Source organism: Pinus tabuliformis, chromosome 6 (genome assembly GCF_031772625.1).
Source record: "Pinus tabuliformis cultivar Carrire ecotype Pingquan chromosome 6, CPIR1, whole genome shotgun sequence".
Lineage (NCBI taxonomy): Eukaryota > Viridiplantae > Streptophyta > Pinopsida > Pinales > Pinaceae > Pinus > Pinus tabuliformis.
The window spans coordinates 148799765-148871853 of NC_142292.1; positions in this window are offsets into that span (position 1 = coordinate 148799765).

The following is a 72089-nucleotide window of genomic DNA, read 5'->3' on the forward strand; positions in this document are numbered from 1 at the left end:
AGATCTATACCTTTCATTTCTGCATATGCTCTTTGCCCTGTGACTCTGTGCGATCTGGGCAAATCAGAAACAGAAAGGAAGGATTTTTCTCATGCATATGCTCTTTTCCCTGCACCTTAGTGTGATCTCGGAAAATCAGAAACATTGAGAAAAATATTTAGTTTTTCGGCTAAAGCTAACTTTAAGATTTTTTTTTTAAATTTCTAGTTTTTTGGCTAAAGCTAACTTCGAGCCGCAAGGTTCGTTTTTCTTTGCATATTCGTGTTGGGTTTTGTGTTTTGTGTTTTGTGTTTTGTGTTTTGTAGGGAAAAAGAGCTTTCTCAAGGCAAGCACGCAAACCAACGCCCCCCCCTCTCTCTCTCTCTCTCTCCCTCAAATTTTTTGTATAGATCAATTGGTTCAAAGCTATTTTAAGAGAGTAGAGGTCTTGGGTTCAAGTCTCCATTTTGTGGGGGCGGATTTTTTCATTCCCGCACATTCGCGCACCTTGCTGGCAACGTCAACAATTTTTCTTCAAAAAGCCATAACTTCTTCATCCGGAAGCCTTTTTCAGAGCCGTTTTTTTTAAAACCGCCTATTTTTTCGAGATCTATCCGTTGGAACATTTACTTTCTGCATATCATTTTCAATCATCTCAGTCTGGTTATGCATTAAATGTATCTTCTTCTTCTTCTCATTCTCATGAGTGGCTCATTGATTCTAGAGCCTCTTGTCACATGGCCAAAAACCAAGCCATGTTTTCTTCTTTAAATGATTGTAACACCAAAAATATATATATTGGTGATGATAGATCTCTTAATGTTGTAGGGACTGGAACTGTTCATCTAGACAATGGCCAGTTTAATGATGTATTATGTGTTCCAACCTTATCCTGCAACCTTCTATCTGTCTATCAGATAACTCACTCAGGTGAAGGTAAAATTGTTGAATTTTCACCTCATGATGTTGTAATCAAGGATCTAAAAGATCCTAAACAGATTCTAGCTACTGGTCTTGCTGATGATTCCAAAAGGTTGTATAAGTTTCACAACTTTGGGTCATCCAATCTTCCCTCAGTATTTGTTGCTCATAATGATGAAGTGAGCAAACTTTGGCATGAGCGATTTGGTCACTTAAACTATCGCTCCCTTCAGCATCTATGTAAAGAAAATATGGTGACAGGTCTTCCTATGGTATCTTGCAGAGATGGTGTTTGTTCCGGATGTGTACTCGGAAAACATCATCGGGACAGTTTTGACAAACGTGCCTCTTGGCACGCCTCAGCCCCTTTACAGCTTGTGCACAGTGATTTATGTGGTCCTCTTCCTGTTGCTTCATTCTTTGGCTGCAAGTACTTCTTAACTTTCATTGATGATTTCTCCAGACGCACTTGGGTATACTTCTTAAAACTCAAGAGCGAAGTATTTAACACTTTTTTGGCCTTCAAAGCCTTTGTTGAAAAACAATCTGGACATCAAATTCTTAAGCTAAGAACTGATAATGGTGGAGAATATGTTAAAAACACATTCATCAACTTTTGCACCGAAAATGGAATTCAAATGAAACATACTGTTCCATAAACTCCAAAACAAAATGGTGTAGCTGAAAGGAAAAATCGCACCTTAAAGGAAATGGCTAATTGTATGCTGCAATCTAAAGGACTCAGTCTTAGTTTTTGGGCCGAAGCAATTAATTGTGAAAATTATATAATCAATCGCACTCCTACTAAGGTTCTAGAGAATATCACTCCAGAAGAAGCTTGGAGTTCCATTAAACTAGATGCAAGTCACTTTCGTGTGTTTGGAAGTGAAGCATGGGCCCATATGCCAGATGAAAAGCATAAAGCTTTAGAACCTAAGAGTGAGAAATGTACTTTTGTTGGATATTCTGAAGATGTAAAAGGTTATAGACTTATTCCATTTAAGTCCAAAAATGTTATCATTAGAAGAGATGTAAAATTTGATGAAAATAAATCGGCCTGCGAGCCTAGTCCGGCGGATGTGCCACCTCTTCCTATCTCTTCTATTTTTGAAAACCTTTCTTCTTCAGATGATGAAAGCGAGGATGATAATCCTCCCCCACCTTCTCAGGATCATCAACTTCCAAGATGGGTCCGTGCTACTCGGGATGCAGCAGGTGATCTTGCCGGTGATCCTACAGATCAGCGACGTACACGTTCTCAGTTTGAAAGAGCCTCTTCTTTACTGGCTCAAGCTCCAGTAAATCATGATCCTGACACTTTTGCAGAAGCCTCAGGCCATCCACATTGGGAAGCAGCTATGAATGAAGAATATCATTCATTGATGACAAATGATACATGGGATCTTGTTCCTCTACCAAAGGGACGCAAACTTGTTAGATGTAAATGGGTTTATAGAACCAAGTATGGACCAGATGGGAAAGTTGATAAACATAAAGCTCGTCTCGTTGCTAAGGGCTTTTCACAGGTTGAAGGCATTGACTATACTGAAACCTTTTCCCCTGTTGCCAAAATGAACTCCATCCGCCTTGTTCTTTCCCTTGCTGCCTCTTTAAAATGGGAAGTCCATCAGATGGATGTTAAATCTGCCTTCTTGCATGGGGACTTGCAGGAAGAAATCTATATGGAACAACCCATTGGCTTCATACAAACAGACTCCAGCCTTGTTTGTCGACTTAAGAAATCCCTTTATGGCCTCAAGCAAGCTCCTCGGGCTTGGTATGCCAAAATGGATAGCTTTCTTTTAGAATCTGGCTTTTCTAGGTGTCATTCTGACAATACTGTCTACACCAAGAAAGTGGGCAACTCTCTTATCATCCTTGTTCTTTATGTTGATGATCTTATTCTTACTGGTAGTGATCCCAACCTTATAAACCATGTGAAGTCCAGCCTTAAAAAGAAATTTGAAATGACAGACTTAGGACATTTACACTATTTTCTCGGTCTTCAAGTCTTGCAATCCCAAGAGGGTATTTTCCTTTCCCAATCCAAGTATGCTTGTGATATTCTTCGTCATTTGCACATGGAAGACTATAAGCCAGCCCCTTCTCCCTTTCAGTCTGGAGTCAAACTTTCAGTCTCTTGTACTTCTCCTGAAGTTGATGCTACCTTATACCGTCAACTTGTCGGAAAACTCTTGTATTTAACCCATACTCGTCCTGATCTTTCCTTTGTTGTTGGCCTTGTTGCTCGTTTTATGCAAAACCCCCGTGAAAGTCATTGGAAAGAAGCTAAAAGAATACTTCGTTATGTTCGAGGTACAATACAGTTTGGGATTCATTACAGTGCCAAAGCAGCTCCTCTGTTAGTTGGTTTCACTGATTCTGATTGGGCTGGTGACCCTGATGATCGGAAGTCTACTGCCGATTATGTCTTCACTCTTGGTTCAGGACCTATTACATGGGCATGTAAGAAACAGGCTTCCATTTCTCTTTCGTCAGCAGAAGCAGAGTATCGTGGTGCCATGGAAGCTAGTAAGGGAGCCTTGTGGCTTCGTCAGATCCTATCAGTGTTTGGCTTTGAGCAGCAGCATTCAACCACACTTTGGTGTGATAATCAAAGTGCCATTCAGCTATGCAAAGATCCAGTCCAGCATCAGCGCAGCAAACACATTGAACTACACATGCACTTCATCAGAAAGCTCATTCATGACCATGTTCTTGAAGTGCAATATTGTCCAACAGATGATCAGGTTGCAGACATCTTTACAAAGGCTCTCACAGAGGCGAAGTTCACTAAACTTCGATATATGCTTGGAGTTCAGGAAGTTGTCACTAAGGGGGGATAGGCTCTAGTGCCTCCTTCCTTCTCCTATTGTGTCATATTTGTAAATCCTTCAATCCTATCCCAAGTTGTTCTTAAGGGGGGATGTTAGGATATTCTGACACATAGGATAAAGAAACACACTTTACCTAACTCTAACCTAACTCTATACTAGACCAAGTTGAACTTAACTATATCCTATGTGTCGGAATATCCTAACATCCTGCCTGATGCGCCCGCCACCTGGCGCTCGCTTTTGATGGGGATGTCCTTTTGAGGAAAACTCATCATTTTTGGATTTTTCATGGAAAAATATGCATGCCCAAAAATGGCCAAGAAATTTTGACAGGTTTTGAGCTTCCAGAAAGGTCAAAAACACCTCAAAAATGACATTTCTACCCCTTTTTGGACACATGGGAAGAAGTGTTGGGAGAACTCAGTTTTGGAGGGGCAAAGGGAGGCCAAATTCAAAAATTCCACTTGTTATGGAAAGTAGACAGGTAAACCTATCTAAAAAACACACTTGGAGAAAATTTGGACACTGGGAAGGCCCCCAAAAGTAGCTACGAAAAGGTGTTATGCATAGGGAAATCAGCGCAGTGCATTGGAGGAATTTTGCTCAGTTTGACCAAAATACTCTGTTTTTCGCCTAGTTTCTTCACAGTTTGACTTTTCTCCTTCTAATTGTCAAAATCATGATGTAATTTAATGTGAATTGATGGATTTTGATGTAATGATGCTAAATTTTCAATCATAGAGGTAGATTCATCCATGAAAAGGTAGCTTCCAATTGAATGAATCAGTTCCCTAGTTTTTAGAGGCAAGCTGTTCCACTGCCTACTTTTTAGTTCTCAGTTTAGAGTTTGTTGGAATAGCTCCTAAAATCATGAGCTAGACCCCTAGAGGCTAGGATGAGTTGTTTTTTTCCTATATCTTGTGATTTTTCAGTCATTACCAAAGGTTGGACTTTTGGGAAAGCTTGGAGCTTCATTGTATATTCATTTCAGCAGTTTGGCTATGGAATAGATCAGCATTTGTAGCACTTTATGGGATTTATGTGGCATCTTGCTTTGATATTGTGTTTCCCTCTATAACTCTAAGTTTCCATTTGTTTTATGTATGCCATCATCTCTCTTTTCTTCATCTTAACTAGATAAAACAAGGATAAAGGTAGAATTCATTGATTTGTAGTGCTCTACCTAAGATTTGTTTAGGTGTTTATATTTTTAGCTGTTTGAAGAGGATCCCTCAGGTTTTCTTGCCCTCTTCAACTCCTCGCCTATCTAAAATCTCTCCATTTCATTCAATTTTAAGTACCAAACCATTTGCCTACCTTGCGCCATAGAGATCTCTGCAAAACTGAGCCTCATTCCCCAGACCCAAATCTTCCCTTTCCATTTGAGCCAACAAAACATCACCAAATTTAATCAAACTCTTCTGCACACATACCTAGCCTAAAATCAGTCTTCACATCGGTCATCTCAAGCCCTCATTGATCATATTTTGCTGAGATTGACAAGGAGAGAGCCCTCTCCTGACCTGGTAGGGCTAGCTACCAGGTTAAGTGTGGTTTGATGTTACCCTAGATTCTACCTTTCTCAACCTGAGGTAGATTTAGGCACTAACAAGTCCTTAATTTAGAGAATATTGTCGAGTGAATGTTTCTAGTTCACGCTCGTTAAAGTAATTGAAGTGTCATCACTCGTCTACCAAGTATAATTTTAACCCTTTTCCAGACTGGGATAGACTAGTTACGAAAAATAAATACCCTAGTCTACTTCAGCTAGGAGGTTCCCACTTGTTTACTTTTATCACTTTTTTGAGCTTGTGGGACAAATTTATGAAAAAGGAACTTATAAAAAGAGAAGGGAGGGAACATACTTTTCCATTAGTCATCAAATGGCAATGTCAGTTGTGTCACACTTGAACGTGGCATCTCTTTGTTTCATTATCTCACAGTTGGGGTTTAGCTTGCCTAGGAGTTGTACAATCCATATGAGTTTGTCTACTCCTCCGGCTAGTTACTGTTTGAGTCATATGGAGCATGCTTTTATGCCTCCTATACCATTGCATGATATCACATGGTGTTCATTAGAAATGTTTCCAAGTCACTCTTGTTTCGTGTCACTATGTGTTGAAGGGAAGTCTCATCTTGTGTTAGCCATCTCTAGTAGCCAGTTGACATTTTTGAATCGGACATCCCTGTGTTAGTTATAATTAATCTCATGAATTCATCCATTCATTAATTCATCTTCGTCTATTCTATGTCAATTGATGGGGGATACATTAAGGCCCTCCTTTGATGAATCTTCTTCTGTCGACTTCAACTCATTATGCAGGAGCTTGATCTAGAAATCGATAGTACCTTGGATCTTGTAGACCTTAGTGGTAGGCTTCCTCACAATCGACAATGGGTTTATATCGTTCACTTCTGATTGATCGAGTTCAACTGTGTTAGACATCATCTCATCTATTCACACTTACTGTATTGTACTAGGCACCTTGGGGTCCATTTTCCTCATTGATGTTCTCCCTCACATCTGTTACTGATTTACATCATTAGATAGTAATTAGGAAGTTTCTACCATGCTCGAATATAGCTCATATATTCACATGATGTATATTTTTACCTTTGGGGTTTTGTTGAAGACCCTAGGTTAGAGACATTTCACTCTTATATGGCATTCTTCCTAGGTTGCATTGTAGTTATGTATCATTCATGTACTTTGAGAACTAACTTGAAACACTTCTCTATCTATCATGTGTTCATATTCATACTGATGTATATTGTGACATAGATCCATGATTTTATTTGATGTTGGCTATGCTCTATCTATTGAGTCACAAGGATCCACTGTGTATGTATTTGTGGCCATTTTATATAATTTCATGTCATGGACCTGCAATGTATTTTATGGTGGCCATGTTCAGTATCTTCTTTTGACCAAGCATGGGTATGCCTGCCACAGGTATGTTATCAATAGATTTAAAACTTCATCACTTGAGTTCCTTCAATCCAACTTCATAATCTTGGCTCCTTCCTCCCATTTTGAGCATTGAGTCTTATTGTAATGCATTTCAGCCATCAATTTCTCTTCTGACCCCATGCATTAGGGGGCATCTATTATAACCCTATTTTCCACTCCATTATAGTGAGAGAAACCCAATATCAACTTACCTCAGTTGATTGCCTAAAATGAATCCCTTTTCACCTTTCCTTTTACTTGTGTGAGATTTATCCCATGATAAAATGGTGAAATTACATAATTGAGTAATCTCTCATAATTAATTTTCCAAAATATTATAATTATGAGATAATAATTATTTCATAATTGAGATAACTAAGAAAAAGCTCATAATTGTGAAAATAGTTTCTAGAGTTTTCCATTCCAAAGGAGATCAACTTGACCCACTTGTGTATGATTGTGCTAGGGATCTTGTTACACAGCAATTTGTCACCGTTTGTCACCATCCCTGTTACCCCTCTCCCGCACACTGGAGGACTCATTTCGGGACCTATGAGAAGTGAAATGACCTGAAACCACTTGCATCATATTCCTCTAATTATGAGCTTCATATGCCCTGAAGACATCTCCTGTAGAATACCCATGAAAATAGCTCTTTTTGCATTAGCGCGGGCCCACAGTGTACTGCCCGCGCCAATGAGGGAAATCCTCTAAAGAGGGCGCGCCATTGGCGCTCTGTCTCAGAGTCACACTCGCGCCAACCGAATTGAGTAAAGTTTTTAACCAACAAGCTTCCAAAGGTTCTCGTTAACCCATTCACCAATTGAATCTATGTTGAGCTAGGATGGTTTGGCTTCGAATCTCCATAGAAGGGAAGTGGTTTGCCACCTTTCATGGAAGTTTCTAAGTGATAAAGCCAATCCCATGAATAATGTGGTTGATCCTATCTCTTTACTCTCTGTCTATAAAAGCTTGTCTCTATGCCTTGAGCAAGCTAGTTCCAGCTAGTGCTAAGATAGCAAGAATTCCAGGAGTTCAAGAGTTTGAAGTTGCAAGAGCCTTCTTTGCATCCATAAGGCCAAATCTAAGTGAGGAGATTCTTGTCACCAAAGAGAGAGAGGCTTGTTTCCCATCCCAACAAGCTTTGCAAGACTTGTGTAGCTGATCACCCAGCCAAAGGAGGATTTGACGTCAGAACTATGGTTGTATTCTTCTTTGTTATTTATCAATAATAGATGACTATCATTATGGTTCCACTCTCATTGTCTTTGTAATGATTGATGTTGAGTTATATCTTTTCTGACGGATATATAATTGCATCTATTGGATTTTATGCTTGTATTTGTGTTGTTCTTTGCATGTGCAAGTGTCCAATCATGAAGATCGTGGGGATCGTGACCGGCCGAAGCAAAGGAATGAGAGCGAAGTCTCTTCTAAAAATATTAGCATTGGAATCCAAGTAGGTTCTCATCATCCACTTTTTATTTGCAATTAGGAACTTGCGTGATAGCATTGCTAGACCCGGTCTGGGCTAGTAGGGATCGTCTCTGTCCGCGAAGGGGATTTACCTCCACAACAGGTCGATGATTGTCTAAGTTTTCTAACTTCTCAAGCCCCTATGTGTCTAGATACATTCTTGTGGAGGATAGAATGAGCCTATATAATCTCACCAAGAGGAAAGCGGGTAAGAGGGAGAATATCCAAAATATAGCACGAGAGCTCTACTATATTGGGAGCGGAGACCATACTACAAGCTAGAGGAGAGGATCTTATCTTTTTAAGCTACATAGTTGAAATACTTTCATTTATATGCTTAATAAAAATCTATGTTCCTTCCCCTTTTGTCAGTTTTGCAGTAATTTATATGTGTGATTTCTAGATGTTTTGAGCTAACAATCTTCTGCGGAAGATCACTTGTGGTCTTTGTTTGTTTTGGTTTGCGTGAAAGCTTTGAATAGGGATTGGATCTAAGAGATCACTTGATTGGAGTGCAAGGATTCTAAAACAAGCCCAAAACCCTTCTCCAACCTGCGAGGAGGCAAGGTACTTTCTCATACTTTGTAGCACTATAAGTTGCATCAAAACAGAATGCTAGCCATCTAAATTCGGGATTGTTATTAGATTGTATTAGCCAATCTATTTTTTTGTCTGGTGACATCGATCGAGCATGCGATCGTGGAGAAATATATCCTTACATAATTAAATGCAACAACATTACCTAACCTGTGTGGGCGAGGGAATAAATAATAAGAAATACAATTATGGATAACAGATCACAAGAATGATGAGATGTGAAATGTTGTAACATTCGAAGATTGAAAATGGAAGAAGAAAAATACAACAAGAAATAACATGTGAAACTTTTTCTAATGCATTATGGTGTTTCTGCAAATCACAACAAGATGTCATGCTAAAGCATTCTTCCAAACTTTCAAACTTGGAAAACATGAAGAAAATGGAAAACTTAAGTTTTGCAAACAATCCTGCTAGGTATGACTCCTCCAATGATTGAGAAAAATAATCATGGAAAACAAGTGAACGATGTGGGAACTGTAAGATAGATTGATTTTCATATTTTTCAATTAACTCATGAGAATTCTTGAGAGAAAGAATACTATTATGATCATGCTTGGGACTAGCAACAAGACTGTGAAAAATTGACATAGCCATTAGCGTAGGATGAAGTGCCTCGACCGCTTAGTGTAGTTCAAAGAGATTATAAGGTAGATTGTCAAAAATCAATGGCTTAGAAAAATCAATAATAGATTGTATAGAGTCACACATAGATTAGTCAATGAATAAATCATGACAACCCTAATCATAAATTTCTTATATGAAAAAATGGAATCCTCATGATTCGATGAATCATAGAGGAGCGATAATTGATAACAAGAAATTTCGCTGTCTATTTATGAAGACTGATAAGATGATAGATGAGAGGGCTCACAAACAAAACATTCCTCCTTGCCCTATTCAAATGTAAAACTAACATTCCATGAGTCCTAAGTGTGATCATAATTAATATCGTCAGAGACTAATTCTTCTAAGGATACAACAAGTATGAAAAAATCGTGGAAGACGTAAGGATAATGAGGGATAGGTGGGAAAGGAGAAAAATCAACTTTTGTTGAAGATTCTTCTTCAGAAATAGAATCCTGTACATAGTCATTATCAATGATGTTGCAATTCTCTTGGTTAACAATGACTCTATCCCAAATATGATCCTCATGAAAATCAAAAGAAATTATTGAAACAAACAATTGTGACAACTCAAACTTAGGAGGATCAAAGGAAACCATAACTTCGTGATGGGAAGAAATAATATCATTTATCAGACCAACTTCACAATAGAAACATGCACTAATATCTTGGACATGTGAGCCAAAGGAGGATAATGGTGGATCAATAGATGAATTTTAAAGTTCTCCAACTGCAGCCTACATACATGGAGTTGTTTGACGAGGGGAAGACAAAGGGTCACTTGGGACAACAACTTCGTTCATTGTTGATTCAAGATATCTATAAACATTATATGTTGGGACACTTTCAAAGGATTCATATTCTCCTAGATTCATTAAAATATGGACAAGAAATTCAAACTTCTCTTTCATGAAATTCCAATTGATGTCATCCTTGGAAAATTCATAACATAAGTGAATGAAATGATCATGAAAATACATGATAGGTTCATCAGGTTATTTTCTAAGATGTATAATTTTCTTATAAACATATTTATAGTCATATCTATCAAAGGCATGGTAAATCTCCTTGACAAAATGTTCCAAAGAGTGAAAGAAAGCAGTTGGAAATATGTAACACCATTATTTAACGTGTGCTTCGAATGTGAGGAGTAACAACCTACAAGAAGTGTCTTCACAATGAATTTTATGGTGAGTGAAAAATTAAAAAGAGAGAGCTATGTGATTGAGAATGGTTGTTCCACCATTGTTGTCAAACATTAAATTAGACAAGTGATTGATTATTCTCATAGGAACTTTAATATTTACAGTTCTAGAAAAAAATGATTCGGTTAATATTTGGGAAGAAGTTGTTTAATGATAAGGAAAGTTCAAGTAGACTTCATGGGCTCAACTTCTCATCTAATTATCCTTATAGTGCTGGAAATGTTGAAGGTGCCAGACCCACAAACAATTAGGGTGTCTCCTCAATATTAAGTCCCAATTAGACCTCACATCATTTTCATTAGGAGCCCCATCCAGAATATGGCTTGATTGCCAAAATAATGAGTTTTAGTGGTATGCCTTGGTTTTTCTAATTCATACCATGATGTACTCATGACTATGGTGAAACAAGTGTATAAATCTGTGAAGAGACAAATGAAATGCATGAGAGGTTCTGACACAACAAGGGAAAGTGAGTGATCCCCTTACAAGCCTGTAATAATTCACATCTTAAAAGTATTACACGAGCATAAAAGGAATCATAAGTTAGCTTGAAAAATAGTTAACAAGATAACCATGATGTAAATACAAGAACACACATTCAAAAATATTCATACTAATGCAAAAAAATAGTTCACAAGTGTAGTTTAAATGAAATAACATATACCGCAAACATACCAAAAATAGTCTTACTATATTCACAACATATGCATGAAAATGTCTCGGCTCTGATCCTTATCAAAGTGAAATTCCAAAACATACATATAAAATTGACAAAACACTAGTCCCAATAGTGGAACATGATGTCAACACCTGCTCCTCCAAAGAAATATACACACTCTATGCTAAGGAAAAGCCAAGGCTCTCAACAAATCTCCCTAGCTTTCTATCCTAAGACAAAATATCACCCAAAATTCCCTTTACATGCATTATGAGGGTATATTTATAACAAATGAGATGACTAATCATCTCCTTTTTGTGACTCTTACAATTTGATCATGACTCTTTGAATTCTTTCAACCATGACCTCTGGACTTCATTACAAAATGACTTTTCACATTCCACAATTGACACTTGGAATTTCACTTAGAATTAAATACGAAAAGAATATTAAAATATTTATCATAGCCATATAAGAAAAAAAAATTTAGAGCCAACTAAACAAGCGTAATAAGACAACAAGAAGTCAAGCTTAACTTAGGGGAAACTCTGACTCAGCCACTTCAACTTGTATTTTCTCAGTCACATAATGTTGCCAAGCTTTGTTTTGTGTGATGACTTCCCCAAACTTTGTGATAGGATTAAGCTAGAAGCGAACTCATTCCTCCACCACATCTAGGTACATGGTCTTGGACCTAGTTTTCATTTCCTTCTTTAACAATAACAACATGGTGTTTATTTCAGTAGGGCTGCCAATGTTTATGCATATCATTTTTGTTCAACTCTATATTTTCCTTAGTGGTGATATGCTTAAACTGGGCCAAGTATTCCTCCAATTCCTGTCTGACCTTGTTCTTGCCTTTAGCTTTGGTGAGTGATCCAACTAAAGGGATCTTGTGTGAGTTCACCATGAAATCGACGTTGTTATATAACCTTGCAAAAGAGGATTGAATGTTGGTGATGAATGAACCAAGTCGTTTTTTTCTTTGCATGAGCATCTAAACCTTAGATTTCTATAACTCATCATGTTGTCTTATCTTCTTCACCAACTTAGTAGGTGCACCTTTGTACAACATTCCCCACTCATGCATACCAATGATGGTTCTATGAACTATTACAAATTAATTAATGGAACAATGGAACACACAAAATATTGTAGAAATACAAGTACAAAAACGCATAAATAAGAGAGACATAGATATATGTGGTTCACCTAATTTCAGCTCCATCTATGGAGAAAGAGCCAGTCCTTCATTTTAAATTACCCATCAAAATGAAGAGATACAACCTATAGAAGATTCACTATAATTTCCTCTTCTCTCTCAAACAACCTTCTCTCTCCCTCTTGCTTAGAATAATCATCCATAACTGCAATACAATTCCCTCATATAAATCGATGGTTCCCTTCTAAGATAAAAAAACCTAAATTAACATAAATTATATCGTTAGATAATTCACCTTATGAATGACCCAGATTGACTATGAAATTACAATATTTTGGAAGGGAAATTTTCATCTATTTTTAGCTTTTGGGGGTGTTTCCCTCGAACCCCAGCCAGAGGGGGGTCTTTAAAAGTAGTCGTCTCCCCTCGCTAGACCCCACTAGTGGCTACCCTATGAGCTGCATTGTAGCCCCATTTAGGAATTCAGGTCCAATGTAGCTAAGACATCTTAATCGAGAATATAATCAATCTCCAGACCTAACATGAACAACCTTGAGATTTTTAGCATTATCTTTTCGCTTCAGTTGCATGTTATGCAGGTGGAAAACTACTTTGTGCATAGTGACAAGTTCCTCGTAGTCTATCCCAATGTCAATAATTAACAAAGTATGGTTGCCTTGAGTTCTTCTAGATAAACCTGTGCGGGAGTTTCTTTCTGGAACTCTGCCTTGTATTGGCATTGCAGGTATTGGTTTTAAGATGATATCCGCCTATGGTATTGGCTTGGATATTACCATGGTATGGCAGTCTATGGTATTAAATAACCATGGTATTCGCACATGGTATTGACTTGTAGATTACCATGGTATAGGTGTCAGTGGTATTGGTATAACTATGGTATTCACCCGTGGTATTGACTTAGAGATTACCATGGCATTTTCCTCTTTTAATAGCGTGGAAAATTGTTTAGAATAATTTCACATATACTTTTGTGAGTTTGTTGAGTTATGTACTTTTAGTTGGTGTGAGGGGATTGATGGTGAGTGTGTGAGAGTATGCTACAATGTTTTATCTAGCATATTGTAGATTTGTAGTAGTGTGGATTTGTATGATTTATCATATATTATTTTCATATCAGAGTAGTTGTTGTGTTTCTCATGTTGAGCAGGTTTGAGAGCCTAGTTTGAAAATGCATGAAATGTAGTTTGGATGGAGGAGTTGGAGTTGTATAGATTTCATGCTTGCGGAGACAAGCATACAGTGATTAGAGGAGGATAATATCAATCCAATGGTAGTTGGATAGTCCAATGGTTATTGGTCAAGGCTCATTGGTTGTGGAGCATTCCAGTAGATTTTTATTTGCAGAGTCATGTGATTAGGTACTTCTCAGTTGATGGATGCCAAGAGACATTTGTAGGATGCAAGTATTCTGTCAAGTTGGTGCTAGCAACTCCATGCACAAATTTTCAAGCTATTAATAGAAGATTTGAGTAGTAGAAGAAATGGGTGATTTTGTTCCCTGGAGAGGGTTTTCCACTATAAACAATTATGTTCTATTATGTGCATGCATTAATATTGTTTATGGTGTTATTATGTTGATTTTACATGCTCTTCATTATTATTTTCATGTTGGTTTCATAATTTTTTCTAATGTGTTATTTATTTGGTTAAAGAGATATAACATTTATATAATTGCAGTCACTACCGATTCACCCCCTACCCTCTCATTAGTGAGGCCATTTATAATATAAATGTGATGAATTGTGATGAAAAATTAAATTTTTGAACCAACAATAGTGCTTCATATGTAGGTGTGCATTGTTGCTTGTGTGGTTGTGTTTGATAGTACACCGGCGCTGGTGAATGACTGTGTTTTGGGTGCACCGATGATTTTTTTTTTAATTGAATGTTATGTTTCCATATTTATAAATACATTTTTCATTTAATAAAAAAAAGTATTTTTTGTATGATGCTAATGTATGTTATATGTCAATCATGTAGAGGAAGTGCTAGAAGAGGGAGAAACAATAGGAGAAAGAGAAAATGGAGGAACCATACAATATGGTCTGACCATGGGAAGCTACTGAGAGGGAGATGACCTAATTGTTACCCTAAAATACACACTACAGATGTCTTACGTGTATCTTAGACATACCTACTACAAACCACCATGGCGCCATGGATTTCAAAAATGGATCTATGAAAAGTTTATACCTTGTTAAACACTACTAGTTTAGATGGTGAAATAAGAGTGAAATGAGAACGCACTGGTATGGAGAAAAGATATCAGATAAGCATTTCATGAGTCTTATTAGTCACACACCAAACACTGTGAAAACTTACAGGTGTGCCTTTCATGCCACTGCCGTATCGTATAGTTGAGGTCCTTCAAACTAGCGACATGATGTATATGGCTTAGGCTCGTGGCTTTAAATGACATGATGTATATGGCTTGGGCTCATGACCTTCAATGATCATTCTGGTGTTATAGCTCCAAATCTCACTCTTATGGTTTGTGATGCTGCATTCATGGCCTAGGGCAACCCCTCCTTCCAGACCTGCTCCAAAAATTTAAAAAACAGTGTTTTATCCCTTATACGCAACATTGCCTTGAGTTAAACGCGTGTATACGCAGGTAGGCATATACCCAACCCGCGTATATGTATTAAAACACTTAAAAAAATATAAAACTCAATTTCAGGCAGAGATCGCGGGTTTTACCTGCTGATCACCTGTTAGTGCCCACGGCCCAACTGTTCCCAACCAACTCCCAACTAAAAACTACTTTGGGAGAGGTATAAAAAGACCTCGATGGGAAGGCCTAAAGAAGGAGAGAAGAGAGAGAAAGGTTATTATGCTGAGAGTTTTCCCCTAACCAGGTCTGAAGACCCTTGTGCCTTTTGCACTTCCCCCATTTGTACAGGAAAACCTTGTTTCCTTGTGTGTTGATGTTCATCCACTACTTGTGACATCACGGAGTAAGTCATGGAAGGAGTTTGTTAAAGGCTTGAGCCTAGATGAATCCGGAAGGAAGCTTCACTTGGAGCCTACGAAAGGTGACTCAGGTGAAATTATTCCTTCTCTATACTTTATTTGTCTATAATAAAAGAAACACATGTCTTGGTTCCTGATATAAATCTTCTTTATGTTTATGATATTCATGTTGGAATTCATATGTGAATGGTTGTTTAAAGTTCATGACTAACTACCTTTCTTTATAACATGAAGATGGTTTCTTTATAAGGTTTTGTCGATATACTGCTGTGCTCTCCGGAATTGGTTTTTTTGTAGGACAAAGGAGCAAGAGGAACTCGAAGAAGGGTTTGGACCCTAAAGGACCTTCTCAAATGTAGGACCTAAGGTACACCCCCTTATCATAGAATTTGCTTATAATAGCATAATGGCTGTGTGAATGTGTGTTTCTCTGTATAGACAACTTTTAGTCTGCTAGGGTTTCAACCCAAAAGCCCTAGGGGAACATTTCCCTTAACAGAATTGGCGACTCCACTAGGGACAACACTCTTGTTGTTCCTAGTTTGGGTGTTTTCAAGCCAATCAGGGCTCAACTACCTCTTTGCTTGCTGTTGCTGTGTGGTCTGTTCTTGAATTCTAAGTTTTGTCAGTTTCTTTAGTTTTTTTTTTATTTTTCTTGAAATCTTTTATATATGCTATTTTTCTTAGTTACAGAAGCATATATACACATGTTTCCTTAAGTAAATCCACGTATATGCAAGTTTCCTTAGGCACAGTCGCGTATACACGCAATCTGTACATAAGTACAGTCGCGTATACCTTGCAATTTTCAAGATTTTTAAATCTTTTTATTTCTGAAGGTCTGTCTGCTGGTTTGATTCAGTCTGAAATAGTCATTGTCCAGTATCAGTTGTTAGTTTTACAGCAAGCATCTTGTTCGAAATTCTCTCTGATTGTAAGGAGTATTGGTCTTGTTTTTGTTGTTGCAAGCGTCATCGTTTTTGTTTAAGCACGCAAGATTTCTTGTTGGGAATCTTGGCTGCTCTGATTCATCAAGGCAGGAAGATTGATCTCAATATTTGTGTTAAATTTTGCTTTTGGTGACTTTTTGTTTGCTTGACAAAACCGCTTTTTGTGACCATCCACTTCTTTGTTTCATGAAAGTTGTTGATTGATACTTTCTTGAAATTTGTCTTTTTGATCTTTTTGGTCTTTGTTGCCAAAGCTTTCATTGCTTCTTTTGGTTCTTAAGAGCATCTTTAAACACATTTCTTTTCATTGAGTTTTCATCCATTGGGTGGTGTCAACTTGCAAAAGTGTTTGTTGCCTATTCTTCAATCACAAAGTTACAGTCTTGTTAAGAGAATTTTTGAAAAGACTTTTTTGTTGTTTTTGAAGAAAACTTTTTGAAAACCTTAGTTTTGCTTTCTTGAACTTTGTTTTCATTTGGTTTCCTTTTAGTGAATGAAAGTGCTTTATGTCTTGTATTGGAACTTGTTTTTAGTGTTTAGACGAAATGAATGGTAGCATATCATATTCCATCTGAACATCTTAAGTGGCAAAATAAAAATAGATAAGCAAGCAACTTTCATTTCTTGATTTTAGAGTAGTTTTGAATCTTGCATCAGCATATATTTGTTGTATTAGGATAGATTTTCATATCCTTTTAGGCATCCATAGCTTTGTTAACTTTTGTGAGTGTGAAGCATGAATTAACGAAAATAAAATAAAAATTTGTTTTATTAGAAGTTCCTTTGAACCTTGTAGAAATTGCTTTTCATCGAAAAACGAAAACAAGTGCATGTGCATGTAGTCAGGTTTTTATTAATTTCTTTTGCATCAGAACACCACTAGTTTCACATCCGTTTATCCCGTGACTTAAAGAATAGCCTATTTTAAAATCAAGCGCTAATTAAAATTCACTAATTTTTTTTTTTTTAAGTTAGATACACCAACAATTTTTAGGATTTTAGGGCCTTCGATTAGGCGAGTGGAGAGTTAACTCTCCAAGGCCATTTAAACTGTCAAACATAGGAGTCTGAATAGTGAGTGAAAATCCAATAAAGTTAGGAATACTAGGAAAGCTTCGGACCTGGGAGTTAAGCACGAGGGTCTATGAAGACAGGGAAGAGAGATACCCCCTCTCCTACTTGTCCAAATTTACCTCACGACTATTCTAGCTGGCTTCTGCGACGAGTTGGTATCCATAGTTGCTACTCCTAGGGATCTACACAGGCGGCTGCAGAGGGGAATCCCTTGGCACCTGAGGTCGATGTTTCATCACTCTCAATGGTACTACTAGAGGGCACCGTTGCGAAGCTTGGGGGCTTGCAACAGCGCAGGTTGTTGTTAGGAGGTCAGCATAACTTCCTCTATTACCTTCGCTGATAGGACTGGGCCCTCATCATCCCAGACTATCTTCAGAAGGCCCCTTAATTCACTTTCTTGTATTTTGGTATCCGGTCCTAATCACCCAGAGCAGAAATACTTGGAAGCCGTTTGACTGGCTGATATATTTAGGGACTTTATAGTGTGTGCTCTGTGCTCTTAGTTGGCCTAGCTTTCAATTTTTTGAGTCTTTAGTTAGATCTTAACAAAATTTCAAAGTGGTTGACCGATCTCCTAGACGGTCTCGAAGACTTCGTGGTCTTTCGCCACCAAGTTTAGAGCCTTCTCCTAGAAGGCGTAGAGGTAATACTGCTGTTGCGTTTCGTCCCACGATAGTTGATGCATCGGGGATTGACCCTCCTCTAGGGGGCATTGTTGTTCAAGCAAGGCCTGGCACTTCCGCAAAACAAGAGAGGAACACTCCAGTTCTTTCTCGAGTTCTCTTTCAATAAGAGAATAACATAGAGGTAGAAGAACTCTCAGAGTCGTTAGCGGCTCCGAATTCTCCCCTACCATCTAGCCATCCAGACGTATTACAATACGTTGGGACTCCGACGCATAGACCGTCAAGTCCAGGTTACGCTACGTGCTTACCATCGATGACCACTACTGGAAGCATGGCTTCTACTACAAGTGCTACAACTATGTAGACTCCAACATCAGTACAAGGGGGAGGAACAATTTCCATCTCCTCTGCTTCTTTGTTTGGATCTTTTGCTAGCACATCTTTAGTTGGGTCTACCTCCATTCCGTCCATGAGTGGAAATTCCCAAACCAATGCTTTTGGTTCTGGATTCTTCCCATTTGGCACCCATTCACAGGGTATTCCATAAGTTCCATTTAGTGCCTCCACGTCCATGATGGGTGGATCAGATTCATTACAGGGTTTTCCTTTCGGAAGTCGTCATATACCACATTCCAACCCTACGATAGGATCCATGCATTTTTCTTCTATAGGACAAAGCAGCAATCCTTTCCAAGGTTGGACTAACCCTGGGGTTAGTGGCGCGGGAACTGGGAATCCATTTCTCGGCCAACAAGGGACTAGGTCGTACTCCACAGTTAGTTCGTTTCAAAGTATTACTCCCTTAGCTTTGGCTTGGAATCTGTATCAGGCGTTATCAACTCTTTATAATCCTTTAGGAGGAAACTTTACTGGTTATGGAGGTTTTGCGGCTGGATTTGGTCAAACTCCGATTTTTGATGGATCACAAGGCTTGCCTTCTCGCTCAGCTGGTTCTGCTGGTTACTTCGGGTAGCCTGGTGCCTTCCAAAATCCAGGCCAATCTTTTCAGAACTTTGGGAGCTCCGCCCAGTCTGGGTGGAATCCCCAAGGTCCTCCTAGGCTTCCGTTTCTAGCAACTTTGAACATGCCAGATCTCACTAAGTTAACAAATGATCCAATCAAGTAAAATCCGCCCTGGCCTCCAGTCCCAACCAAACTCCCTTCGGACATTCCAAAATTCGAAGGGAAGAGCAGTGAAGACCCAGGCGACCATGTAACCACATTCCATTTGTGGTGCTCATCAAACTCCCTTATCGATGACTCGATTAGGTTGATACTTTTTCAACGCACCTTGACTGTTAATGCGGCCAAATGGTATATAGAGTGGCCAGGGGGCAGCTTTACATCTTTTGCTGACTTAGCTAATATTTTCTTAAATCATTTCCAGTTGCCTGTCCGTTATGATGCCGGAACTGAACTTCTGGCCACTTTTCGTCAGGATAAGGTAACTCACATTTCTGACCATATTCAGGAATGGGGACAGAGAAAAAGGCTCATTAAAGCCGAAGTCCCTCCGGAGTACCGTCTTGAATGGTTTTCGAAATCGTTACAACCCGAGATCTCTAAGGATATCTCCATGTCTGGAGTCTATTCTGAGGAGCAAGCCATTTTTAGGGCCCAGCAATTAGAATTGATCTACTCTCAATATAGGATCCTACAAAAATACTTGCTGGATGCTCCTGGGTCTAAGGTTGACATAGCTAAGTCGAAGCCAGGTCCCCATGCAGATGGTATCGTTGGGTCGGTAGACACTAATGCGGTGAACTTGTTGAACCAATTGCAACAGTTGTCTTTACAAACTACTTCTAACAACCAAGTCACATCGTCTAACCCTACGGCTTCCCAAACCTCTTCAATTAATGCTGTCCAATCTGATAACCCCAAAGGAAATCAAAATTCCAATGGGAAAAAGAAAGGACGATGTAAGAAAAAGAACCAGGATGGGAAGGCTGACGCAAATAAACCCGGCAATAATGCTGGTGGTGGTAGAAATGAGTCTAGAAAGAAAGTCAAGTTTCCATGCAAGTTGTGCAGTGGAGACCATTTAACTCACCACTGCCCCAAGATTGGAGACGCTCAGCACTTGTTAGGGCAGCAAAGGACTTCTAGTTCTTAGGCTGTGTTAACCAACCCTTTTCCCCAAGGGCAGCAAATTCATGCTGGCGCGAGTTCAAACCCTGGAACCTCCGCAGGGGGCAACCAGGAAGGGGAAAAATCATCAAATTTTTTCATGATGGGTTCTAACATTTATGTGGCTACTCGGTCACGTGATTACAGTGAAGCTGAAACTTCCAAGGAAAAGACTGCTCCCAGAAATACCGACCTTCATATTGAGTGACCCCCAGTCGAGACTATACCACGGATACCGAAAGGTTCCGCTAAACGTGCGACTATTAATCCTAATACTAGGGCCACCCAGAATTACTCCATTGTTGAGGATCTGGCTCAGAGTCCATGCGCCATGTCTGCTTTAGAGGTTCTCCAGTCGTGTCGAGCTCAACTAAGTACTTTACTTTCCGCGATTGGGGCAGTCGATCCAACTAACTCTTTAGTGCTCATTTTTGACATGTTAAATGTCAAAAAGCGACTCCCTCATCATATGGCTTTCCAAATAAAGTCTACATACAGGAAAATTAACATTTTTTGTACCGTTATCGATGAAGGAGCTTCCACATGCGTCATGTCGATGTCATGGTCGAAGGTTATTGGATCGCCTTCGGCTGTTCCTTCACCTACCGTCTTGACTGCATTTGATGGTCATTCTCATAAGCCGCATGGGATTATCCCGACCTTTCCTATATGTGTTGGGGGGAAGGTCGTCAATATTGAAGTAGAAGTCATAGATGCTAACCTAGACTACAATCTCCTCTTAGGAATGAACTGGGTATACGAAATGGACATTGTTGTTTCGACTCTGTTTCGGGTCATTTTATTTCCTCATGAGTGGAAAATCGTTAAGGTTGATCAATTGGATTATTGTCTAGTCGATCCTCAAGCAAGCTATGACTCTACTGTTCCCTTAGTGGATAACCCTCGTCCGCCTACTTAGAATTTAGGAGTCGGGATGTATTCCTCATTGATGGGTACCTTTGATCTTCCCTTTCCTTTCGCTAAAATCCATGTTGTTTCATCATCTAAGGAGTCTCCTCAAGAAGAGTTCTTCCGAACTTGTTATTTCTCAGACCCTTGGACCTTGCCTTCACCTACGACCACATTAGTTGAAGGACAAGTAAATGGAATGGCATTCCCTATATCTGCAGCGGAGCTTAGATATTAGTCTGTCATCAACTTTGCAGACGACCACTCTACTCCTTTTTCCGAAGAGGAGGTAGATGGTGATGTGGCCCCGGACTGGAGCCTTGATTCTACCTCTGCCTTGGACTGCTTAGATTCGGTTTTACCTTCTGAAGAAGCGATCCTCGAAGCAATGATGGGTATAGATCGACCTTGGGAAGACTTACACCATCGTTCATACTTTCTTCCTCCATTGCAAGAAGCAGAATCTATATTCTCTGAGCTCTTTACTAGTGATGTTTGTATGGTGTCAAATCCTTTGGCTCCAGCACACGTTCGTGCTAAAGGTAATATGTTGGTGATTTCAAAAACGATACCTATAAACATCTCTAGGGACCCTAACATGATCGAGAATCTCTTCATCGGAATTGAATGTTCCCCTGAAAAAATTCAAATGTACACCGACCGTTTTAAGGAATTTCGAGATGTATTTGCTTGGTCTTATGAAGAAATGCCTAGCATTGATCCTTCTATAGTTCAACATGAGATCAAGACGTATGAGAATGCCAAACCTGTTCATCAAAGGCTTCGGTCGGTTAACCCTAGGAAAGCAGCAGCTATCAAAGATGAAGTTGAGAAGCTGCTAAAGGCGGGTTTCATATACCCTGTTCCTCTTACTAATTGGGTTTCTAATCCAGTCCCTGTGGATAAAAAGAAAGGAAAAATCCGAGTATGCATCAATTTTAGGGACCTAAACAAGGCTTGTCCGAAAGATAATTACCCCACGCCATTCATTGATCAGATTATCGACGAGTGTGCGGGTAATGAGATTTTTTCCTTCATGGATGGTTTTTCTGGTTATAATCAAATTTTTATCCATCCTAAAGATCAACATAAGACAGGCTTTATATGTACCTGGGGTACCTTTTCATATAAAAAGATGCCTTTTGGTCTTAAAAGTGCTGGAGCCACTTTTCAGCGGGCCATGTCATATGCTTTCCATGACATCAAACATTTCATCGAGGCATACTTGGATGATCTCACTGCTCATTCTCGAAAGAGAACTGATCACCCTAGTCATCTTCGAATGGTTTTCGAGCGATGTCGTTTTTATAAAATCCGGTTGAATCCCAACAAGTGCATTTTCGTAGCTACGTCCAGTCTGTTGTTAGGGTTCATTGTGTTAAATGAAGGGATTCATGTTGATCCCTTCAAGGTTGAGGCAATAGTTCAGTTGCCTCCCCCGTCCTCAATTCGACAACTTCAAAGCCTTCAAGGGAAGGCTAATTTCTTAAGACGGTTTATAGCAAACTATGTCGAGATCACTAAAGGTTTCATGCGTTTTCTATGGAAAGGAGTTCCATTTGTTTGGGACGACTTTGCGCAGCGTTCGTTCGATGCTTTGAAAAACGCATTAGTCTCTGCCCCACTTTTGAGTCCATCGGATTATAGTAGAGACTTCCTTTTATATAACGCTGCAGCAATATCAACCATTGGTATGGTCCTCGCTCAGGAGGACGATGCTCTCACCGAGCATGTGATTTATTATTTGAGCTGAGACTTAGTAGGTCCTGAACTTCGCTATTCTCTGGTTGAGAAGTTGGCCTTGGCAGCTGTCCATGCTGTCCAGCGGCTCCGTCATTATATCCTGCTACGCAAAACTTTTGTCTTAGCGGTGGTCAATCCATTTTAGTTTGTCCTCAGTAGGCGAGTGATTGGGGGCAAATATAATCGATGGATAGTCATTTTGCAAGAATTTTATCTCAAGTTCTTGTCTGCCAAGTCTAAGGAATCCATGGTTTTCGCTGAGCTAATTTCTGTGCTGCCTTGTGGAGAGGATACTGTTTATCAAGAAAGTTTTCCTGACAAACATTTATTCCTCATCTCTTCACTCGACCGTTGGTATGGAGATATCATTGTCTATCTCTACACTTTGAAGTTTCCCTCTACTTTCTCTAAGGATGAACGTCGAAAATTACGTCACCTGGATAAAAATTATGTTATTATCGGTGACACATTATACCGTCGAGGGGTTGATTCAATCCTTCGGCGTTGTTGAACCTTAGAGGAAGCAGAGTTAGTGCTAAATGACTGCCACAGTGGAGCTTGTGGTGGTCATCTATGAGGGCTTGCTACAGCCCAGCGCATCTTACGTGCCGGCTATTTTTGGCCTTCACTCTTTAAAGACTGTGTGGAAGCGGTCAAACGCTATCACCCCTGTCAAATTTTTACTCGGAAGATGCGTGCGCATCTAGCTCCTCTTTTTCCCATTGTCACCGTCGGTCCCTTTACTAAGTGGGGTATTGATTTTACAACTTGTAATCCACCTTCAGCGGCGAATCACAGGTACATTATCGTGGCCGTAGACTACTTTACAAAGTGGGCCGAGGCCATGCCCACTTATAAAAACGATAGTGACACGGCAGCGTTGTTCCTTTTTAATCAGGTTATCTCAAGATTCGGTATCCCGAGAGAGATTGTCACTGATCATGGCAGTCATTTCCAGAATCAACTGATGTCTGAATTGGCCCTCAAATTGGGTTTTCTGCAGGAGCATTCGTCTTCCTATTATCCTCAGGCTAATGGACAGGTTGAGGCAGTCAATAAAATTCTTAAGACGATCCTCCAACGGACAATCGACAAAAATCGGTCCAATTGGCACGTTATGTTGTATTCGGCTCTTTGGGCATACCGAACCTCCGTAAAGACTGCTACTGGTTTTACACCTTTTTAGTTGGTTTATGGGATGGAATCTATCTTTCCAGTTGAATGTGAAATTCCATCTCTTAAGTTAGTTGTTGAGCTCCTTCCAGAGACATCGAGTCTCGAAGAGCACCTCCTTCACTTGGAACATCTCGACGAGCAGCGTCGAGATGTCGCCACGATGAATGAGGCTCATAAGAAAAGGGTTAAAACGCAGTATGATAAATCTGTCCTTCCTCGAGTCTTTTTTGAAGGTGACCTTATCTTGGTCTATGACCAAGATAAAGACACCTTGGGGACAGGCAAGTTTAAGCCTATGTGGTACGGTCCTTTCATTATTAAACGAGTTTTAGAAAAAGGGTCATATGAGTTAATCGATTTTGAGGGAAAGAAGCTGGCGGAGCCCCGAAACGGACTCTACCTAAAGAAGTACTTTGCTTAAGTAGGAGTTAGGCAATGGCTTCTTTGTACATTATGTATATTTGTACATATATCATCGAGAGTTTGTTTTTGATATCAGCACTTTTTGGTCTGCTGTGGCAGGTGTTGATGGATGACTTGGTCTATTTTGGATTCGCCGATGGTGCTAGTCGACACACTCGGAATCTCGCTTCCGCAGCTTGGGTACTCTATTATCCAACTGGTCAATTGATGGTATCAAGAGGTGTATGCATCGGTCCTGCCTCAAATAATATGGCTGAGTATACTGCCATTATTAATTTATTATCCGAGGCAATCTCTCATGAGATCAACTCGTTTGTAGTTTATCTTGATTCTCAATTGATAGTGTCACAATTAAGAAACATTTATCGGGTAAGGGATCCATGTTTATATCGCTGATATTTAAGGGTGAGGTTGTTGTAAAGATCATTTACTTATATTAATTATTTGCACATTCCAAGATCTCATAATTGGTTAGCTGATTCTATCGCTAATCAAGCATTAGACTGGCACATCAATCATTCATCACAATAAAATCAAGCATAAAAAAGTCGAACTGTATATATATATATATATCATAAAGCATCTTGAGTGTACATATGTTTGTCCAAAAAGTATACAAAATTGGGACTCAAATGCCCATAATCATGTCCGGCATATCTAATGCCCCGGATCAGGATGAGTGGATAAGTAGGTAACTATTGCATTGGCCACACGGCGAAAAGTGCGAACCCAGTCACGTGGCATGCCAACCACATGATGTTGCATATCCTCAGGAAGGTCCTCTATGGTAGCCATTGGTACTTGGCAGCTCAGTCTTGCCAGGTGTTGCTGGACGTTATGTAGAGTTTGTTCTGTATCAGCAGTCGCCTCTTCGGCTCCTCAGCCGCGCTGTCCATGCCGCAGGAACCCATCTGGTCATACCGGCCCAATATCTGGAACATGATCATCATATTAGTCATTTGAATCCGATCAAAAATAATTTTCAAAATTCATCATTATATTTGAATAATCCAAAAAAAATCATAAAACCAAAAATTCTTACCAATGTCACCCCATGTTGCGTTCGGTGGTAATGCTAGATCAGGATCTCCTCAGAAATCCAACCCAGCATACGGGTAGTCATCTACGGCGATGATCTACTGATCCCACCAGGTGAAGAAGTCATCGTCAAAGGTAGTCCGTGGGACCTCACCACCCCCTAGACGTTTCATCAAGTCAGCCCACCGGCCCATGCGTGGATCTTGTGGGGTGCTGATGGAAACTGCTACCCTAGGGCAAAGTGAGGGAACCTTCTCGAAAAAGAAAGAACACAGGATAGTCCCATACCCAAATTTTTTGGTCTGTTCCCTCTTGATAGAAGTGAGCTGGCTCTTCATGTTAGCCAGAAGAGGAGTACACCAGTCAAATACAGTGGTGAGACAGTCAACTGCAAGACTCATGGTTAGTCGTGATGCCTGATGCAGAGAGGCCGATCCGTTCACTCGAGATATGGTGAACAGGATTATCCTCAGTGATAAACTAGCCACATGTGTGATGGAAATCTGGCTACGAACCTTCTTGGGATGTCTCGGGCAATATATCTGTACGTAGTCCTCTATCGTGAGATTGCTCCGTGTCTTGCCCCGGGAATGTACTACCTCTCCCCTTCGGGAAAGGTCCGTTATGAAATATATATCCTCGACTTCTATCCTGAGTGGCATCTGGTCAATCATAAAGGCATCCTCCTCGACATCCCAATAATCAATGAGCATCTCAAGCAGACGTTTGTTTGCTTTCATATTCGGCAGTTTGAAGAATTTAAGCAAACCACATCCCCATAGGGATTCCAAAGCATCAAGATCATTCATGACTTCATTATCCACCATTGCATGCTCTCTTTCTTGCCAGGTGACTGGCATTCTGAGCAAAAAATGATTTTCAACCATTATTTTTTTGGTTAAAAATGTTCGCGACGTATACGCGGGTCCCTGTGCACACAGTCACGTATAGGGCCTGCGTGTACGCGGGTTTCATATTACCAACCCGTGTATATGCCGCGGTGAAATTTTTGGGAAAAAATTCAACGATGATACATCAATTAAAAATATTAAAACCAGTCGCAATCAATTGCAAGCTAAGTATAAGAGTTACCTGGAGGTTTTGAAGAATTTGAACGGTTGAATTTGGCGTACGGAAAGTTTGCTCCTTTTGCTCCAACTCTTTTCTCTCAAACTCAAATGGTGAAAATGGTGAGTCCAAAATCCCTTTTATAGGTTTTGAAAATGCAAATTTTTTTCAAAATTTTATTTTGTTTGGCCTCATGTGACTTTTAACTTGGGAGCTTGGAATGTTGAGAATGGTTTATTTTTCAAGACATTCTGGATGTTTCTTCGACAGTTTCGAGACGGTTCCATGACTGCTGGCTCGTCATGGTAGGTATCATTTTCTCACTGGCATATAGGTTAGGGACACCATTTTTCCGTTGCATTATGAATACTAGCCTCCATTTCCCGATACATCTGCCATAGGGTCGACCCCATCGTGTTATGGTTCGTCATCCATCTTCACTCGCCAATTCTTTAAATCATGACACGATGGTAGAGCCATCCTTTACATGGGCATCGTAGTTAGCACCTCACTGACATTTGTTGCCCATGCGGCTCCGATTTGAGTAGGCTCGGGAGTCCTCTGTAGGCCCGCCATGACTTATGCGTTGAAGACTCATTCCTCTTAGCTTCTTCACTTCGTTCTGGCCTTATACCCTAGAGGCTCCTTTGTGTTGAGTTGTACTACTGCATTGCATGTTGACCACTTGCACCTTTTGGCCTAGAGCCAGCTTCACTTGGACTCATGTTTAAGCCAACTTTTGACCATGATGACTGCAAAATCAACCTTGCATACCTTTGACTTCTGCAGCTTGAAACACCTTGACCCATGGAAGGAACGCACCTTTGAGTGTCACTGACCAGTTTTCACCTCCCTGCATTGAGCATAGGAACATTCCATTCCCAAGAACTAGATCATTTGTTTCACAGACACTCATTCTTTGCACTATACCATAGCATTATTTTATTCTTTTTCAAGCTTAACAGAAAAAGACAAAAAAATTAAATATTCCAAAAAGAGCGAGAACGGGACAGTATTTCCATTTATTGTTGGCAGCTAGAGTCAGTCGTGTCGCCCTTGAACAAAGCACTCAAAGCAAAGTCTCCTCCGTTTGGGCGGGATTTAGTTTGACTTAGGTACGCCTTAACCTTGTTATTGAGTCAGTTCTCCCCCAATTGGTTATCTCTTCCAATCATATGGAGGGTTCGTTCGTGCCTCTCGCATGACGAACTTATACAGAGTCATGATATGCTGCCACATAGTCACATTGAATCGTGATTTTGTTCAAGGGAAGTTAGCCTGATTCGGCCTCTCTGCGGTGTCTCTTGACTCATTTTTCAGTCGGCCATCCCTGGTTGTCAGTATCATGTCTATCATCACATCAGCTATATTGGTCCTTTACTCGTGCCGGTTTGAGAAGGTCTCCATTGACTTCTTGCTGGCGGGTCTTGTCCTTATCGACGACGACATCTTGCTCTAAGGATAGGCCTAGAGCTGCACCCTGGCCCTATTTTCATTATTGATAGGTCACCTTGTGCTCATCATCGATCAGTATCATGGGTCTTTGACTGAGTGTTTTCCCTTATGTTTGACATCAGCTTACATTATCACACATTGGGATTCGTGCAGTACCTTGGTTTCCATTTGACCCTATCGGTGGATACCTCGCCTCTATGACAGCTTCCATTATTGGTTGGTTCAGAGGGTTTCTGTCGTGCACTAGCCACATCTTGTGTACGCCAGAAACGTACTTTGGTTGGGTTACTACATCTCTTTCGTCCGATTCCTTCCACATTATTGGCCTGCGTGTTACACTCGCACTAGATTGATGAAGGATGCCTTAATTCCTTCCTTCTAGCGGATCTTTCCCTATCGACTCCGACTCATTGCTCTGGGGCAAAGATCTAGAGTCCATTTGGTAGTACCTTGGGGTTTGCAGTCATTAGTGGCAGATCCTTCACTATCGACAGTGGGAAACCATCATTGTCTCCTGATCGATAGATTCTTACAGGTGTTCGACTCCAGCTCATCTATTCACACTTGTTGGATTGTACTGTGTACCTTGACGCTCATTATCATTATTAGTGAGTAGTCTCTTGTTTGTTAACGGTATAAATCAATGACCGGTAATCAAACGATTTCTCACATGGTCGACTTCAAATCATTTATTCCCATGGTGTAGAAATGTACCACGACAGTCGGTGAAGATCTCAGATTGTATCAGCATTCATTGGTTCACTTGACAGTTGCTCCTGTTGCTGCTAGTTGATACCACTCCACCTTATATGTTGTAGTCAGTCATGGCGACATTCTATATGCTGGCACCTGAGTTTGCAGTGTAGTACCATCCTATTCCATCATGTTCAGTTGGTACGTTTTGGGATCAGTCTTTGATATCAGTGATCCGTTGCATCTTTCAGCATCATTGACAGTCTTATATGTGATATTCAGACATGTACTTGTTCAATCATGATCAGATGATCCATTATGTATTTTCCAGTCATTTATACTTGTATACTTAGTGGATCTGCTTGTACTTGATATGCGGACATGCTTTACTTTTTCCGAGCATGGGTATGCCCGCCTCAGACAGTGTTTCTTTTTGATCTCCTTTTGTGGCATGGCAGGCTGAATTCTGGTGAAGTCCTCATCAATTTTTGACAGATTTCCTTTCCATGTACTTGCTTAATACATTTCGGCCATGATGTACCCCTTCTGAGCTCATATATTAGGGGGCATCTGTTACAGCTCCAAATCTCACTCTTATGGTTTGTGATGCTACATTCATGGCCTAGGGCAACCCCTCCTTCCAAACCTGGTCCAAAAATTTTAAAAACAGTGTTTTATCCCTTATATGTGACATTTCCCTGAGTTAAATGCATATATACGTGGGTAGGCATATACCCAACCCGCGTATATGTATTAAAACACTTAAAAAAATATAAAACTCCTTAATTTCAGGCACAGATCGCGGATTTTACATGATGATCACCTGTTAGTGCCTGTGGCCCAACTATTCCCAACCAACTCCCAACTAAAAACTACTTTGGGAGAGGTATAAAAAGACCTCAATGGGAAGGCCTAAGGGAGGAGAGAAGAGAGAGAAAGGTTATTATGCTAAGATTTTTCCCCTGACCAGGTCTGAAGACCCTTGTGCCTTCTGCACTTCCCCCATTTGTACAGGAAACCCTTGTTTCCTTGTGTGTTGATGTTCATACACTACTTGTGACATCACGGAGTAAGTCATGGAAGGAGTTTGTTAAAGGCTTGAGGCTAGACGAATCCGGAAGGAAGCTTTTCTTTGAGCCTGCGAAAGGTGACTTAGGTGAAATTATTCCTTCTCTGTACTTTATTTGTCTATAATAAAAGAAACACATGTCTTGGTTCCTGATATAAATCTTCTTTATGTTTATGATATTCATGTTGGAATTCATATGTGAATGGTTGTTTAAAGTTCATAACTAACCACCTTTCTTTATAACATGAATATGGTTTCTTTATAAGGTTTTATCCATATACTGTTGTGCTCTCTGGAATTGGTTGTTTTGCAGGAAAAAGGAGAAAGAGGAACTCGAAGAAGGGTTTGGACCCTAAAGGACCTTCTCAAATGTAGGACCTAAGCTACGCCCCCTTATCATAGAATTTTCTTATAATAGCATAATGGCTGTGTGAATGTGTGTTCCTCTGTATATACAACTTTCAGTCTGCTAGGGTTTCAACCCAAAAGCCCTAGGGGAACATTTCCCTTAACATATGGTTAGGATATATTTTAATAATGTATCACACACAATACCTTATTATGTATCTTTATCACATTATTACTGAAATTTTTTATATAATATACTCCTGTTAGTATTGTGGTAAGCCAATTACAATTTTTCTAAATATTCAAATCAATTTTAATTGAGTTTTCCACTTAGAATCGAAGGGAAATATTTTTGTGACGTCGGCGATGTCCTCCAAAATTGAAAAATTTGTTGAATATTATTGTCAGACCACAATGGCGTCCTCCCAATTCGAAAGAGTTGTTGAATCGTGTATTCTAATTATTTTTCGATTTCATTCAATGAATTTTGTTTCAAACGCCATAGGAAATTGTTGAAATTATAACTTTGAAATATGTAATTTGTATGATTTGAATATTTTAAATGTTTCTAAATATATCTATATATTATAAATAAATAATCAAAATTATAATTTATCCTAATTTATGTTCTCCAAAAATAAAAATATCAAAATGTGAGTTGTGCAGATACATAGTTCTAGTCTCCAAATGATCATCAAATACAATAGAATTAAAACATAATGAGATCAAAGCTTGAGGTAATATAAGATTTTAGTGTAATTAAAAAACATTTCAATGTGCAAAGGAAAAGCAAAAAATTAATGTAAATTTCCACAACATCAAAGATATGTTGCTCCTGATAAGAGCTTCTGATGTTTTTGAAATGGAGGAATATTTTCTACATATGAACTCAATTTAGAATCAGGATCCCGCAAATTTGGATACATTTTTATTTAAATTGACATGGATTAAAAAAAAACAAATTAGATAATCAAAATATAAATAAATTTTGAAGTTACTGGATGTGGAAAGGGGGTAATTTGTGAAGGACTTTGATCAACAATATGGAACGAGTTAGAATTTAATGAAGTAGTCATTTTATATTATTAAGATTTTGTCCCTACATTTGAGAAAAATTATAAATAAAATTTGGTTTGCATATCTAAAATTAATCTCGAGAACCATATAAATTTCAATATAGTTTTCAAACCATTTTTCAAAAATAATGTGACTTTTAGTGGAAAATATATACTATGAACCACTGTAATTCATGTGGATGCATCCTAAAGGATAATTTGAGATTAATATGCCATTTTATGTTGAAATAAATTTTCAAATAAATTTTAAACACGATCAGTTCACTTATCAAAACTAAGCAGATTGATGCATTTAAATAATATTAGCACCAGTGCATTCAATTAATACCCACATCGGTTTCCCACATTCCGAAAAAAAATGTTATCATATTGATGCTCTTGTACAAAAACGCACTGATCCATTTCAAAGAAAAGCAACATCGGTATGCACCTATTTCTTGATTTTAAAGAATAAAAATGAGTTCACCCATCTTAGTGCTCTCATACCAATTACATCATTGATTCTTTTAAATAAAAACTCCACTGTTGTGTTAAAGAAATTAATCACATAATTTTGAGACTTCGAAAATAAAAAAGAATTGTATCATGTTGGTGTGTTGAAAAAATTTGGTGCCTCTACAATGTCGGTGCACATTTCTTATAAACACACCAATGCGCTTAACTATTGAATGCACAGATGTTCGGATAAATTTTAAAAAAATCATGATTTTTTCTTCTAAAATTTAAAAATAGCAGCAATTAATTTTTCGATATCTAATTTCGTAATGTCTTTTAAATTTTAAAAAGTTTTTCACTATTTCATTATTTGTCCCAAATTTTCAAGGGAGTGATTTTCAAGACATATTAGGAGCACTATGTAGTAGCAGAATACTTTGGATCAACAAAAAAAAATTTAAAGATCAAAATCTAAAAGGTATGGTGATTCTCTCAAAACCCTCCATAGTAAAAATAAATTTCTTACAATTTCTCTTTGGGTTTAATTAAGGGAGAGGTCATTTTTAAGAGTGACATACTTAGATAACTATGGAGGAAAAAAATATTTTGGAACCGTATAAAAATCATAATTTAAAAGGTATTGTGATTCAGTCAAAACCCTAGATAGCAACAATTTTTTATTTTACTGTTAAAATATTTTACAATTTCTATTAGATTATTTCACAATTCAGTGAAAAAAATTAAACGCATTGTACAATAAAAAAAATTACTATTGATTTTACCAGCAAATTTTTTACGTTCTCTATTCCTATTTAAATTTAATTGAAATTTAGAAAAATAACCAAAAAATTCAAAACTTACCTTAAACCCTTGCTACTTCCTGCAAAATTTCATCTTAGGGTTTAACTTCCTCTACCATTTCACAATTAGGGATTTCCATTTCAGGCATTTTAGATTTAATCGTTTTGTGTACTTACTATATAGAGGGCATTTGACATGTAATGTAAGGGAATCACTTATTAAATTAGATCCAAACCTTGTCGACCTTGTCAATTTTTTTAATAAATGGATATATGTTCTATGGTGTGCCCTATGTAATACAATGCATTGATATATTATAACACTATTGGCCTTGTCAATTTCATCGTTGCTTCTGATGTAATATAATGCACCGACGTGCCTCTTCCAAATAACACCGTTAAATCATTATGGTGCGTTGAATGTTACAAATTGCAATGTAAAAATTTGAAATTATTAAAAAAAAATAATTTTCCCTTACGGGGCTGAATAACTAAATGGAAAGTGCATTTAATGAGATAAACACACCAGTTCATTTATTTAGATAAAAACACTGGTTACCAGACCAATTTTTGGTTGAAAATTATCTCATTCATTTATAAAATATATTCAATGTCTTTTGTATTGAACAATACAGGTTGTGTATTGACTAAAAAATGCCTAATAAGGTGTCAGGTAACAAAACACTGATTGACACACCAATAACACATCGAAAAAACTAGAGAAGGAAACTTAATTGTAACTTCTTTACAAAAATAATATGTTTAAACTATATGTAATATTAACTAATATGTATTGGTTAGTGTGTGTCACGCAGAGCCACAAAATGAAGAAGGTCAATAATATTATTTCATTTATTTAGATAAAAACATTGGTTACTAGACCAATTTTTGGTTGAAAACTATCTCATTCATTTATAAAATATATTCAATGGCTTTTGTATTGAATAATACAGGTTGTGTATTGACTAAAAAATGTCTAATAAGGTGTCAAGTAACAAAAACACTGATTGACACACCGATAACACATCGAAAAAACTAGACAAGGAAACTTAATTGTAAATTCTTTACAAAAATAATATGTTTAAACTATATGTAATATTAACTAATATGTATTGGTTAGTGTGTGTCACGCAGAGCCACAAAATGAAGAAGGTCAATAATATTATTTCTAATATAAGTGCAAGAAAGTGTAAAAGCCTTATAGAAAAACTGTGAAAGGATGAATCAGGTGAATGAAAAAATACTATTCAATATGAGCTTTTTGTTTTGTTTTCAATTTTCATCAATAATATAATTAAGAATATTAGATAACATGTTTCAAAAAACCTCTTAATTCATATATGTTTAATGTTCTATAGGGATACATAATGAAGGAAGAGATTAATGTCATTCTAAGGAAAGAAAAAATATAGAACATGTAAATGATGATGAATTGGTCCTTAGCTCATCTGGAGTGGTGTTGGAGGTTAATGAAAAGGGGGGGATTTAAAAAAAAACAGTGATGGATCTAGTGTAATGAATGTATATACATAATTTCCACTTATAATACAAAAATCGGTTGAATGATTCTAAGAACCAAATTATATCTAAACTACAAGAAGCATTTCTAGAAAAATGGTTAATCAAACATGTGAGAATTGAAATAGAAAAAACATATGAAAACAGAAAAGAATCATTCAAAACATAATATTCATAATTAGAATGATTATATATATATATATATATATATATATATATATATATATATATATATATATATATATATATAGATATAGATATGAAAACAAACCATTCATTTATTAATATCAATTTTATTTTATTTTTATATTTATTTTCCCTATATCAATATAAAAAGAGTTTATTACTTTTTTTCATGAAGATTATGAAAATCCCAAATGATCAACAAGTTGATATGTGAAACATGCAAGTAGGAATGTCCATAAAGTGTACAAGGACATTTTCAAAGAACTGGACATAATCGCATCACAGGAGGGGCCATATCAACAACAACATGTTTCAAATGTATGTAATCATGATTGACTTTGTACATATAAATTTTTTTTTTTCATTAAATATTAATTTCCAGGTATTTTCTTGGATAATAGAAAACAAAACGGAACTCATTCATCACATAAAATAGGAAGAAAAGGAAGAAAAGGGTTGATATCAAAGTTTGTAAGTAATTCTTAATATTTCCTTGTAACAACTCAATGTTTCATTTTTGTATATTTTAAGTTGTTTTACAACAACCATTCTTGAATGTCTTCAAATAGGTGCTACCATACAAAGAAGAGCCATCAAAAGAATTGATTGACATTGGGTTAAATATGGGTTGTGAGTATATGTTGACATATCAAAAATTCATTTTGAAATTTGTGATTATCTATGTTGTTTTAGTTCTCTACGTTCATCATTAATACGAAAAAAATCCTATATATTAAATCTATGATTTATAATGGAGTTTAAAATTGATCTGAAAATGGGGCTCCTAGGCTTCTTATCTAACTTACAAGAACCTCTCCCACTTCCAAAGCTTTAAATTTTCCCAAGTCTTAATGATTAACCAATGCGGAAATAGGAAATTCTTGAAAATATGGTTGTATGCTTGCATTAGTTTTCAACTGATTATTTACTTTAAAATCTGTTGTTTGTGCTAATATGGAAACGTACTTAAACTGATATACAAATGCATATAACAGTAGTTAGAGCAGCAGTAAAAACAAACACATAAGACAACAAGATAATATGGAGTTCACCCTGATATCTTGGGCTACATCTCCTTGAGCTCTAATCAACTCGATTAGGCTCTCTGGGATTATGGAAATGGTTCTTTTACAAGTGCCTACACTTAACTCCAATGTTGTATACAAGAACATTTGGCTCAGAACACCATATTATCCCTTGGCTCTTGGAGCTCTTTGGCTTTCTAGCTCTGGCTCTGGGTTCTAGCTCTGGCTCTTGCTCTTGCTCTGGCTCTGGCTCTGACTCTGGCTCTAGTTCTATGGCTCTAGTTCTTAGCTTTGGCTGTGGCTCTGACTCTAGCTCTGGCTCTATGGCTCGGGCTCTAGTTCTAGCTCTCAGATATGGCTTTTGGCACTCGCTCTGACTCTTCGCTCTGGCTGTTTTAAGTTCTTTCACTTGGCCTTTACATGCCTCTTTCAATCTCTCAACCTCCAAGCAACTCCAACAATAATATCTTGCGGTCAATTGAGCTCTCTGGCTTTTCGACTCTACCTCCAACCTCTGGTGGCTCTGCCTATTACAGTGAGCTCGGCTCTGGTTTCCCTACTTCCACGCCTGCTTTACTGCTTCTTCGACAACTCTCTTTTTTTCTACTTTCACTCTCTGTTTGTTCGTGGCTTAACGCCAGTCCATCTCATGATTGTTCGCTTCCTCTCCTAGCTCTTCGGATCACCTGCCTTTGTCTGTTGGAATTCCCTGCTCTGCGTCATCATCACTGTAATGCTTCATAGAGAGGTAGCCACTTGTCTCCTTACGAGCTGAGCTAGTGCTTCCTCAAGTAGTTCGTTACTTAGGTTACTCTGTAAAACGATTCATCCACCAACTCAATGGTCCAATCGGACTTCAACCTTTATGTGCCGAAGCTTATTTTCTCCATCGAATCTAGTTTCTGATTGGGTGCAATCTCTGTTATTAGATTTGGGACCTCCAGATCCTACAGTTATCGCTCTTATCACGCGGTTGAATTTCTCGGATGTTAGCCCACGATGAGAGCGGTTTTCTCTCTCATCCATCAGACACGCATTAATCACTGCATGACATCGTTGGGTCCTCTGATAAACCCGCTCACTGCCCGAAACGCCTCAGATATCTTGCCAGTTTTGGAGTGCGGGAACTGCCGTCTGTTTACAGTGCTTTTCCCACAATTCTCTGGCTTCCCTTGTGACCGAGTGCTCGGGTCCTTTCCATTTCAAGGGGTTTTTCTCAGCGATGCGTGATTGCGCTAATCACGCATCAGAAATGGCCTCCGTTTTCTGGTTTGAGCCTCTTAACTGCCATTTTTGCACCATGCACAGTCCCCATGGGCCAACAGTCAATGTGCTTTAACCGAAGGTCCTCGTTGCTCTATGCCGGCTGCAAATTGTCATTCTTCAGAGGTTATTTCTAATAGGCTTTGACATCTACAAGAATTTAAACTTTGGTATGAGGTTTTACAGAGTTCGAGTAGATTTAAGAGAGTTTAAGGATCCAAATTTAGATCACGCCTTCCCATTAAAAGAACTTTTGGTCCACCAAAAGACTGATATACTGATTTGAGTAGTAAATGATAGTAACAACACCGTCCTTTTTTTAGCCTCCCTACACTTGCCTTTGCATAGTGCCTCTGAGCCAAAATCTTTAACCACTTCCCTTCTTGGATGGGTTGGTCATTTCTGAAGAACTTTTTTCCTCTTTCACTTCATGCAAAACTTCTACTATGAAGTTTACAAAAGGTACTTTGAGCTTCTTTGCCTTGATCCTTGATCCAAGGAGGCTCAAACAAATGCGAAGTACATCTGCTCCACAAAAATTTCATTTATACTTGCTTGAAAAGTTGTCAACAACAACTGTTAACAATAGCAGGCATAAAGACAACAACTGCATGGGCTAACTCTTGCTTCAACGAAGAAACAGATTTCACATCTTGTGAATTCTTCCATGTCATATATATACATACAAATGATTGACTAGATAACAAGCCAATAAAACATGTCTTTACAACAAATGACCCTTTAAGTCAAGCATGTAGGAAAAATACCTTTAGGACTCTTTTCCAAAAGATGGAACACTTTATCCTTATCTCCATTTTGGAGACCAAGTTAACTTCTCTCAAGCAAACATTACATGCACCTCATGCTCATGAATTCATTCCATTTATCAACTTTCACTTAACTACACTGTACTTTCGAAGCTGAAATGAACATATTGTTGCAGCAATAAAGTGAGTTTCCTACTCAACCTCTTTCCATTTACCATTTGGTAAGATCCTACAACTTGTATTTATTCCACATAGAAATGAAAATAGATGCATCACTAGACATGCAACCTTAATTGGATAAGAATTCTAACCACTTCTTACCAATCCATTTCAAAGGTACCTCCTTCGTTTGCACATCAACATCAATATGTGAATCATCTTGAACCAGATCAATCATGGAATCTTTATTTCTACCATTTTATTTTTCCACCTTCTCCTTCAGCTTTGGTGGGAGCAGTGTTGGATTCAAAGTCCAACACCTTTCATCAAGATGCCCTTTCTTATGGCAGTAAGTGCAACACATGTGCATCCTTTTGACAACATGATTTGCCTTGTCCTGTGGACCTTTGGCTGCTTGCTTGTTTTCTTTCAAAAGTTTCCTGTATGTGGCCATTCTCTTCCAACATCTAGAAACATAAGGGTTATCCAAACCACAAAAGGAACATGCAATTATTTTTCCATGCTTTATGAAATCAAAAGGAATGTTTTTAGAACTAGATTTACACCTGCCTCTTTCACCTTTATTGCCTTCATGAGGAGGTTAAGAAAATGAAGAAGTGGCTCCCTTTGGAACACCATCACTTTCTTCAAGGTTGTAGAGTTTCCACAACTCTCTGGTTCAAGTGTGTGCTTCTGAACACCTGCATCATGTGAATGATGTTTCGAGCTATTTCATTCCTCCTTAATACAATCCTCACACTTCTGAGGTAGAGGACCTGCAATGAAACTCCTTTTTGGAACTGTTTCAATGGCCTTCATGGGAGCTTTGGAACTCTCTCCATAAGACTATCCATAGCCAAGACCAAAATACTTAGGCCTTTCCTCAACCATTGTTAGCTCAACAATACCTTGTGCATGTTTGCCCAATGCTTTTCCTTCATACCCCATCTTGGACATTAGCTTGGAACCTATGCCTCTGGTAAGTTTTTCAAAAGAACCAACAAAAGCATTCTAAGAAGAATTTGAAGACAAATAGGAATGGTTTGCCTCTTCTTCAAGCTGATACTTGGCCAAGGCTTCTTTTGCAACAAAGAGTTGTGACTCCAACTCATGCATCCTTTTCAGGTTCATACTTGCAATATGAAGTTGCCTCTCCATTTCCTGCAATTTGCCAGAAAGCATCTGCTTCTCTTCCTCTACAGAATTGAACTACTCTCTAAGTATGCTACTCTTCCTTCCATCCTCTTACATTTCTCTAACCATATCCATCATGGTGGACAAGTCTTTCTTCATGTCTCCATTAAAGGAACTTTGGGAGCAAGAAGAATTTGAGAACTCACTTGTAGAAGTTGTAATTATGCAAATGAACAAAAGAACTTCAAACAAGATTATTAAAGAGCTTACTCAAGAAACCTTTTGTGACAAACCTCTTGTGCTTCAAGGGTTACTTTGAGGTGCTTTGGGATAGAATAATTCCTTCAATAGCTTTCCCTTAGCCTCTGCAAACTCAAACAATAGTCAATCTGCAACCAAGCATACAATCGATGAGGCAATCAATCCTTGACTGTCCAAATGCGTTTCAGACAAGAAATCTTTTCCCTGTTAATCAAGAATTCTGTTACAACCTTCTTTGAAGGTGGGGTTAATCAATCTTAAGCTCTGATACCACCTGATCTGAAAAGGGGGCTCTTAGGCTTCTTGTCTAACTTACAAGAACCTCTCCCACTTCCAAAGCTTTAAATTTTCGCAAGTCTTAATGATTAACCAATGCGGAAATAGGAAATGCTTGAAAATATGGGTGTATGCTTGTATTTCTTTTCAGCTAATTATTTAATTTAAAATCTTTTGTTTGTGCTGATATGGGAAGGTACCTAAACTGATATACAAATTCATATAACAGTAGTTAGAGTAGCAGTAAAAGCAAACACATAAGACAACAAGATAATATGGAGTTCACCATGATATCTTGGGCTACGTCTCCTTGAGCTATAATCAACTCGATTAGGCTCTCTGGGATTATGGCAATGGTTATTGTACAAGTGCCTACAATTAACTCCAATGTTGTATACAAGAACATTGGGCTCAGAACACCATCTTATCCCTTGGCTCTTGGAGCTCTTCGGCTTTCTAGCTCTGGCTCTTGGCTCTGGCTCTGACTCTTGCTCTGGCTGTGGCTCTGGCTCTAGCTCTGGCTCTGTGGCTTGGGCTCTAATTTTGGCTCCCAACTTTGGCTGCGGCTCTGGTTGTGGCTCTGGCTCTAGCTCTGGCTCTGTGGCTCGGGCTCTGGTTCTGCCTCTCAGCTCGGCCTTCTGGCACTCGCTCTGGCTCTTGGCTATGGTATTCTAAGTTCTTTCGCTCAACCTTTAAATGCCTCTGTGAATCACTCGACCTCCAAGCAATTCCAACAATAATATGTTGCGGTCAATTGAGCTCTTTGGCTTTTCAGCTCTGCCTCCAACCTCTGGTGGCTCTACCTATTACAGTGAGCTCGGCTCTAGTTTCCCTGCTTCCAGGCCTGAGTTACTGCTTCTTTAGTAGCTCTCTTTCTTTCTACTTTTACTCTCTGTCTGTTCATGGCTTAATGCCAATCCATCTCATGACTGTTCGCTTCCTCTCCTAGCTCTTCGAATCACCTGCCTCTATCCGTTAGAATTCCCTGCTCTGCATCATCATCAATGTAACGCTTCACAGAGAGGTGGCCACTTGTCTCCTTAAGAGATGAGCCAACTCTTCCTCAAGCGGTTTGTTGCTTTGGTTACTCTATGAAACAATTCATCCGCCAACTCAGTGTTCCAATCAGACTTCAACCTTTATGTGCCGAAGCTTATTTTCTCTGTCGAATCTGGTTTCCCATAAGGTGCAATCTCTGCTATTAGATCTGGGACCTCTAGATCCTACGGTTATCGCTCTTATCGCACAGTTGACTTCCTCGGACGTTAGCCCATGATGAGAGCAGTTTTCTCTCTCATCCACGGGACAAGCGTCAATCACTATATGGCATCGCTGGGTCCTCTGACAAACCCACTTACCACCGAAAACGCCTCTGATATTCTGCCAATTTTGGAGCATGGGAACCGTCGTCTATTTTCAGTGCTTTTCCCATGGTTCTCTAGCTTCCCTTGTGACTGAGCGCTCGAGGCCTTTCCATTTCGAGGGGTTTTTCCCAGTGATGCGCTCTATTTTCTGGTCTGAGACTCCTAACTACCATTTTTGCACCATGCGCAGTCCCCATGGGCCAACGGTCAATGAACTTTGACCAATGTCCTCATTGCTATGTGCTGGCTGCAAATTGTCACCTTTTAGAGGTTATTTCGGATAGGCTTTAACATCCATAAGACTTTAAACTTTGGTATGAGATTTTACAGAGTTCGAGTAGCTTTAAGAGAGTTTAAGGATCCAAATTCGAATCAAAAACATGCAAGAAACAAAGTGTGGAACTACGCCAACATAAGAGTTGTTGAAACAAGGCATGAGACTTGTATTTCAAACCATGTGTATAGTTTATGAGTCACTTCTTACTATGGTATACATTGATGTATATTATTTATTACAATTTTCATTATTCTCGCCAATGTAGATACACTCATTACACCTTATTTTTATGTTTGCAGATGGAACAAGATCGAGGATGAGAAAATCAATGAAATCAACAAAATATTCCTCCAAATAACCTAGGTAATGGAAGTAGATCGAGCAATGACACTAGTTATAGTGAAGAATGATGATCTATATGGATATCAATGCAAACTATTGTATTTTTTGAAATAATTCTTGTGAAAATAAGACATTTTGTTTAATGTAATGGGCATGGTATCCGGATTGGAAGGAAAGGGAAAATGAATAACAATCCCATTTTTTGTGACAAAGATCCTCTTATTGATATATAATAAATACATTTTAAATTATTCTATTTTGTTATCCAATGTCAGTGTGAAATGTTATACCATTATTTAGATATATGGATGAAAAAATATTATAATGAAGAGATGTAAAATATGATAATATGAAAAATTAATCCAAACATCATATACAAATGCACTAATCAAATTTTAATTTATATGAACACTGTTGTAAACTATATGTTGAATTTTTTATGAATAACAAATTAAAAAAATTACAATAATTGCATTGTGAGAAGACGATGTTTCCAAAAAAGATGAAATCTCATACAAAAAACTGGTACGTCCATAACATTAAAATGCACTTGTGCATTATGTTATATAAAATCACCATGACAACATATTTTTTCATGACAAGTTCCTTTTCAGAAAATGATAACAACTGGGAATTTATTTCTTCAAGCACTAGTAATGTTTGGAATTAACACACTAATGATTTCATAGAACTAACACCCTGGTCCTACACAATATTACTTCTAGCATCGTTTCATTATTAAAATTAATAGCACCGGTCCTTTTATATCACTAATGCACCCATGTATTTATACAAATAATACGCATCAAAACTCTGAGTTTAAACAAAAACACCAAAATTGCAATTAGTTTTGCGTGCCCTGGTGTCATTCCTTAAAATAATGCCCCAGGGCATTTTTTCCTACATAAGGACTAGTGTAGTATACATTTTAGGATTTCATCCTCTTTGTGTTCAATTCCTTTGTGCTTTTAGTTATCTATGCAACCCTATTCTTTTATATATGTAGTGCATCAGTGCTACTTGTTCCATGAAGTGCACCGCAAAAAAAATCTTCTAAAACCTGTAAGTGCCTAGATTTTTTTTAAGATGTGTTTAAGTTTTGTTCTAATCTCTTCTAAAGCATTAGCTATCACAAGAAGATGTTTTAGAAGATTTTTTTGCAATTTTTTAACAATTTTATAGCACTAAAAATCTATGTTATAACTTCCGTTAGAAGGTATTTCCCTTGTATTGAATTAATTATATTCTCCTGTTTGTCTTTACTATAATAGTACTATCACTTTTCTCTTAAAGGCTCACTTTTTCTACTATGTTTGTGGAAGAACCTTATACACATTGAAATTGTTTGCTTCAAAGTGTTAACTTATTGCTTATCTCAAATTTTGCCTATAATCTCTCATGTTGATAATTGTAGCCAAAAAAAATATTTAAGAATAATGGTGGTTGGGCCTATTATCCTTATCGGGTTCTGTCACACGGAATCTGTCAAGGGTGCAGACACGACTGACCTTCCTAGAAGTCTAAGACATTCTAATGACAAACAAGACAAAATGGAGTGATCTTTCTCTAAATACACCTTTTACAACATGAAAACTACAAGTGTTTAGGCTTACCTTATTCCAAAACGCTGTTGTTGAAGTCCGTTCTTGATGATCCGGATGAGCTCCTCCTTCAAGTCAATTCCTGCAACCACAAACAATCAAACAATTACCAAGCACTTGCGTTTCATATAATAAAACATATATTCAACATGCAGACCAAGGAACACATGAAATAACTCATTAACACAAGCTATTGAGAAAAATAAACCAGTTTGTATTAATAACGAAACAAAGAAACTCTTACAACCTGGCCTTGGTGTTGTGCAAGTTCCTCCCAGGGTCCATCAAGGGTTTTCCTCTACTTTGACAAAGCTCACCCTCTCCCAAGTAGAATCAAGTGAAGACAATCTCTCCTCACAAAGGCTCTAATGGAAGACCTAAATCCTGCAGCATTTACCCAAAGAAAATGTATAGCTCCAACCTCTCCTCCCTCTGGCTCAATGTCTTTATTTATAGTGCTGTAAAGAGGTTATTCAGGTCCGCCATCAATGGGATAATCCCCCTCTTTGGGTGGGATAGCTCCTTTATTGATGGGATAAGTTCCTCCTTAATAGGGATACATGAACCAACTGGAGGCGCATCCATTTCATCAAACCGACCTCTAGAATGTTCTAGAAGTAACCACAAGTAACTTTTTCAAGATAAAACTCGCGCATTTTGCCTTTTACAGAGGGACGCACCTGTCCCTTAACATACAGAGCGTCCATGGACGCAGATTTTGTGAACATGGTCAGCGTCCCCGCAGGTAAGGCTAGAGAGAACCTGCGACCCCAGAGATAAACATAGTTTTTACAAGACTTTCTCTCTTCTTTGAGTTTGAGATGGATAACAGAGGCATGAGACTTGCCTAAGAGGGTAGCATGACTGTTGATTTGAGCCATACTAACTGTAAGTAGTCAAGGTGACATTTTTTAGTGTAACAGATTGCCCCCTAAAGTGCGAAGCCTGGAATAGAATAGGGTTTTGTAATTCTAGGAAGGGTGAAGCGCTTTATCATTTCAAGGATTGCCTTGTGGATGGCCTGGTTGGAACCTGCAATTTTCAACACAAAATACAAGGATAAGATTATATCATCACTGAGGTAGGCATTTTGCCTTTTACAGAGGGACGCACCTGTCCCTTAACATACAGAGCGTCCATGGACGCAGATTTTGTGAACATGGTCAGCGTCCCCGCAGGTAAGGCTAGAGAGAACCTGCGACCCCAGAGATAAACATAGTTTTTACAAGACTTTCTCTCTTCTTTGAGTTTGAGATGGATAACAGAGGCATGAGACTTGCCTAAGAGGGTAGCATGACTGTTGATTTGAGCCATACTAACTGTAAGTAGTCAAGGTGACATTTTTTAGTGTAACAGATTGCCCCCTAAAGTGCGAAGCCTGGAATAGAATATGGTTTTGTAATTCTAGGAAGGGTGAAGCGCTTTATCATTTCAAGGATTGCCTTGTGGATGGCCTGGTTGGAACCTGCAATTTTCAACACAAAATACAAGGATAAGATTATATCATCACTGAGGTAGGCATTCCCATACTGAGGCTGGGGTTGATACCCTTGGGGTTGATACCCTTGGGGTTGATACCCTTGAGGTTGCCCCCCAGTCACGAATGAAGTACCTTGAGGTTGCCCCCCAGGTATTAACGGAGGTTGCCCCCCAGGCGGTAATTGGCCACCTTGAGGTTGGTTAATGGGAGTTGAACCTGACATCATATAAACGTCACCTATACTCAATGGTACATTACCAGTGTTTCCAACTAATAACCCATGATCAACAGGTTGAGGAGATGCTCCCGCAAAGGTACCAGAAAGTGAGTGATACCCAGTAGGAACAGAAGGACCGCCATGTAAAAATGATTCAGTACTTTGTGAAAACACAGATGACTGACCAGACATATTTACAGGAGAATGAATTCCTCTAGGTGGAACTGGAGTACGAGGTGTAGAAAAACCTACTGAGTTGTCTAAAAAATTGGTTAATGCAAGGTACCAAGATTCACTTCTAGGAGGACTGTAAAAGATGGATTCACGCTCCCTTAGATCAAGGGTAATTAGATCTTCAGAATCAGACACGCCTATTTCTTCCTCTGGAACAAGTTCTTCTATAGCAATTAATCCAACAGGAAGATTTTCGGTGATAATTCTTTCTATTCTTGGTGAACCAGGAACACTAGGAGTTGGAGTAACAGGTTCGGAAATTTCAGGTTCTTCGCCTGTTTCACTGGCAGATGAAAAACTACCAGCAAGCTCGGAAACTGTAACAGCTTCGGGATTGTAACCTGTTTCTAATCTTTGGTAATCTGGATGGACTACCAAAGAAGATTCTCCTTCTTCAGGTGAACCTACTTTACTGCCACTAGGAGTTACAAGGACCTTTAAACCCTCTAAATTACTGGGGTCGTCTCGAGGAGGTGAACCCCTAAGTTCACGGGATCTTCTCAACAATTCGGCCACAGAAACAACTTCAGGAGACTGGCCCACAATGCGACGGGACCTTCTCGGTAATTCCGCCACAATTAAAGATTTTTAACTACAACACACGAAAACAAAGTAAAAAATTTCAAATCAAACCACCTAAAGTCTTCTAAAGAACCAATCAAATTTGAAGCACACGCCTAAATAATCTAGAGCGTCAAACCACACACAAACAGTAGTCTTCCGGACCAAAAACGCTAGTTGGTGATTAGGCCCAACCTCGCAGGATTCAGTACAGAAATAGTGGGTGGAACAGTTACCCCGGCAACCTGCTTAATGAATAGACTGGACCAAGTTCCTCCACTTTAACCGTCTCGAAGTGAAGCGAACCCCCCAGAAAATCCAAGTGAGTATAACCGACGTCTGCTCCAGGTACAGTGGGACCTTCCCTCCACCGTCACCTTGGGTAGAATCCTAGATATTATGGCCACTAAGGTTACCAATCACAACAATTACACCTGGGGGAACAGTCTAAACTCCGACAGCACGCAAGGGCAGAGTAGCAAGCTCCAATCCCCTTACCGGCTCCTTGACAACAATCCAAGGTTTACCGATAAGTGACCCCTGGCTCCTCGACAATGGTTAATCCGAGGTTTACCGTTTGTAATACGTACTGCCTGGCGTCGTTCCCAACGAGGGAGGAATGATCCCCTCACTGGTTCGGACACGAGCTCGTGTTTCTCCTTTAAGAGGAGCTTTCCCAGAATGTAACTGAAACAATTGGATTTGTTCTACTCAAGATAGACTATCTGTTTGGTTTTGTAGTCTTGGAGAGTTAAGTACTCACCTACTCCAAGACCCTAGCCTAAGCTATGTTGGTGCTTCAGAGCCCTAGAAAAATAAAGATTACTAGATTGATTTTAATTTAAGCGTTACTTTTAAGGTTGTTTCTTAAGTCAAAAGGTGATGGAAGTGAAACTAGTGGTGTGTTGACTCGACTCGAAACCACTACAAAATGCACCTAAAATGATTTATCCACTACTTTACTTTTTCGATGAATTGCTTAACTAAAAAGTTGAGAGAATGCAATCTTTATAAAAGCAACTTCTTAATTGAAGACAATCAAAGAAACAATTCGTTTTTCTTTTCCAAGCATAAAAACATAACTTCTCTTTACATGCACGAAAAAACTCTTTTCTTCTTTTGAAAACAAAAAGCTACTTGAAACAAGACTTTTTAAGAAGATGTTTTTGTATTTTTCTTTTAATAAAGCAAGTAAATCTAATATAACCAAAAATCAATCTTAACAACTCTTAAAATCTATGAAAATGCACTCATAAGCAAACTAAAGGCAAATTTACTCTAAGCAATCTTAACGAGGCCAAAACTAACAATGATTATTTCTAAGGTGTTTTACTTGATCACAATCAAATCAAGGACTAGCTTATTGCAGAATCAAAAACTAACCAAAACAAAAATCTAATCTTTTTGTTCTTTTTGTAAAATGGAAATCAATACTTTATAAACAAGTAATTCGAAATTTGACCCAAAACAACTCAAATGGCAAGTTGCTCACAAAAGGAGACTTTACGACAGGCCCAACTTCTAAGAAGGTTGACTAACCAGAGATATCTAAGGCTGGACAACTTTCTACTATCAAAGTCACTACAAAGCCTTTCCAAAAATCAAACCCTAGGTCTAAACTTCGTTGAAAACCACTAAAACACTCAAAGCTCACAAAACTAGTTCAGGTGAGAATTCTTGACAGGGTACTAAAGGATCTGGGCAGAAAACACTAAGGAAAAACAAAATCTAAAAGTAATTTAAAGCAAAAAATGGAATTTTCTTAACTTTTACAGGAAGACGCAGGCCACCCGTTGTCACAGGTGCGGCCCCGCACTGTGCAGTCGACAACAGCGCGTCCAAGGACGCACTGTGCAGCACACAGAGACTGCGTCCTTCTGGAAAAAGGAAGAAAAACTAAAGCCAACTAAATCTAAAGCTAAGCCACCCAAATACTAATTCTCACAGTCAAAAACCAGAAAATAAAAATGATTTTCTCAAAGCAAAGTTCATATAAAGGAAAAGACTCTCTCATTAATGGATTCCCCAGCGGAGTCGCCAATTTGTCACACGGAATCTGTCAAGGGTGCGGACACGACTGACCTTCCTAGAAGTCTAAGACATTCTAATGACAAACAAGACAAAATGGAGTGATCTTTCTCTAAATACACCTTTTACAACATGAAAACTACAAGTGTTTAGGCTTACCTTATTCCAAAACGCTGTTGTTGAAGTCCGTTCTTGATGATCCGGATGAGCTCCTCCTTCAAGTCAATTCCTGCAACCACAAACAATCAAACAATTACCAAGCACTTGCGTTTCATATAATAAAACATATATTCAACATGCAGACCAAGGAACACATGAAATAACTCATTAACACAAGCTATTGAGAAAAATAAACCAGTTTGTATTAATAACGAAACAAAGAAACTCTTACAACCTGGCCTTGGTGTTGTGCAAGTTCCTCCCAGGGTCCATCAAGGGTTTTCCTCTACTTTGACAAAGCTCACCCTCTCCCAAGTAGAATCAAGTGAAGACAATCTCTCCTCACAAAGGCTCTAATGGAAGACCTAAATCCTGCAGCATTTACCCAAAGAAAATGTATAGCTCCAACCTCTCCTCCCTCTGGCTCAATGTCTTTATTTATAGTGCTGTAAAGAGGTTATTCAGGTCCACCATCAATGGGATAATCCCCCTCTTTGGGTGGGATAGCTCCTTTATTGATGGGATAAGTTCCTCCTTAATAGGGATACATGAACCAACTGGAGGCGCATCCCTTTCATCAAACCGACCTCTAGAATGTTCTAGAAGTAACCACAAGTAACTTTTTCAAGATAAAACTCGCGCATTTTTCCTTTTACAGAGGGACGCACCTGTCCCTTAACATACAGAGCGTCCATGGACGCAGATTTTGTGAACATGGTCAGCGTCCCCGCAGGTAAGGCTAGAGAGAACCTGCGACCCCAGAGATAAACATAGTTTTTACAAGACTTTCTCTCTTCTTTGAGTTTGAGATGGATAACAGAGGCATGAGACTTGCCTAAGAGGGTAGCATGACTGTTGATTTGAGCCATACTAACTGTAAGTAGTCAAGGTGACATTTTTTAGTGTAACAGGTTCCTAGTCTAAACAGTGTGAGCTATGGTTGGGAATTCATAGTAGGGAGACACACTATTGTTGGTGGCATCCAGTACCTTCAACAAATTTGGTGCTAAAAGGAGGGCCTAACAACAAGTTGAGCCTGTTGAGTCTATTTTGAATCTCTCATCCCTAATGGCTCATTAACAAAACTTTTTCTCATGATGGTTTTCTGAGAATTTTAATATTTCAATCACCATGGAACTAATAGGTGACTTGTCACATCTTAAGTTTGATGGCAAGGGTAAAACATCTATTCTAGAGCATACACTTATGTATCTAAAATTTTGTTATTTTAATGAAATAAATTGTGAAGAGGTTGATTGTACACATTTTACTCTCACTGTTGGCTTAGGGGGTCCTGAACTAGGTTTAGAGTTAGCAGTGCTAGCCAAAAAATCCCTACACTAATAGCCCTTTCGGAAACAACCCACATAGTGCAGCTGCAGTCTCACCCGAAGCAGTATGGGGGGATGCTATAACCAAGTTTGTGCATCCAAAGAGGAGTGTGATGTCTTTCAGTGCCTCAGATCTTCCTTCACGCAAATCAATAAGCCCCTGGGGATTGCTACTGTAACTCTATTAGAACAACCTTCAGACCTTCGTGAAGGTCTACAATTAGCCTTTGCGGACCCTTAACAGTTGATTTATCCACGTATGCACATTGGAGAAAAATCCTAAATTAGTGTTCGCGTAGATCTACTTAAGTTACGTAGTAAACATAACAGAATTCATGATAGTCTTCATGAAAATACTTGACATGCATTTTGTACATTTATTAATACTTATTCAAGAGAATTGTGTATCATTGGATCAATATTTCATAAACACATTATTCATCCACAACATATATCATAAACAGAAGTAAACAGAGATAAACACATATACACAAGATTTTTTCGATAACTATATTTATTTATCTTCAATTCATCTTTAGAGACTCAAAACCACGTTGTGCACTCAGCTGTAGGGTTCCGCGCACTCAACTGCAGACTCTACCTAGGCCTCTACACACTCAGCTACAGAGCCTTTCTCTCCTATCTGACTCACTTCTCTGTGCTATCACTTCTCTTCTATTAACCCATTACATCCAGTATATCTCATTACATTTCCTCTTCCGTAGACTCCCTAAGACACACCTATTTAAAACCTTTTCCATACAATTCCATGGTCTGCGGACCATGGGTGGGTCTCAAAATGGACTCAAACTTTACAAAAACAAGGGGCTAAAACCCCCTTGACTCCTAATCATATGCATGCTCCACATCCAAAAATCACGGAGACTTTACATTACTTACAAAAAATACATCAAAATTTGGGTTATTTTAACACCAAAACTGACCCAGGGGAACCCATCCCAACACGCCCCCAACAAAAGGATCGTGACTCACCCTTGAGTCACTTGGCTGGCTCTATGATATTACTACAAAGACTCCCCCAGCTCTACCTGAATCATGATGACTTTGACAGCGCTCTGAGTGGCTACCTGCTTGACTTCCTTAATGAAATTCTCTGTAGTTGGTCCTTCTGTGGCCAGCCTCATTATCTGTTGTCTCTGCTACAAGCGTTTAAGCTTGTCCTAGATGGTGGTCGTGACTTGATAAGCCTCTTCCAACCATGGCTCAAACCTGGCCTTTAACAAGGCCTCCTTCTTTTGTGCTTCCTCTACCCACGCTAGAAGCTTCTTACCCTCCTGTAATTTATCTAGGCACTGCGCTAGTGCGATGGAGTGCATCATTGCCCTAACTTCATTATACTATCACTGCAGCTCCCTGACCTCTGTATTTAGTGTCTTTAGGTTCGGATCCTCCTACAGATTTGTCACCAACTCCATTGCTTTCTCAAATAATTTTGTGCAATCAGCAACTGTGGAATCCAAAGTGAACATTCCTTCCTTGATCACGGCTCTGTGCTGCTCCTGGACATTTGGCAGAGTCGTGGGCTGCAACTTTAATTGTAGCTCATAGATCTTGATATTGAGTTCAAACTGAATTTGGCCAACCTCTTCTTTGGCGTTGCGCACACCAACGACTAATTTTCTTATCTTCACTTCTGGTTGTGCATCCTTAGGAATATGAAGCTCAGGCATAGTCATGCATGCCTTTGCGACTGCTGACTCTAGTCGTGAACTTTTCGCCTGCAAAATCTCTTTTTCCTTTAAGGCTTGTGTTTTCTCAGCAAACTTTTGCTTGATGTTCACTTTGTATTCGCTGGTGAGATTGAGAATGCGCTGCTCCCGAGCTCTCAATTTCTATATCACCCCTGCATGTAGCACATGGAGGATCTCATTGGGGAGCATTGCTATGTTTAGCTCAATGTTCTTGATTGTGCTCATGATGACATGATCATCGGCTGACTCCCCATGAAGGGACCCATCCGGTAATGTAATAGTCGTAAGTTCTAGGGTCCTTACCAACTTGATTGCTTGACTCATCCTAGATGATAGGCTTGCTTGTTCTACACTCGCTTGTCTAGTGCCCACATGTATTCTGCTTGCCTAGATCTGCAACTCTCATAGATGATTTTGGATTCTCCCCAGTGTCTGTTCTATATTCTACTCAAACAACTATAGCACTTCAGTCGTGGTATCCCTGATCTTATCCCGGATCTCATTGAGATGACCCTCTGTCAAGACCATGAAATCACCCTGCAACGTATCTGATTTATGCTTCTTTCTTGAGCCTCCCTATTGTTCCTTTCCAAGTCCCTTCAGAATAAATGGGGTGCTCTGCCCCTCATCTCCTCCACCTCCTTGTTCTAATATTTCTTCCTCCTCTGTTTCTAGTGAAGGTGACTTGCCACTTCTTTGTGACTAACGTTTCTCCTTTTCTGCCTGCTCCTTAGCAGTGCAATATTTTTCCACGCGAGCCTTCTTTGCGACTTCCTACTTATTTTGTTGTGCAAGTGTGCGTGAAGCTTGTTTAGCTACCTCCTTTCACTTCTACGTTGTAGGACATGCTATGCCCTTGGTTGTTCTAGCATATAAGTCTGAGGGGGTGCACCACTCTGCTAGCCATCGCATGATCATCTCCTTCACATCTATCTATCACCAAATATGCCTAGTGATGCCATTTTTGTTGTTGATCCTTCCATGCTTAAATGTATACTCTGTGGAAGTCAGCCTTGAATGCTGCATAGGCTAATAGTTGCGTGTACAAGGTCGGGGACAACCTTGGCTACTAATTGATGGCCATGTGGAGAATCATTTCCATCAAGAGCAAAAACATCTTTATCTCTATGATCCACGCAAAGTCCTTTGTAGCACATAAGGAATTGAATTGTGCTTCTTTTGATAATCCTTCTTCAAGTGGAGGAAACTGGTAGTCCTCCGGAAATTCCCACGTGAACAGTATAATGGAAAATAGCAACCAAGCGTAGTGAAATGACTTGGTGTCATCCTGGGCCTCATAGAAATTCACAAGGAATTCCTGGCATAGGTATCTGGACCAATTGAACTGTACGCCTTTCATGTGCTAAGCAGCCAAGGACATGATGGGCACCAGAACTTCATCCGCGCAACACTTTCTCATCACCTTCCGTGCTAAGATTCGAGTGGAAATTATAACTATTGGGTATGTTATTGAGGTGATGGAATACCCTCTCGCCTTCTTCACTAGGTCATAATCTCTCTTCATTCTTTCTGCTAGGTCCTTTTCCCCTGTCTTTCCATCAAACTCCTTTTCCAAATTTAGTCCTTCGTATGGAAAGTTCATGATACTATGGATTAGCATGCCAGTGATGGGGAAAGGCCCTCCTAGCCATAAACACCATCATGCACCAATGTGAGTATCTTGCGCACACAAACTGTGTTAATTGCAGTGCAGTGATAATGCGGCACCCACAGTAGATTAAGTAACCCTGAGCTCTCCACATCGCAGATCGATTCCACCATCTCTAATGTAGTAACACCTGACTTTGTGTATTATACATGCTTCATGTACTTATTTTTTGATAAGTGTGGAAACATAGCATGATCTATGAGGTCCCAATCCTCCATTTCTAACAGTGGGATCTATGAAAGTGCAAACCTTCAAAGGGAACCTGCTCAGGAAGTAGGGGTGTAGAAATGGAAAACTTCTCTAAATCTAGGTCCTTTGTAACCTTCACCTTTCCCTTCCATAGAGGGATATAGTCAGGTAGATTCATGATGGGCTCCACTCCCTCAGCATCTATGTCTTTTGTACCCTAGCCTTCTTCAACCTCCAGCTCCATGACATTCTCTGGCTGCTTATCTTTCTTTTCTTTATGTGAGGCAGAATGATTTCTTGGTGATTTGTGCACCAGTACTAGCTTTTCCCACCTTCTTCGGTTTAACAATTTGGATTTCTCTAGTAGGGGTAGGCTTTGGCCTAAGCACAGGAGCCAGAGGTTCCATACTCATAACTTCTGTGGCAGCTCGTTAAGAGGATACATCACCACTAGTACTCACGGTTTCTGCAGAGCTTGCTCCAAGCATTTTTTCAATTATGAACTTATGATTCAAATCATAAAACTTAGCAAATGTAGTTCTCACAACTAAATATCCCAATATGATCAGTCCATAGGAGACATACAACAAATCTCACTAGTAATTTTGAGAGGGAAAGGTGTTCTCTGTTGGACCAGCACAGGTAATTTATAGGGTTCTTGAATTCAAATCTGACCATTCCCACCAAATTATGATAATTAATGTCATTTTGGCAGTAGATCTTAAATTTTTTTTTCCTTAAATTCCGTCAGACCACTCCCATTAACCGCCTTCTGGTTTTCAAGTCATGAATAGTGACTCCAATGGTCACTTTTCTACTGTCTTGCGTGGGACCTCCCTCCATGGTGCAGCTGCCTATGTGCAGCCCCCTGGATTTCATAGTTTTCATTGTCTGTGCAGCTCACCTGCTGTGTAGTCCTTTGACCCTGGCAGTGTAGTTTATAGTCCTGCGCTCCCTTAAAACTACATGGAGCACTAAGACTATCCTATCGCCATATAGTCATTGTGTATGATCCCCTATATATAGCTTCAATTGTCTCCCATTCACTCTTCTCAGAAAAGGTTCTCCATTCACCTTTGCAAGATGAACTGTAGCTCCATTTGTAATCTCTTTGATAATATATGGCCCTAGCCAATGCATTTGAAATTTCCCTGGAAACTTATTGAATTTACTATCATATAACAAGACAAGATCATTTACCTTGAATGTGCGAAGCTTGATGTGGCGATAGTGCCATTATTTCTCACATTCCTTCTGCACTTGCTGATGAAATCCTTCCAAAAATCTGTCCTCTTCGGGCTCCATTAGTTGGGAGAGTCGTCCTTCCAAGGCCTCGCGATCTGCCATACCTGTGAGAGATATTATGCATAGACTGGGCATAATATGCTCCATTGGCATTACAACTTCTACACCATAGACCAATTGGAACAACATTTATCTCGTCAGCTTCTTGCAAGTAGTCTTATAGGCCCATAGTACTATGGGTATGTGCGCATCCCAGTCATTTCACTATGCATTATAGATCTTTGTCAGTGCGTTCTCCAATTTTTTTTGCAAGATTCAATACTTCCATTGGCTTGTGGTTGATATATTGGGGTACTCTTCTGATGGTAGACCTAAAATTCACTAGTCAATGCACTGATCGTTTCATTTAGAAAGTGCGTACCCATGTCACTCATCAATACTTTTGGACAACCAAATCTGCTAAAGACATACTCAAACAAAACTTTGTTGTTGTAGCCCCTGCACAATCCTTAACCGGTTGTGCTTCCTCCCATATAGTTAGATATTTTGTCACGGTGATGATATAGTGTGCACCAGCTTTCTTCCCTAGGGGCTGAATTGGCCCAACAAAATCAATCGCCCATTTTTCAAATGGAATCAAAGATACTTGAGATTGTAATGGAAATTCATCCCTTTGTGATGGTCTACCCATTCTCTGACATGCATCACGTTCCTTGCAATACGCCTTGGAATCCTTGTGTAGTGTTTGCCACCATAGACCTGCGTGCAAAATCTTCTGCATAGTTTGCTTTCCTGCATAATGTCCTCCCATAGCCTCTCCATGAGCTTTAGTGAGAATGATATCTCTCTTAAAATATGGCGCATATCTTCACAATATTTCATCTACACCCATCTGATAAAAATTTCCCACAATAGCTGAAAAATATGTCCCATGCACGATGAGTTCCTTCTTTTCCTAACTTGTATACACTTCTAATGCCATCCCCGTAGTCAAGAAGTGAATAATGTATGTAAAATGATTATCCTCTATGTGCACCTCGAAGAGTTGTGCATATGGCAACCCTTCCTCCAAATTATTAGGCTCCTCTCTTATTTCAATCCATGACAAAGGGTCACGCCCTGCATTTAACCCTCCTAGCTTCACAATTACTTCAAAGCCCTACTCCTCGAATAGTAGCAACCATTTGTAGATCTTCCCCCCCAACACGGGTTTATTGACCAAGTATTTCAAAGCAGAATGATCTGTGTACATCTTGAAATGCCCTCCTAACAGATAGTGCCTGAACATCTGTAGTGCATACACCATGGCCAATCCTTTGCACTCAGGACATGAGTAATTCTTCTCAGCCTTTGATAATTTCTTACTCACAAAGGCTATAATATGGTCCATCTCTCCTTCACGAATTTGTCTTAACACTGCACCCAACACAATGTAAGAGGCATCCATGTGTACGTGAAATCCCTTCTTCCAATTCAAGAATACCAGGATCGACGCGGTGACCACATTTTCTTTCAAGACATCTAAGTTGCACTGACATTCCTCGTCCCAACAGAATGTTGCATCCTTCTTCAGAAATTTCTCAATGGGCATAGTAATTTGAGCATATGCTTTGATAAATTTTTCTTAATATCCCTATTGTCCCAGCGTTGTGCGCAACTACTTTATGGTCCTTGGGGCCTCCAGATTCACTATCACTGCAAAATTTTTAGGGTCCACCATCAACCCTTTCTTGCACACCACGTGACCCAACAAAATTCAAAAGGGAACATAGAATAGGCATTTCTTCAAATTTAGCATGGTCTGGTATCTTCAACACATATCTAGCATTAGGAACAAACTTGCTACATGGCCTTTTACTAATCCAAACATTGTCCAGTCATCAAAGTATACTTCCAGGAACTTATGAATGAACTCCTTAAATGATGCGATGACTATGCGAGAAAATATCACAGATGCATTCTTGAGCCCAAATGACATCACAATGTATTGAAAATATCCCCATTCCGTTGCGAAGGTCGTTTTTCTCCTATCCTCTAGCGCAATCTTGATCTGATGATACCCAGAAAATCCATCAGTAAATGAGCAGGGATCCTGACCTCCAACATTTTCTAGCACTTCATCCGTAAACGGTGTCAGGAATGGGTCGTGAACACACGCATCATTCAGCTTCCTTAGATCTAACCAAATCCTTATCTCACCCTTCTGGGTCTTCTCCTGAACCACCATCTGGCTCACCCAATCAGATTCTTCAATTGGTTCTATAATTCCTACTTCCAACATCTTATCTAACTCCTAGCAAACCTTTTCCTTGTATTTATGGTTAAGGGGATACGACATTTGTTTAATAGGCTTTGCATTTGGTTTCAGAGTAATCTTCATAACACCCAAATTTCCAATTATGCTCTTCAAATCTGAAAACTTGGTAGGGAACAAATCCTAATATTAGCAGACTAATCGAACAACTTTATCCATAGTAGCATCATCCTAATAATCTCCAATCTTTTCAAACTTTGGTTCTACTTCAATACCAATTATTAGTTGCTTTGTCTTCAATGATGTGATGATGTCTAGGTTGCCTATCCACATGCCCTTGAATTCGCGATGCCCTTCTACCTCTGAAATGTTAATATTTCTTGGATCTTCATCCTCCTCTTCATTGGTCGCATTGTAACATTCTAGCACATGGTGCAGCTGGGTGCTCTAATCTCATTGGGCCCACTCCATAGGTTCTTGCAACATTCTGATGATAACTACCTTAATCTACTGTGGGGCTTCATCGATACTGGTGAAGCCGTCTTCAAAACTGAAGGTCAATAAGAACCCTTCCCTCAAAATATGCCACTCTGCAGTGCCATGTCGGAGCTCCGTTTCTAGATACCAATTCATGGGAATTGTATCCAAAGTGTGGTAGAATAGGTGTACCCACTCTGGTTGTGGTTCTATTCCCCATGCTTTAGTCCATTTTTTTAGGTTATCATGCAGATCATCCTTCCTGCTATACTTCTCAGTCAACCTAGTATTAGGTCACCCAAACCATAACCTCATCATTCTTCTGTAATCCCGCCATCCATTAAAGTTATCCTTGTGCGTACCCCACCATCATACAGGTGTAGCACATAGTGCCAAATCTAAGGCTTGAAAAGTGGTGATCCTCAGGGACTTGATGCTCAAATGCATCCAAAAAATCATCCACGTCAGTTAAACCATCATAATAAGGTAAGTTCCTTACCTATGACGAAACACAGTGCAACGATTTCTTCATCATATTGCATTGCAGCGTGGATACTTCATGCAAACAATTCTGCTAATGTTCCAACTCTTCATCTGAATCAGAGGTATAGGAACTCTCCCGGTCCCATGTAATTGGTCCATCTACTGTCAGATTGATCCAGTCCTAGTCTCATGCTATTATTTTATAGATCTGTTCCATTTCATCCTCACTTTCTTCATAGCCATGGACTGGTCAAGTGTAGTATGTCCCTTATGCAAGGTCCAATGGTACTACATCCCGAAGTGATTTTCTTTCGAACAACATTGTCCTCTTTTCCAGATTAATAACCTCATTCATGTCAATGGCCTAGTCAATTACCAAGAGCACGAGGTATGGATTGTTGTCATCAACGATCTCTATCACCTCAAAGTCGACCATCACACTCGCACCTTCTATATCAATTTTTACTCCATATAATCATCCCATAGGGATGATATTCTGTTGGTTTTCCATTTTGAGATGAACCGAAGACCACTGTAGCACAGGTTCCCCATTCTTTCCCATGATTCCTTTGGAAAAATGTTCGCATCAGATCCCAGATCCAAAATGACCTGATCCATCTCATAGTCCCCTATCTTTGCAGTGAGCATCATCTCACACCCTGTTTGTGCCTTATGTTTGCCAATTTTTCTGACTACATGGCATCCATCATTAACCTTCTCTTTTTTGGTGCATTTGTTTATTAACTCCTTTAGGCCTTCCACAGCTTTGTTATCACGGAACAGTTTTATGCAAGTCTCCAAAAATGTAGTAAGCATAGAGGGATCAACCTCTACAAGCCTGCTGGTTTCTTGCACCTTGTCCCATTCTTGAGGTGGATGCCTTAGCGAAGCTTCTCTTGGCCTCCATGAATATTTCCTTCATGTGATTCAAATCACAACCCACTTCCTTCTCTGGGGCCTTGTGGACCCATCTATCCTCTTTAGGTTGTTTAACTTTATCCTCGCCAATCATTATTCTGGTTCTCAACACTATATTCGGCCTTTGATCTTCTTCGCGGGGCTCAACTCTCATCATTTGTAAGTTTTGCATAGGTTACTGAGGTTGCACCTTCTTCTCCTGCATCTTAGCTACCAGTACCAGGCATTCTTCTATAGTGTGGTCAAACTAGTTGCAGTATTGACATGATGGGCGTGTCTGATTCTCACACTCCTGCGTTTAGTGCCCTAGTGTTCTGCGGTTGTAACAAATAGATTGTCCCTGACCTATATCAGGCCATCCTACTCCTCAGCCCCATCCTCATCCTTGATAACCTTTTCATGCTCCTCCCATGCCCTTCTTTGGAGGCCAAGTTTCTACTTGCATCTGATATGTAGGTTTTCTTTCCATCATCAATTCATGGCTGCGACAATGGTGCTCCTCGTGGCCCAGCGATTTGTAGAAGTTACAAAACAATTGTTGAGGGGTCTAGATGAACTTTTGAAGCATATGGAAATTATACATTGCATGTTGTCTAACAACATGACAAAAAGTGCACCATAGGATAGCCCCCCCGCTCGGTCCTGCTAGAGCTTCTGGCCTCAGAGGAGTTGCCCCCCCTCCTGTGATATAATTGGCGAATACAGGATAGTGGTCTTTATCGTGCCCCTGGCTCTTACACTTTAGACACCAAACTTCCGCATGCACCTATGATTTAGTCTCCCTGTCTTTCCTTAAGCTCTTTAATTCTAAGCAGAGGCTCTGTAACTGAGAGTGAATATGTTGTACCCCCAAGGTCGCATCCAGAATGGGCATTGCATGCAACCTCATCATGATTTCCAGGCCTTCTGCCTGAGTTCCTATCTTCTATTGCAATAGAGAAATCCTCAAGTGGGGCATAAGTGAAGCTATAAACCACTCGCGATGCTAACCATTTGTGAGCTTCATGTCAGCTTCTTGAGCTACACATTTCAACCTTTGATCTAATTCCCAAGGTGTCTCATCAACCCTCATCATGATTGCCTTGAATCCAACTACTAATTGTGAGTTAGACATAGGATTACTAAACTCTTTATTTAAAGAAGCCTTAGTCTCTGCTAGCGATGCCAGAGTATTATCAAAACATTACTTAATTTACCAAGTGAGCACATGATCCTGCAGAGTGGTAACCAATTGTGCCTTATTTATATTGTCATCAGTAATCTGCTGCGTTGTACACACAAATTCGCAACAAACCAAAACTGCTTTGTATCTTCACTCCCAATGTCTTTGAAGACCGGTAGCTTCATCGTATTCGCCATGGCAGATGGTGGTGGTGAAGGTGGAGGTGTGGGTGAAGGTCTATGTAGTAGGAGTGGAGGTGGAGGTGGAGTGGTTGGATGATTTATTCGAGGGAAACCCTGAGTGATTAGCTAAATAGTGCTCTGTGGAGGAGTTCGTTCTTCCCCTTCGTCGTCACTTACAGGAGGTCCAATCATAGGACTATACTCTCATCCTGCTCTTTCTCGATCTCTAAGGAATCGTCCACTTCACTTAGATCCGAACATCATGGCAATGGCATAACTGGTTTTTCACATAAAAACATTTTAATTCAAGTATTTAATGATCTTAAATACTTATCTCATGGTCCTTTCAAAAATCTCTGCTCCACTTTGCTCTAGCTAACTGAGCTATCAACTATGAATTCTGTAACAAATCCCCCTATGATTTAATCGAGCCAGTGATCGACAACACACGCGATCTTGTCTTCAGAGGCTTCTAACCATCGCAGTAATTTTGGAGTCCAGACTATCGTATTATCAAGCTTCGACCTTCCTGGGCTATCTGTCAATCTATCTAACCACTCGTATAGTTCAATGGGAAAGGTGCAAAAGAAAATATCGTGTATCTTTATATACAGATAACTATTCAACCATTGTTCCTTTGACAGGTGTGGATTCCTGTTTTCTTGTGCCACAAACTCATGAATCTTCTAATCTAACCACTTTTAAATTTCGTTCTTGGTCGGATTCTAGTGATGCGACATCACACATCTCCTTCGAACAGATCTTGGTCTTGACAACAAAACCAATTGTTGGCTTAGGGGGTCCTAACCTAAGTTCAGAGTTATTTTGGCCAACCAACAAATCCCTACACTACTGGCCCTTTCAGCAACAACCCATGTAGCATGGCTTCTGTCTCACTCGAAGCAGTATGGGGGGATGCTAGAACCAAGGTTCTGCATCCAGAGAGTGTGATGTCTTTCAGCGCCTCAGATATGCCTTCACACAGATCGATAAGCCCTTGGGGCTCGGTACTACAACTCTGTTGAAACAACCTTCATACCTTTGCAAAGGTCTACGATAAGCCTTTGCAGACCCTTAACAATTGATTTATCCACCTACGCAGATCGAAGAACAATCCCAAATTAGTGTTCGCATAGATCTACTTAAATTATTTATTAAACATAATAGAATTCATCACAGACTTCATGAAAATACTGAACATGCATTGCATACATTTATTAAGACCTATTCAAGAGAATTGTGCATCATTAGATCAATATTTCATAAACAAATTATTCATCCACAACATTTATCGTAAACATAAGTAAACAAATATAAACAAATAATCACAAAATTTCTTTGGTAACTTTATTTATTTATCTTCAATTTAGCTTTACATACTCAAAACCGCCCTGTGCACTCAACCACAGCAGTCCACACACTCAGCTGCGGACTCTACCTAGGCCTCTGCGCACTGAGCTACAGATCCTTTCTCTCCTATCTAACTCACTTATTTGTGTTATCACTTCTCTTATATTAACCCATTACATCCAAGATATCCCATAACATTTCCTCTTCCTTATAAGGCACACCTATTTATAGCCCTTTCCATACAATCCCATGTTTCATGGACCATGAGTGGGTTTCAAAACATTATCAAACATTACATAAACAAGGGGCTAAAACCCCCTCGACTCCTAATCATCTATGCACTCTGCATCTACAAATTGTGGTGACTTTACATTACTTAAAAAAATACATCAAAACGTGCGTTATTTTAACCCCAAAACTAAACTAGGGGATCCCATCCCAACACTCACACTTGAAGGTCAAGTTAAACAATGGTGTCATACATTTACCATCACTTCCATTGACTCATTCAAAAAACTCATCAAGGAGCTTCATCAAGCCTCTGATAGATATGCTTACCAAGATTTTTATAAATGGATAAATCAACTTATAATGAAACCCGATGAATTAGTAGAGGATTTCGTTGATAGATTTCTTCACCTACGTTATGAGCTTCCCGAAGAAGATGTGAATTCGGAATTATTGAATGAAAAGTTTCATTGTTTGGTTCAAATATCCTTCAAAAAATTTGAATCTGAATCCTTGGATTACTTCACTCTTTTAGCTTTTCTTGACAATGAGGCACCCAACCCTCAGAGGAGGAATCTACTTCCCCTTTTTTCCTTTGACCTCCTCCTTTTTCATTACCAAACAAGGTGGCCTCGCATGCTCAGGTTGAAGTTTTGAAATATGAAAATAAAATCGTTGATCCACTTATCACACCTTCATAAAATTCCCATGATAATGATCTTATCCAGGAGAATTTTGAATTTTCTAACATCTTCATATAGCCTAATGTGAAGGTCGATCCCTTGGTTTCCAAAAATAACATTAATGCACACAATCTTAATATTGAGTGTAATTCAATTAAAACTATTTTTTCTCCAAGGGATACTTGTCATCCTCTATCATTTACACCTCTTGATCCATTGTAGATTAATTCATTTGATCAATATACTCCACCATCGATTAGTCCATATACTCTTGATTCTCAATTTGTTGATTCAACATGGTAATCGGGTACAACGTGGATGTGTCTCATAGGTAGAGGGGCAAAAGAGTGAATAAAATTCCATCTTTCTTTCCTCCTTCAAATTCCTCTATGTCAAGATTATGTTTCTACATTTTTGGTTGACCAAATAGATTTTTATCTTGGCAATAAGTTGAATGAAACCAAAGCTCTTAACTAAAATCAACTTTTGGACAACCATTACCCTGACATTAATGAATCCACTAACATATGTGATGACAAAATTCCAAATTACATTGGATGTGTTAGCTCTACTATGTAATGTTGATTTTCTAAGGTCGGAAAGGATCATGTTCCATCTGTTTATGATCAAAGGGAGGCTCTCATTGTTCTTTGTTTCCTTTTTTCCTTCATCTCACTCTTCTCTAAATCCTCCTCATTCCTTGAATAAGCCTTCCCAAACCCAACAAAGCCCCTTTTTTCCTTAGCCCCAAGAAAAAAACGTCAAAGCCCTCATAAAACCTTACCATATGCCTTCGCGCTTTCATAACCCATCGCACCTCACCTCCACCGTAGATCACCTCGCCGATCCAACAGTTCCCGCCGCACCCGATAAAGTGGCCCATTCTGCCACTTTCCACTGTCAGATCATCTCCACCAAGATCTGATGGTTTTCGCTTTCATCGTGCTAGCAACTTGATCGAATGATAGCACATGATGAGAGCAACTTTTCTCTCTCATCTGCCGCTACATGTAGATCACTGGATGGAATTGTGCGACCTCGGGGATTTACCGCTTAGTGCTCGAAACCGGTGCGATGAATACGATTTACCGCCTGACCAATCCACCCTGCCCTTTAAACAACCATGCAGCTCCGTTGACTGATGATCATCTGATCTGTCTGCTGTAGATCTAATGGCCCGAACTCACCCCGCACTCACCTCAATCGGTAACATCTGTCAAGCCATCTCCACCATCGGTTTCCTCGATCCCACAGCCATTTTTCCTGCTCATCCTGACTATCTGTTTGCCCATGCATTCCACGTCCCTGACCATTCTGTTTTCCCGAAGAAGGTGATAACCAGTTTGCCAGTATCAGTCACTGCCAGAACCCCCAACCACCATATTTAACAGAAAGAATGGCCAAAAATAGAAAAGGACAAGCATGACTCTGTAACTGAATCCATCAATTATGGACTCCACTGGTACAAGCACTCCAACAGCTAAAAAGGACAACATAGCACCTGAACAAATCAGATTCACCCACTGAAGCAAGCAAACATGTTCAAAGACTCCATCAGGCAGTTAAATGCAGTTGGTGGTCAATTATGACCCCTCCATACCTAGAATTGGTCATGTTCCATAGTATTGAAAACTTATAAATACCAAAAAAAAAGATGCAATCAAGGTTGGCATTTGATGTAAGGTTCAATTTCTGAAGACTATAGATATTTTGTCACCTGCAGTGTCTCATCTTAATTTTCAGCTAATACAAGCTTCTTTTGTTGTTAACTACTCACTTTCCATTTCCCTCTATTCAAAGCTTGTCCCTGATATGCTGTGTTCTTGATCTTTTGTGGTTTAGTACTAGAAATTGTCATGTTATCTCTGTGTTAGATTGTTGAATGCATCATTGAATAGGTTACTTAGGTTTCTTTCTATCTAGTTCAAGAGAGTTCTCATCCTGTCTGCGCATTAGTAGAATAGATTTATAGGTTTCTTTACTAGTTGCAGCTGGTCATCACATGGTCTTGTGCATCTGCTGGTGTGGTTAGTATTCTCCATATTCACCTAATACCTCAAACTGTGAGCATTGGTGGTCTAAAGCCTTGTAGTCTGAGGGTGCTCACACATGTCCGGAGTGAAACAAAGTAGAAGTGGTTATCTGGCTTGAACCAAACCATCATCCCTTCCATTAAACCTACAACAATAGTTGAACTTATATGTTACTAGGCATCTCCGAGCTACAACCTAGGAGAGTTTCTTGGAATTCTAACATAATTGGCGTCGTTTTCAGGGAGAGGAGATTGAAGCTCAATTTCCCTGGGAGAATGACACAGATCCAACTTTGATTATAGACAAGGTCTGGACACATTTTTGGTTCTTATCATCTATCTGGCGACTCTACTGGAGGCCGAACCTCTTGGTGAGTCCACATTATAGTTCTGGCTCAGTTTGTGAGACATACTTAGAGAAATCCTCAGAAATCACCAGCTAACCCAGTGCCTGACCCTGAGAAGATTTTCAAGTAGATAAATACATCACAAAAAGGAGCATCAGGATCAGGTAAGCCTAAACAATCTTATGTATCTCTGTAAGAAAGGCTTGTAACTGAACATGCACATGTTGAAAATATAGAGCTTATCACTATTAGTGAAGAAATACTCTCAGAGATTCATAAAGCTCCTTGTTCAATAAGTTCCCATTTGGATCTTAGTCCAAAGGAAACCTCCCCTCCTGTCCATCACATTCGTTTAGCCCTGTCAGTGATTTCTCAACTCCTACCTTTCAAGCTACAAGTATCCTTCCATCTACCCCAGTCATGGCAAGCCCACAAGCACCCACAAAAATGGAAAGAATCATAGCTGCTAGGTATGGACCCCTTGTCTTCCATGCTCCTCTGAATGCCATGCCTGTAGGAGAATATCAAAAATACATGCCTAAGTACACTAGTACAGAGGGAGTAATAGTGTAAGAACACCTTGAGTCTTTTTATAGTTATGTTGATAACCTAGATATTAGTGAAGAGGATGTGTGGATGAGAGTATTTGTCCAAAGCCTTGATGGAGAGGCTAGGAAGTGGTTCAGAGAGCTGACCCCTAGGTCTATAACAGACATTGAAGCATTAGATTATGTGTTTTTAAAGCATTAGGGAGATAAGAAAGATCTGCTATACTACCATACTGAGTTTGGAAACCTCAAGAGGGAAAATGGGGAGTCATTATCTAATTTTAATAAAAGGTTCAATCGTATGTATAGCAAGATACTAGTTGAAGTGAAGCCTACCCCCACCTCTGCAAAACTCACCTATGCCAACGCCTTTGACTCTGATTTCTGCCTACTATTAAGAGAAAGAATATGTGCCACTCTAGCTGAAATGCAAGATGCAGTCTTGGAGGTGGAAACCAATATCATGGCTACAGAAAAACTCAAAGGTCATGCTAATAGAAGGAGGTAGAGAGGTGAGGCTTCTTCTTCTTCTTCATCCTTAGAGCCCAAGTTTGACAAAATGACAAAAATGATTGAGTCATTGTCTGCTGAAATATCCAAACTTAAGGTTGAGCAGAGTTCTGGGAAAGCAAGGCTTCCTAATACATTAGCTCCTAGAAATCCAAATCCATTCAGAAGAGCAAATGAACAAATGTAGATCATTCAGAAGGGTAAAGAGACCAGTGAAGACAAAGGGTTAAGGCTCCTTTCCAGAATGTAGTCATGGAGGAAGAACATTTTGATGGAGAGGATGAGATTCACTACATGGAAGACAAGGGCAGTGCTGTGTTTTTGACATTAGCTGCCTATGAAGAGTCATTGCTCCATGACCAGACCAGTCAAGAGTGGGATAGAGAAGCCATTCTATAGACTAAAGACTAGGAAAGATATAACTTGAGGTCAAGAACGAGTAATGTCAAAGAGAATCCTACCCAAAGAGTTGTTGTTCCAATAGAGCAGCAGATCAGCAAATAGAAAAGACCAGCAGCTGATCCTATCATCCTCAAAGCACCAGCTCAAGAGGTAAGAGGCCCTGACAAGTCCCCTTCCCCTTTCAACTTTGAATCAGAAGTCCAGAAGCTAAAAATATTTGTACCTTTGATAGAACTTGTAAAGAGTGAGGCCTTTAGGAAGCCCATCCTTGATGCCCTTTAGCTAAAAGCCACACAAGCCTCGACTGACTATGTAAATTTACAAGATGATAAGCCTATAGTTGTGTTTAGCCCAATGACCAACCCTGCTGACAAGAATTCCCCATCGTTTTATGTCTCCTTGACCATTCATGAAAAAATCCTCCACAACTTTCTGTTGGACACAGGCACTAGCCATAATCTAATGCCGAAAGTTGTCATGGAAGAGTTAGGCCTTGACATTACCAGACTGTACCATGACCTATTCTCCTTTGATTCAAGAATGGTGAAATGTCTGGGGCTAATCAAAGATTTGGCTATCACCCTGACTCAGTTGCCCATGAAGAGCATGATGATGGATATTGTAGTTGCAGATGTTCCCCCTAAGTTTGGCATGCTACTTTCTAGAGGATGGATTAAGAGATTGGGTGGGACATTACAAAATGACTTATCTTATGCCACTGTCCCAGTTTTTGGAGGAGAGAGGAGGAGACTACATAGGGAAGCCCAACTAGCCTATATCACCAGTGATGAGAAGAATCCCTCTAATCATCCTATTTATGCGGTGGACACTGATTTTGGAGCATGTATTATCCAAATTGAAGAATCCTAGAGGTTCTCGATGTAGATCAAGGAACCAGTAGGCCAAGATATGAAAGTGGAAGGGACACAAGCTTGGGACATGTTCTTCGATGGAGCCTATTCAAAGGAAACTGCAGGAGTAGGAGTGGTGCTGGTGTCTTCAAAGCAAGAGAGCACACATCTGTCTTTCAAATTGGTTTTTCAAGTCACCAAAAACATAGCAAAATAAGAAGCTCTGATATTGGGCTTAAACGCTGCCAAAGACAAAGGAATCAGAGACACAAAGGTGTTTGGAGATGTTGATCTCATCATTCAACAAGTAAACAAAACCTTCTAAGCAAGGCACCCGAGGCTAAAGGCATGTAGAGATGAGGTATGGAGACTCAAAGAATCTTTTGACAACTTTCGTTTCTCATATATTCCTAGAGTCAAAAATCAACTTGTTGATTCCCTTGCTATGTTTGCTAGCATGTTCTTCCTTCCCATGCCCCCTAAGTTGGTTTATGAAGCCCAAATAAAATATAGACCATCCTTGATTGATAATGTCCAGCACTGGAAAGCCTTTGAGGATGATGATGAAGTAAATAGGTTTCTACAAGTCATTGATGAATTCTCTAAAATGCAAATTGATCAAGAGAATGAAACCTTGGAGGAATGTCCCCAGTCACAACTAAGGAATAAAATTGGCCAAGACAGTATTGTACAACTACCTAGCAATCATATACCTAAAGGGCTAGTGCCCCTAGAGAAGCTATTTGACCAAAATGATGTGCCTCATAAGATTGCCCAAAAATAAAATCAGTCTGCAGTCCATAGGCATAGCATAGGGAGTCTAGATCATCCAAAGTATATCAATCTATCTACCCATTTATCTGTTGCCTAAAGTTCTCAGTACTGCACCTTAATGAAGAAATTTGCTGATGTCTTTACCTGGGAATACAATTACCTCAAAACTTATGACAAAAAGATCATCCAACATAAGATCCCATTGGAAAAAGACACCATCCTTTCAAACAGAAGCTGAGACCCATTAATCCTCTACTCCTCCCTCTGATTGAAAAGGAAATCAAGAAGTTGTTGCCTGCCAAAATCATAGTCCCCCTAAGATATTCAAAATGGGTAGCCAACTTGGTAGTGGTGAGGAAGAAAAGTGGAGAAATCAGGTTGTGTGTTGATTTCAGAAACCTGAACAAATGCTCTAAGAAAGACAATTATCCTCTGCCCAAGATGGAGCATTTGCTACAGAAAGTCTCACGAGTTGAAGTGATGTCTTTCCTGGATGGATTTTCAGGGCATAACCAGGTTGCTGTACATCCAAATGATCAAGAAAAGACTACATTCACCACTCCCTGGGGCACTTTTATGTACTCCAAGATGCCCTTTGGGCTGATGAATGCTGGAGCCACCTTTCAAAGAGTTATGGATATAGCATTTTTAGGAGAGAAGGATAAGTTTGTCCTTGTCTACCTAGATGATATAACAATATACCCCAGCAACCATCAAGACCATTTGCAACATTTGAAGAAAGTGTTTCTGAAGTGCAGGAGGTTTTGGATATCAGTGAATCCTAAAATGTCACAGTTTGCTCTAGAAAAGGGCAAGCTTCTAGGACACATTGTCTTTGCTGCAGGTGTCAAAATTGACCCAGAAAGAGTGAAAGCAATACAGACCTTGTCTGTCCCAAGATCAGAAAAGGACATCCAATCCTTTCTAGGAAAAATTAATTTTGTAAGGACTTTTATTCCTAATTTTGCAGAATTGGTAAAGCATATCACCTCCATACTAAAAAATGGATCAGAGATCAAATGGACTGATGTAGTGAAAAGATCTTTTGAAGCCATCAAAAGAGATATTATGGAAGCTCCCACTTTAATCAACCCAGATTATAGCAAGGAGTTCCATATCTTCTCATTTTCTTCAGGTGACACCCTTGCAGCAGTCTTATTGCAGAAGGATGATGAGGGTTCAGAGCATCCAATGGCATTGTTTAGCAAAACATTAAGGGATGCTGAAGTAAGGTATGATATCATCGAAAAATAGGCTTATGTTCTTATCAAATCTTTAAAAGCTTTCAGAATATTCATTCTACACTCCAAGGTAATTACATATGTTCCCTTTGCTTCAGTAAAGGATGTCTTAACATAGCTAGATGTTGATGGAAGAAGGGCTAAATGGATTGCAAAGCTCATTGAATTTAACATAGAATTGAAGCCCACCAAGCTTGTCAAAGGTCAGGGCCTTGCCAAGCTAATGGCTGACAAAAATTGCATGATGTTGGCCTTGAATTCGAGAAGCAAAAACTCAGATGACAGACAAACAGGGGAATAAATAGTTGAACCAAGGCAAAACCAGCCATTGGTTGAAAATCTAGCTTCTTGCCAATGGTATTCTACAACAGATCAATTTTTATTGAAGCTAGAAGCTCCTTGAGGCCTTAGTTCAAGCCAAGCTAGGACTATTAAGCTCAGAGTAGCCAAGTTCTACATCCATGAAAACTTGTTGTATTGGAGGGATCCATCTGGAATCCTTTTAAGATGTCTGGGAAAAGAAAAATCCATGGAAGTCATGCATCAGTTCCATTCCAGCATCTGTGGAAGACCTCACTATTGGAAAACCACAACCCACAAAATCCTCAGATCTGGGTATTACTGACCCACTTTGTTTTTTGATGTCTTTTCATTTGTAAAATCTTGTGAGAGGTGCCAGAGGTTTGAAGGAAAACAACAGTTGAAGTCTTTACCCTTGAAACCAATACATTCTAATGGCCCTTTCTAGTAGTGGGGCTTGGATTTCATAGGGGAAATTAATCCACATTCCAGTGGCCAGCACAAATGGATCTTAGTAGCCACGAACTACTTCACTAAATGGATTGAGGCCATCCCTACTAGGAAAGATGATCATCATGTGGTCATGAAGTTCTTGACTGAAAACATCTTCACCAGGTTTGGATGTCCACACAAATTGATTACAGATAATGCAGCAACCTTCAAGGCAAAAGAATTGATGGACATGTGTGGCTCAATGGGCATTAAGCTAGTTCATTCCACCTCATATTACTGTCAAGGTAATGGTCTGGCAGAATCATCCAACAAGAGCCTTATAAGGATAATCAAAAAGCTACTAGATGACAATAAAAGGAACTGGGATTCCAAGCTGAAGTATGCATTGTGGGCTAACAGGGTGACCACCAAGAGATCCACAGGGAATTCTCCATTCAAGCTGGTATATGGCACTGAGGTTGTATTCCCAATCCAATTGACCATCCCTATCGCCAAGTTCTTGCAGGAAGAGCAGAATGCGGAAAATGACATGCAAAAAGAATTAGTGACTTGGATGAAGCACATCAGATCAAAGATCAACTGATTGAAAAGTCTACAACACACCAAAAGAGAATCAAGGAAGCCTTTGATAGAAAGGCAAAGATGGACAATTTTCAAAGTGGAGACTTAGTTCTTAAATGGGATGCACTGAAGGAAAAGAGAGGCAATCATGGGAAGTTCGATGCTCTGTGGATTGGATCCTTTCTCATTGCTCAGATCCAGGGGAACAACTCTTTCATGCTACAAAGTATGGAAGGAGAAACAGTTTTGGATGACTCAGCTAATGGGCGGTTTTTGAAAATTTATGTTAATTGAGGCTTTAGGCCTTAGCATTGTAAATATGTTCTTTTTACAAGTTTTAGTGTAGGCTTAATTAGACTGCACGCCCAATGGAACACTAGGTATTGCTGATCGTGTTTTGTATGAAAGGTAGTGGTCTACAGTTCTTGAGACCTCAGAGGGAGGATATCATCCCCAAAAGGAGCCAGTGTTAGCTCTGCTATGTAACGCTGATTTTCTAAGGTCAGAGAGGATCATGGTCTGTTCTATTATGATCAAAGGGAGGCTCTCATTGTTCGTTGTTTCCTTTCTTCCTTCATCTCACTCTTCTCTGGACTCTCCTCATTCCCTGAATAAGCCTTCTGAAACCAAACAAAGCCCCTTTTGGCCTTATCCCCAAGCACAAAACCCCAAAGCCCTCATAAAACGTTACCATATGCCTTCGTGCTTTCATAACCCATCGCGCCTCACCTCCACCATAGATCACCTCGCTGATCCAATGGTTCCCGCCACACTCGATAAAGCGACCCACTCTGCCACTCATCACGCCGACAACTTGATCAAACAATAGTGCATGATGAGAGTGGTTTTTCTCTCTCATCCACTGCTACATTTCAATCGTTGAATGGAATCGCGCGACCCTGGGTATTTACCACTTAGTGCTCAAAAGTGGTGCGATAAATACCATTTACCGCCTGACCAATCCACCCTGCCCATTAAACAACCATGCAACTCCATCACTCGATGACCGTCCAATCTGTCCGCTGTAGATCTGATGGCCCCAACTCACCCCGCACTCACCTCAATCAGTAACATCTGTCGAGCCATCTCCATCGTCCATTTCCTCGATCCAACGGCCATTTTTCTTGCTCATCCTGATTATCCGTTTGCCCATGCATTCCACGTCCCTGACCATTCTATTTGCCCGAAGAAGGAGATAACCAGTTTGCCAGTATTAGTCACTGCCAGACCCCCTAACCACCATATTTAACATAAAGAATGGCTGAAAGGAGAAAAGGAAAAGTATGACTCTGTAACTAAATCCATCAGTTATGGACTCCGCTGGTATGAGCACTCCAACAGCTAAAAAGGACATCAGAGCACCTGAACAAATCAGATTCACCCAATGAAGCAAGCAAACACATTCAGAGACTCCATCAGGTATTTAAATGCGGTTGGTGGTCAATTATGACCCCTTCATACCTAGAATTGGCCATGTGCAATAGTATTGAAAACTTATAAATACCCAGAAACAAGATGTAATCAAGGTTGGAATTTGATGTAAAGTTCAACTTCTAGATACTGTAGATATTTTGTCACTTTCAGCATCTCGTCTTCATTTTCAGCTAATACAAGTTTTTTTTGCTATTAACTACTCACTTTCCATTTCCCTCTGTTCTAAGCTTGTGCTTGATATGTTGTGTTTTTGATCTTTTGAGGTTTAGCACTCGATAACTATCATCTTGTCTTTGTGTTAGATTGTTGAATGCATCACTGAATAGGTTACTAAGGTTTCTTTCTATCTGGTGCAAGATATTTTTCATCCTGTCGGTGCATTAGTAGAATAGATTTACAGGTTTCTTTACTAGTTGCATCCGGCCATCACATTGTCTTGTGCATCTGATGGTGTGGTTAGTATTCTCCATGTTCACGTAATAACTCAAACTGTGAGAATTGGTTGTCTAAAGCCTTGTAGTCTAAGGGTGTTCACGCATGTCTGGAGTGAAACAAAGTAGAACTGGTTATCTGGATTGAACCAAACCATCATCCCTTCCATTAAAACTGCAACAATAGTTGAATTTATATGTTACCAGGCATCTCCGAGCTACAACGTAGGAGAGTTTCTTGGAATCCTAATAGGATGATCTCTTTCTTTTGAAAAAACACTTGGATTTGCAAAGCCTAGATCCAAAATATGATCTGATCATAGAAGGGTTTCTCACAGGAATTTCCTCCATAGTTCACCATCCCTTGTGTCATGATTCATATAATGAAATAATTGATATCCCATGTTATTCAAACTTACAATCTGATTAATACAATTCTAAATTTACACAAGGTTGCAAGGTTACCCATGACGAAGAAGATGACATGGTTGAACATCTTTCTTACAATTTGGGTAGTCTATTTGTTGGCATTGGCACATCCGATTAAACTATTGACCCTAAAAGCTACCATATGATTCATAATGATCTTGTTGAAATAATTTATTATAGTTGTTTTCACACAAATGTTGATTTTACCATATTCTCAAATTTTCATCATTCAACATTTGAAGGTCCTAGGACTTGTCGAAAATTCGAGGTACTTCAGCTCCCATTGATTGTGATGTCAGGTTCTTGCCACCTCCATGAGGTCTTAAACTAGGTGAGACCCAAATATTCTCACATAATTATTTTCTTAGCATTATTTCATTAGACATCAGCTCACTCTTGAACGATTTTCAATGAGTCTATTTTATTAGTCCTCAAGATAAAGCTTCTAATCTAGTAAAATATTCTTTTTTGGCTAATTCTTCTTCATGCAAATCTATTATATCTAACCTAGGGTTGGAATGCATATCTTTCTCGAATGTACTCAACTCTGAAGCCTGTAATTCTAATTATCAAGATAGAGATTATCATCAGCTGAAACATTCCTTCCTGTCAAATTATT